The sequence below is a fragment of the Typha latifolia genome, chromosome 7 (assembly GCF_019914945.1).
Source record: "Typha latifolia isolate L0001 chromosome 7, TyphaL0001v2, whole genome shotgun sequence".
Classification (NCBI taxonomy): Eukaryota; Viridiplantae; Streptophyta; class Magnoliopsida; order Poales; family Typhaceae; genus Typha; species Typha latifolia.
The window spans coordinates 10,141,703-10,213,791 of NC_133092.1; the positions used below are offsets into that span (position 1 = coordinate 10,141,703).

Below are 72,089 nucleotides of genomic sequence, written 5' to 3' on the forward strand. Positions count from 1 at the left end.
TCACATTTTTAGGTTCAAAAGAAGATGTATAACAAGTAAAGGATACCTCACTTTGGATTTGTCGTCTTGTCTTAATTGGTTCATTAACATCTCCAATCACTTGTGATAGTGGATGATTTGATTTCACTATGGCAGATGGTTCTGGTATGTTGCAGTCATCTTTATTCATTTCAACTTTGTTCTCGTCCTGATTCTCAATTTCCAGAAAAAGCTCATTTCCAATTTCTTCATCATATATATATGCAAAAACAAAAATAGGAGTAGCTTCAGTTATATCAGTCGTGGATTCATCTATCATAATATTAGCAGATTCCATAATAGTAGAAGTGTCAAGATTAAATACTCTGTAGGCTCTGCTATTATTAGAATACCCTAAGAAGATGCCTTCGCTACTTCTAATATCAAATTTAGTCAAATGTTCTCGATCACGCAAGATATAGCATTTACTACCAAAAACTCAAAAATATTTAACACTAGGTTTCTTCCCTTTCTAGATTTCATATGTAGTCATTTTTGTATCTAGTCTTAGATAAACACAATTTATTACATGTACCGACGTATTGACCGCCTCTGCCCAAAACCTTTGAGTAACTCTTTTAGCGTGAAGCATAACCCTAGTCATTTCCTGCACAACTCAGTTCTTTCTTTCCACAATCCCGTTCTGTTGTGGAGTTATAGGAGCTAAAAATTCATGTTGAATACCAAGAGAATCGCAAAATATGGAAAAAATTTTATTTTCAAATTCTCTACCATGATCAGAACGAATCCTAACTAGGGTAGAAGATTTTTCATTCTACAATTTTAAGCATAGTGATTTAAAAACTTCAAAGGTTTCAGACTTCTCACGTAGAAAGGCAACCTAGGTATATCTGGAGTAATCATCGACCATTAAGAATATATAGCGTTTACCTCCAAGACTTTCCATTTTTGTTAGACCCATCAAGTTCATATGAACTAATTGTAGCACACGGTCAGTGGTACCTGCATTTACCTTCTTGTGTGAGATCCGAATTTATTTTCCAATTTGACACGAACCGCACACTCTTTTTTATATTTCTTTTATCTTAGGTATTCCTCTTACCACTTCTTATTTGGACATGTCCAAGACGTTGATGCCAAAAATCTGCAATGTCGAAAAAGGCACTGTTACATTTCAATTTATGTGAAGTTCTAACAACATAGCAATTATCAAATGTTCTAGATCCATAACATATAACATTACCATCATGATTTAGAATAGTACAATCAGTTTTGGAGAATTTTACCTCATAATCTTCATCACAAAATTGACTGATGCTCAGTAGATTTGCTTTCAACCCCTTAACGTAAAGAACATTTTCAAGAATAGGAACCCCCGAAGAACTTACCTTTCCTTTACCTATTACCTTGGATGAATTACCATCTCCGAATATCACAACTCTCCATTCATATTTTTCAAGATTAGAAAATAAAGACTTGTCACTCGACATATGTCTTGAACAGCCACTGTCTAAATACCACAAATCAGAATTTAAAGCTTTCAAGGTTGTATGCACAACATAACATTTCAAATCACTTTTCTTGACTCATATGGCCTTTGTTTTCATCCCATAAATGAAAGCACTTTTAGGTTTTTGCAAAAATTTGCAATGAGGTCGAATATGCCCTAGAATGCCGCAATGATAGCATGTCGAAACAAACCCTTTTCTACTCACCTTTTGTCGAGGAGTGTGACTAAAGTTTACCTTTGGTGCCATTGAAAATTCATCAATTTGTAGATTCAACTTTAGTTTAGAGGCATTCATCCAGAATTGCTTTGTAAATGCGGTTGATGACTTTATGTATTCTTCCTTTTGTATACCTGCAAAAACGAAGACAGTTTTGTTATTATTTGAATTACTAGTGTATCCAACACCATACTTGTCTTTTCCAGAGATCTAAGCTTTTAGAATCTTGTCAAGTTTGTTCTTCCCTTTTAGAAATGTCATTTCTTTATGCAATCGCTCTAGTTCAATTTCATCAGTCTTCATCTTATTTTTTGCATCATTTTATTTTTTGCATTGTCAAGTTGTTCAGAAAGTTGTCTTTGACACGTTCAAGTTCCAATTTGTACTTCTCCTCAAATTGAATTCTTTCTGGTTCGATTACCTTGAGTCGTTGAAGTAGTATAAGATTGATTTTCTTGAGTTTAAACGACTCCAAGTACAAGTCATTATATGTCTTTTGAATTTCAGATTCATCTTCCTCAGATGGTAACATATCCTGATCATCTGTACTATCAGTATCAACAACAGAGTCAGTATTAAGTAGAGAAGAGGCAAAACCTACAAAGTTTTCTTCGTCTTTTTTAGAATCAACATTAGATTCATCTGAGTCATCCTAAGTAACTTTCATAGCTTTATCCTTCCTTTTAAGACGATTAGGGCATTCTTGTGCAATGTGTCCAAAACCAGAACATTCAAAACATCGAACTTTATTCTCAGAATTCTTATTTTTCTGTTTGATATTGTTGTTGCTCACACCTGTATTCGAACTCACAATATTCTTCTTTTTCACAAAGGCTTTGTTTTTCTCAAGTTTTTCAGCATTCAATTTGTTTGGCTTTCGAAAGAATTTATTGAACTTTTTGACCAACATAACCAACATCTCAACATCTAAATCACCTTCATCGGCAGACTCCTCTAAATTTTGTTCAACTATGGATAGGGCCATCCCTTTATACTTCCTCGGTTTTGAAAGACTGGACTCAAATGTTTGTAGATTTTCTACTAATTGTTCAACTTTCATAGAATCGATGTCCTTACTTTCCTCAATAGCTGTAACTTTCACCTGAAACTTTTCTGGAAGAGACCTAAAGATCTTACGGACAATTCTGTTTTCAGAAATTTTCTCTCCTAGGTTAAAATTGGAGTTGACTATATCACTCAGCTTTGCATAGAACTCATCAAATGTCTCATTCTCCTCCATACGTAGAGTTTCAAAACTAGTAGTCAACCTCTGAAGTTTAGAAAGTTTTACAGCCATAGTTCCTTCGTGAATAGTTTCTAAGATCGTCCAAGCTTCTTTTGCTATCTCACAAATAGAAATTTTTCTAAATTCTTGCGAGCAAACACAACTAAAGATTGTATTTATTGCCTTGCTATTCCATCCAACTTTTTCATAATCTGTCCTATCCCATGACTCTATCAGTTTTTCAGCAAGTTTATCATCCAATGTATATTGGTGGACTCCAACCGTTCACAACGGCAAACCATACTCGCTCGTCTATAGATTTCAAGTAAGCTCTCATCTTAGCTTTCCAATATCCATAATTTGATCCATCTAGAATAGGAGATCTAATAGATGAAGGTCCATCTCTATAAAAATCCATGCCTATCTGATCTCTCTCTACAGATGAGAGAACCTGCTTTGATACCAATTGAAAAACCCCTAGACACAAGTATGTATCTAAATACTAGGCAATGATATCACTCGTTCGCTTAAGTCAAAGTCCGAAGAAATATTAAAAAGGAAAGCAGAGATGAACGTCAAGATTTTAACGTGGAAAAATCCAAATGAGAAAAAACCTAACAATAATGATATCACTTTGTGAACGCACCGCGTTCGAACGCGTTTGTGAACGCAGTGTGAACTCATTAACTTTGTTCCAATAATCTTGCAATTCTTCAAACCAGAGATTTTCTAGACTTGTATAAAGCTCATATACATGTAAAAATATACTTAGAATATTTTGTACACAATTGCCAACATTTAAAAACCTAACAAGCAATATAATAAAGATCCATCGATACACTGTATATGAAATATCATAGTCCTCTATATTCCTTTCATTGTCGTCCTATGAAGCAATTGGTTCAACTTTTAAATCATCTATCAGACATAATAAATAATCATATCTATAGGCTCTATGAATAATTCTATCAAGTTATCTCTCCAATTAGTATCATCGAAACAACTAACATGTCAAAACACAAAATATCTCAATTTAACATCTATACCAATATATCTCATTTCTAATTAAATCACTTAAACCTCATATCTCTTCAATAGTCCCAACTTGATATTCTATCATATCCTCTATAATTCTATATAAAGTCCCCCACCTATACTAAACAATTTAATCTTATAGCATCATAAAAAAAAATCATTCTATAATAACATTATCATCACCTAATAATCATGAAAAATAAGTCTGTATATTTGTAGCCAGACTTCATCACCCAAAACACACGATCGTTATGCTATAATATTATTATCCTCTAAATCAAAGCCCAAAACTAAACTAATAATCGACATATATTTTCGATGTCATACAACATATGCCATGGGACTATCAACTTAACAACTATTATCACCTTATATTATTCAGTTCATTATCATTCTTTTCATCTACTCAAATTCACACAATTAGAAACTTTTAAACTAGACCTACTATCATGTCGTCCAAAACTATATACCTTACGTCTCAACTACTAACATCACCCACAATCCAATAACTGTATCCATGTCATATTTTCTATACCCATTACCCTATTTAGTAGTCAACTCAAAGATTTAAACGAGACGTTAATCCTCTAACAATATTGTTAGACACAAATATCCCCACTAAATCACCCATCTTATCGATATAATCAAAATTTCATAGCTACTAACACAAGTATCTTGCAAACATAATTTATCATACTAGTCATTCGAAAATTCTTTTCCATATACAATCTACAATCATCTATATCACATCACCTAATAATTTTTTTTAACTATACAAAATCATCGTGTCTTACTCGTCCATCCATAATTCATAATTATAACCCTCATAAAAATCAGAACAGTCTCTCTATACATATATCTTTTTGCATTAATCTCCTAATCTCAGATGTATCCATAATAGATCAAAAATCCCAAAATATGTTATATCTGTTCAAAATAACCTCAAATCTACTGATAATAATCCTAAACCAAATCGACAACTACTATACTTGATGGTTTGCTAGATCATCCTTAAACCTAAGCTCTGATACCACCTGAATTGTAACGCCCCCTGCCCGACACGGGCACGTGCACGCCTATGCACCCACACGGCACGCACGGCGCACGCGACAGGTCGGGCGGGGCCCGTCATGCACAGATACTCTCCTGTGCACATACAATCATGACATCATCAAATACTACCCGCTAACATATCCATGCTCACATAATCCAACACCAAATAAAACATACTATCAACCAACTAAACCTGTTAACATGTAAATATCTAAGTCCACAATAATATACACTAGACCACTAATCGCCGTTGCTGCTGGTTTGGAAGAAAGACGGGAGTTGGCGATTTTGCGTCGACTACCGAGCCTTGAATGCGATCACCGTCAAAGACCAGTATCCAATACCAGTGATCGAGGAGTTGCTGGATGAACTTACAGGGTCGGCTTACTTCAGCAAACTTGACTTAAGAGCAGGGTACCATCAAATCCGCGTCGACTCGGAAAATGTGCACAAAATGGCATTTTGTACTCACGATGGCCACTATGAGTTTTGAGTCATGTCGTTTGTGCTCACCAATGCACCGGCTACCTTCCAAGGGCTGATGAATAACTTTTTTCGCCCGCTCTTGCGTTGGTACGTGCTCGTCTTCTTTGACGACATTCTAGTGTATAATAGGAATTGGAGCGAGCACTTGCGGCATGTGCATGAGGTATTGAATATCTTGTGACAAAATCAGTTAAAAGTCAAGATGAGCAAGTGCCTTTGGGGTGAGCCACGAGTGGAGTACTTGGGTCATATAATCTCAGCGAGAGGAGTGGAAGCCAATCCAATCAAAATCAAGAATATGGTGGACTGGCCGATTCCCACTAATCAGCGGGAATTGAGGGGATTCCTTGGGTTGACGGGGTACTACTGGTGATTCATTGCCAACTATCGCCACTGACCTCCTTACTCAGGAAAGGAGAGTTTCAATGGATGGGCAAGGCGACGAAGGCCTTCGAAGCATTAAAGATAGCCATGTCTACTGCACCGGTTTTGGCTCTACCGAATTTCAACAAGCCCTTCATGGTGGAATGCGATGCTTCGGGTGAGGGCATTGGAGTTGTTTTGATGCAAGAGGGCAGGTCCATGGCATATATGAGCAAGGAATTGTCAAATCGGTCGCGATAGTTAACCACCTACGAGCGCGAAATGCTAGCAATTCTACTCGCCATCACCAAATGGCGACGCTACTTGATTGGCCAACGGTTTACTATCCGCACGGACCAGCGTAGCTTACCCTACTTCATGGAGCAACATGTGTAAAACCCAGCACAGCAACGGTAGGTCACAAAACTCCTTGGTTATGACTACGAACTAGTCTATAAAAAGGGGATCAAGAACCGAGCGGCCGATGCCCTTTCGCGCCAACCGGAGATAAGTGAACTCGCCTCCTTTTCAGCACCAACCCTTTCTCTATTTTCAGATATGTGGGGAACCAATGTAGAGGATCAAATCATGGAGGAGCTTGATCAGAGTTCAAAGATCGCTTCCCTAATTTCAAACCTTGAGGACAAGGTTGCGGAAGCGTGGTGGATTAATACGATTCGGACTTCACTGATATCGTCTCGAGCTACACTCTAGGGGTGTCTTTGTTTCTTGTTTTAGTATTTAATTCTTAAAAAAATAAGTTTTCTGTATGTCGCGTTCAAACATGGGTGGAGTGCGTTTGAACGCGCTTGTGAACACCTGCATCAAGTTCGCATATCCAGAGAGTGCGAAATGTGTGTTCAAACGCCGCGTTCGAACGTGCCTGCGAATGCCTGCATTGCGTTCGCACATACAGAAAACGCAAAATGTGCATTCGAACGCGATCAGGCTCGTTCGAACGTGGTCGAAGAAAATCTACTGTTTTAGGGTTAATAATTGTGATTTTTGAATTGTTTGATTAGCCTCTAAAGGTGTGAATGGCAACCATGGAATCATTATTGAATGAACTGAGTTTTGCCTTATCTCCTTTGTCTTCTTCTCTCCTGTTCTCTCGATCCCCGGCATCGCCGCTTCTAGCCTCCCTCGATTGGCCAATCACCCTAGTCCCTTAGGGGCGACCCACTCCTCCCCCTTCTTCCAATCTATCCATCACTTTGCCCTAACCTTTCCACCCTCACTTATTCACCGGTGCCACCCCGCTAATGCCGGTCCACCAACCTCCACCATCACCAAGGATTTCGTACCTTCATCTACAGATCCTAAGACAAATTCCCTAACGTTGGTCTACTAATCGAACGATATCTCGAGATCTCAACATACGATTCACCTAAAACTTGATTTATTGGAAAGCTCTTTTCCGGGGCTACAACATACCAAAATCTCATGTCGATCTAACAGCAGCATCTTTCGAGATCTATTTCTAAAATTTTATGTCAGATTCTGTCCAGATCTGAAAATCGGGATAGATCAAACCTTCGCCAAAAGGGGAGATCGTATTAGATATCCTGTTTAGAAACTTATAATAATATTAGGGTTAAATACATTTTACTTTTTGTACTTATACCCAAATTCACTTTACCCTCCCTGTATTTTAAAAAGTCTCAAACTAGTTTCTATACTTACGACTAAATCGAAATCGTTAATTTGCTTTAATAAAAATCAATAGAGCCTATATAAATGACCAAAATGTCGTATTTCTTAGGCAAAATAAATAGGTTTTTTATCTTCTTATTTTTATATGTGATATACTTATTAAACTTCATAAAAAATCAAAGTTAATAAAACTTACTATATATAGTTAGCACAATCTAAAAAATAAAAAAAATATAAATATTCTTTGAAAAAAAAGAAATACTTATATAAGACGAGAAGGAGCATTTTTGTTTATAAAAAATTAAAAAGGGAAGAGAGAATTCAGCTCGCCATTTAATTTTTAAATAAAATTATTGTGGTTTATATTTATTGTGATATAATATTAGGGTTAAATACATTTATTTTTTGTACTTACTCAAATTCATTTTATCCTCTCAATATTTTAAAAAGTCTCAAACTAGTCCCTATACTTACCACTAAACCGAAATCGTCAATTTATTTTTGTCAAAATCAATAGAGCCCATCTAAATGACCAAAATGTCTTCATGTTTTTTAGGCAAAATATATAGGTTTTCTATCTAACTTTTTTTTTCTTATTTTTATATGTGATATACCTATTAAACTTCATAAAAAATTAGCACAATCTAAAAAATTAAAAAAATATATGAATATTCCTTTGAAAAAAAAGAAATACTTATATAACACAGGAAGGAGCATTTTTGTTTATAAAAATTAAAAAGAAAAAAGAGAATTCAGCTCTTCATTTAATTTTTAAAAAAAATTGTTGTGATTATATGAATTTGATCGTCATAGTGATTCCACCCGTCGGGTCCAATCATTAAACATACACATGAATTTATAAAACTTACTATATAGTTAGCACAATCTAAAAAATAAAAAAATATATAAATATTCCTTTGATAAAAAAAAAATACTTATATAAGATGGGAAAGAGCATTTTTGTTTATAAAAAATTAAAAAGAAAAGAGAGAATTCAGCTCTCAATTTAATTTTAAAAAAAAAATTATTGTGATTTAATATGACATCACATGATCCCTATAGTGACACGACCCGTCGGGTACAACCATTAAACACGCACATGAATTTATAAAACTTACTATATAGTTAGCATAATCTAAAAAATTAAAAAATATAGGAATATTCCTTTGAACAAAAAATAGAAATACTTATATAAGACCGGAAGGAGCATTTTTGTTTATAAAAAATTAAAATGAAAAGAGAGAATTCAGCTCTCTATTTAATTTTAAAAAATATTATTGTGATTTAATATGACATCACATGATCGTCATAGTGACGCCACCCGGGTCCGACCATTAAACACGCACATGGTCCCTCGCGGACCCGGGTCCTTATAGTCGCGCCAATATCCAAGCTGGTTCGTGTCCTTTTCTTAACAACCCAACCTTCCCAAAATAGTACGGTTATAATCGATCGTCCAGACATGGGTTAATTACATTTATATCTCTCCCGGCCAGTTTCATCGTCCTAACAATAACAAGAGATACACCTGTTAAACTATTCATATATCACGCAGTTTTTCTTTTTATATTTCATTAAAAATTTCGGTGAAAATAATCTTAAAAACTTGATAAACTTAATAGATAAATAATTTCATCTTCTCTTCCCTCTATACAAGTGTGTTTTTAATATCAAATTCTAAACTATTCTTCTCTTTATTTTTTAATCCACTTTTAACATAGGAAAAAAGAGTCTTAATTAGTTGGTCAGTTTTCTAATATTTCTACTAAAATTTTTGCCGCCTCCATTTTTATTTTTTTGTCTCATGGGTAATCCATCTACTAACAAGTTAAATATTTAAAAAGTCTCTTTTGAACATATCAAGTACCTAATTTCTGCATAAAATATTAATCTTATTAACATTTAAATACAAAGCATTAATCTTGTCGATATTATATTTTAATTAATAATACACTTCTTTTTTTTTTCTTTTCTGTTAAATTAATAAGAACTTTTGGTTTGAGAAGATTATTCCTTACTTTACTTATGTATTAATTAGATAAAATAGAGAACATTATATTGCATTCAGATTTGAATAAAATCAAAATTTTCTGATCCTCCTATTTTATAGCGAGTATTTTGCAAGATAAATCAGAGATACGTGTGATACTGCGTTTTGTTTCCTTTTATGTTTTAGTTATAAAATCATTAAATTTTATCAAATTATCCTTGTTATACTTTTGAGTGGGAAACAAAATTCTGGTATTATTTAATGCCGGTCTTTACCTTTCCAAACGGAAATAGTATTTTATTTACAGAAAAATCAGTATCTTTTAAACCTCAAAAAATTAAATATTCTTTAAAACGCAAATTCACAAAAAGTTAAAAAAAGAAAGAAAATATGAGTAATGAATAAATATCAGGATAGCGGTTAAATTCGTATGAGGCCGACCAAACACCTAATCCATGTCCTAGTATAAAGACAAAAGACGTCCTGACCATTGACGCACTACCACGTGTCGGCTGTCACACTTTCCCGCGGAGCACCAGACCAAGCCTTCCTTCTCCTTCTCGTAGTATAAATTACTGCACATCAACTCCGTAGCCATGAGCTCCGTGCCGGAAAAGGAAACATATTCGAACAACCCCTTAACTAAAGAGATGCATCACAATATATATCACATTTCCGAGTCCGTTTAGGAATCCCACTTGAAATCTCTATTTAAGCTCTCCAATCTCCCAAAGAGACCCCAAATCCAAGCGGAGAGATCCAAACGCGGCTAGGGCTTGAAGAAGACGCCATGGCCGCCTTTCTAACGTACGCTCTCCTCCTCCTCTTCTTCCCCATCCTTCTCTTCCAGGCGTCCGCCGCCGTCCAGTCCGGCGGTTGCCTTACGGAGAAGTTCTCGAGCAACCGCGTATTTGCGGCATGCACAGATCTCCCCCACCTCTCCTCCTCCCTCCACTGGAGCTACAACCGCGCCGCGTCGTCCCTCTCCATCGCCTACGTGGCGCCGCCGGAGGCGCCGGCGGGGTGGGTGGCGTGGGCCATAAACCCCAGCGGCACCGGGATGGTGGGATCCCAAGCCCTGATCGCGTTCAAGAACCCGAACGGCGAGATGGGGGTGAAGACTTACAACATCACGGGGTACAGTCCGATCAAGGAGTCGGCGATCGATTACGAGGTCTCGGATCTGGCGGCGGATTTCGTGAGCGGCAAGATGCGGATGTTTGCGACGGTTAAGTTACCGCAGGGGATGGAGGCGGTGAACCAGGTGTGGCAAGTGGGGTCGTCGGTGACTGGAGGGGTGCCGGATAAGCACTCGTTTGGGCCGGATAACATGGCGGCGAAGGGGACGCTGGATCTGGTTAAGGGGTTGACCACGGCGACGAGTTCCGGCGAATCTGGATTGAGGAAGAAGAATGTGAGTTCTTCTAAAACCAATTGCATTAATACTTTTTTCCGTTGTTAAATTTGTAGCTATGTGAATTCTACTGAAATTTTTTAGGCTTTTATCTCTCCAAAGAATTCCTTTTTTAAAACATAATCTAATTAGTTAATCACTGGAGTGTTTGGTTGGCAGTTGGTATTTTGATTTCCACTTGGAATTCTCTTTTGCAGCATGATTTAGTTAATTAAGTTGGGATATTGTTAGGAGAATATTTGGTAGCATGTACAAAGACAAAGTTGTTCACAAGAAGGGCATGTTTTAGGTGGGCTCTGTTTCCTCTCCTATTGTAACTTTATTTGATTAAGAGATCAATTAAGTACTACGCACCAAAGAACAAGAGGTAATAGCTTGGAGTTAAGGGGTAGATACAAATGGCTTCAGTCTCACTATATGCAGATGCCCTTTTTCTGTCTGGTGGTATATTAAGATATGGAAGTTTAAGGCTACTTTACTATCCCTTTTATGTCTCAAAATAGGCTCGTAAAAAAATATACATCTTTTGCATAAAGTAATCTCATTCTGTATTTACTTGAATTTATCATATTTAGCTGCTACAAAGATCCCTTTTCTCCATCTAATTGTGCTAATTTAAATGGTCTGCTTAGAGTTTTCTTATTGACCTCCTTTCTTATTCTTGTTTAGGTACATGGTATCTTGAATGCTGTAAGTTGGGGAGTTTTACTTCCAATGGGAGGGATAATTGCAAGATATCTCAAGGCATTTAAGTCAGCCGATCCCGCTTGGTTTTATCTTCACGTCTCGTGCCAACTCATCGGTTATGGCGTGGGCGTTGCTGGATGGGCTACTGGTCTCAAACTTGGAAGCCAGTCAAAGGGAATCACATACACAACTCATAGGAATATTGGGATTGCTCTCTTCTCTCTTGCCACCTTACAGGTAAACAAAGTTTAAATCCTCCTTGTCTTCTTAACATGTCTGACATTATAACAAGGAACTAAAGGCTATGATTAATGGAGAACTTGAAAGATTCTTCAAAACACTTGAGCTGATGATTTGCTTGATTCATCTCAGATCTTTGCGCTATTTTTGAGGCCAAACAAGGATCACAAGTCTCGCTTCTACTGGAATATCTATCACCACTTGGTAGGGTATGTTGTGATTGTCTTGGGCGTAGTAAACATCTTCGAAGGCCTCAATATCTTAGACCCTCAGCAGATGTGGAGGACAGTCTACATAGTTGTTATCTGTATCTTGGGCGGTATTGCCTTGTTATTGGAAGCCATTACTTGGATTAACTTTCTCAGGAAAAAGTCCAATGACTCCACAAAGCCATACGGTGATTCCACGAACGGGCATCGCAGACCGCTGCCTCTCTGATTATCCTGCTTTCTAACGTTTTTGTTCATTTTCTTCTACTACTTATAAGGATATGATGGAGTTCGTAGGTTTTCTCTTTTCTGCTCTAGGTATTTACTCTTTTTAATGATACACTGTAATGTATTCCTAGTTTAGTTCTTATATTTGTTATCCAATGTCAGTTTCTGGTTGGTATGATAGAATCTTATGCACAAGAAATTTTGGTTGTATTGCCCAATGCTATAATGGAGATGGTATTATTCTTGTCCATATGAAAGGTGATGAGGAGTGCATTGCAAAAGCACAAATTCTCGTCCTTTTCATCTTCATCTTCGTCTTTGCCTTTCTGTTATCCAATACGATTCTCCATGCCTCATCAGTGGCATGAAATAGTCCATAATTTTAGACCACTAACAAAAAGTAGAAGCGTCAAAAGTTGCTATCGAGAAAGGAAGAAAAAACAATCACACAGAACTGCGTCTTGCAATTAAGAAAGATGGACACAAAATTGGAGCTTTCACCAAACTGGACCTCCCAAATTTTATTTTACGGATCTAGTACATTTTAAAATTCAAGAATAGTTCTGACGAAATTTTTTTTAATTTACTCAGAAAAATTTCCAAGTCTGAGGGGAAATACTCTCATAATTAATTAATTACCTTTCTAAACTTCATTTAATACATGTTGGGTCCTACTTACGGTAAGTAACTTACACATGAAAGAGGTCGTGGTATTAAATCCCTCTTCCATGGGTGTTGGCAATAATATTATGTGGATTTTTTTCCCAGAGTATAATATGCGCATATAATTTAACCATTAAAAATATTCCATAAGTTATCGTTTGGATTTATGGATAGGTTATTTAAGAAAATCAATTAACAATGAGAAAAAGATTTAGAGAATCAAAATAAAATTTTAAATGTCCTCTTCGTACGGTGAGAGTAATGACTATGTAATTTTCCCTTATTTTTATTTATTTATTTAATTATCCTAATTTAGAGATGTTCATTAAATTTTAAATAAAAACACTCGAATTTAAAATGCTAGTTCCTCCACTACAATTATGTTAGTTGTATCAAAGAGGACTCCTTACCTCTTTATTTATAACGTATGAGCTCACGGTATATGTGTAAACTTTCACTTATATTTTAGATTTCTTGTGAATCTGAAAAAATTGAGATGAGTCATTATAATAAGATCAAAATATAGCTAGTTATTTTCCCAAATAAAAAGTGAACCATAGACTTAAACTCAAAGTTGATTGAGTTATAATATGGATGTCACTGTGTGAGTGAGTGAGAGCAAAGGGAACATGAAACGTCATTTAGCACTCAAGACTCCTCCACCTACTGAAACAGGAAGATGGATTAAAGGCCCCCATCTTTCCTGCCTTTTGCTATTCCATTTGATTCCCCTGTCCTTCCAAATCAAAACATGGAACCCTTGGATTGGTAGCACAATTGAAGCACCCTGTGTCACAATAACTTGTGAGTTAAAACAAAGCGAAGTTCTACACATTGATGCTAAAGTGGGGAAAGAGACCACCTTTGTTCAAACAAATCCGAGATAATTGGCTAAAAAGAAAGTGAGGAGCCAAAGTTAACTAAAGCAATGAATGATGTTACAGCAGAAAAAAACTACTACTAATCTTTCATTCTTTTTATAACATTTGTGAGGATTGACTGTCAAAATAGCTCGCTGGTTGGCGGGATCTGTGAGCTCTATATTTAGACTCAAAATAATAATCGAGCAGAGTCGAGCTACAGTTAGCTTTCTCGAGGGTAAATTGCAACAACACAACTATACAAAATAAATAAGAAGATAAACTTATTTTCATCCGAGGCTTCGGAAGTAAAATGTATTGAACCCAAAATTTTATTTTAATTTTTTCTATAAAAACATATTAAATGACTGGACTTCAAAATCCGGTCATAGTATCAAAAGAAAGAGAACGGTTACCTACCCTTAAACTTATTTATATTTGGCGACACTTTGACCCACCAAACTATCTAATATTTCTTAGGAATAATTATACTAAGAACCCCCGTAAACTATTGTCACATTCCTTGGTGCACTCTCTCATCTTTTTTCAATAAACATTGACCTCGTGAATAATAAAAAACCTCTTATCCCCTGATGATAATGTTGACGGAAACGTCAAGTAATAATTTTATTTTAAATTTTTCTTTACTTTTCTATTAAAATAAAAGTAAAATAGTTCCTATAAAACCTAAATTTGATTTAAAAACACCCTACACTTTATCGTTATTAGACTCTATCATATTAATATTTATGTTCAATCCCTAACTTTTCCAATTTAATGTCTAAATGCCATCATAATGTTAATTTCTTTTTCACATCCGATTACTTTATAGATGAGTTAAATTAACTATATATGCAAAACAACGTTAATAACTTTGAATACCTATTTTTTAGGAATTTCATACCCTATATTTTACCTATTTTATAATTCACATATTTTTTTTTTAAAATTTTGTAACCCGACTCTTCAGTCTTTTCCCCTATAATTTTTATTTAACACCCTAGATTAACATAAACGGTAGTAGAAAAAAGAACAGGGGTGAGGGGAGGCAACGATGGAGGTAGGTTCGAAAGATGGAGGGATAAAAAGTAAGAGAAAATAGTGGTGGTATTTTAGTAATTTGATCAATATTAGTTAGACAAAATAATTTTAGGGTGTTAAATGAGAATTATAGGGAAAAAAATGAGGGATCGAGTTACAAAATCCTCAAAGATGAAGTGCGAATCACAAAATAGGTAAAATGTAAGGTGTGATTTATAAAAAAAATTTGAATTCAAGGAACTTAAATTGAAAGATCAAATTAGTGGTATTTTAAAGATCAAATATTTTAGATTGAAAGTTTACCCCTAACTCACGTATATTTTTTTAGGCATTAAAAGCAAAATCTAGAAGCTAAATAATGAACATCCATATCATTCCCTTCAAATCCTTTCCCGAAAAGAAAAATAAAACGAACCGAGTTAGATCAGATCGAGGTTATTTATCTTTTAATTAATTCATGCTTATGTAAGCATTTAAGACAAATCTAGTTATGTCATGTAAGCTTTTACGGTAAGTCTAGTTTAGTCATGTAAGCTACTAAGACAAGTTCAATTAAGTTAGGAAAGCCACTAAGGTAAGTTCAATTAAGTCGCATACGCTACTAAGGCAAGTCAATTAAGTCATGTAAGCTTCTAAGGTAAATCCTAGTTTGAGTCGTATAAGTCTTTAGGGCTAATTCTGAATAATTACAAATTATGTTTTAGTCTTAGACTATCTTAGGAGTAAGAATAAGATAATCCAAGAATAAAAGTAAATTAATCATATTTATTTATTTATTTTCTTAGGAGTAGATCTAACTTAGAACTTTAATTCTACCTCCAACCCATCACCTCCATAAGCTACTTTATTATACAGCCGTCCACTACCACTCTTGGCCGTCTGCCACCTTCCTCATCAGCCGCAACGTACAATATTTACCAATCTATTCTATTCTTACATTTCTCCACTCTTTTATTTATATCTTTTCATTCCGACCTCCAATTGATACGAGACTAAAACCATTAAAACTGTAATCTTTCGGATTTGGTTCATAACAAAAAAAGAAAAACTGCTTTTAGCGTTTTACCTTTTCTCTCTCATGACAAGATCTAATAATTCTTTAGTTTGTTTTCTCTCTCTCTCTCTCTCTCTCTCTCTCTCTCTCTCTCTCTCTCTCTCTCTCTCTCTCTCTCTCTCTCTCTCTCTCTCTCTCTCTCTCTCTCATAATGTTCATCTCCGACCAGTTCACTAGTTTATTTGATTTGTCTACCTCAACAAGCTGCCCACCTAACTTAATTATAGGTGACTTTTGGAACTTTATCTTTAGACTTGATATTGCCTCAAATTAGTACAATAACCCAATTAAACACCCAATTCTCTTCTAGCTAGAATGCAAAAACAATAAAGTTGCAATCTTTAGCTAAAGTAAAAGCAACTAATAAAGTGATTTGCATCATTCATGCATAATTTGGGGGTTCCACCTGCTGATTATTATTTGGAGGTGGTTGGTTCTTCCTACAGCAACAAAAAGTAAATTTGCTCCATTTGTTATGCAATATGAAAGGTATTACAAAGGACTTAGACACAGTAGGATTCATAATCCACCATAATAGTATATACATGGCTATTAGAAATTCCTAGTGACTCTCGAGACTATACATCTCTTTGAATTTTTGCATGATTCTTAGGATTCTTCATTTCACTTGTCTGTTTAATTAGAAATTAACTTAGTTTTTTGAACTTTTATGGAAGTGCAATTCCTACTCACTCTCGAGATTATACATCTCTTGGAATTTTTACATGACTCTCAGGATTCTTCAATTTCATTTGTCTCTTTAATTAGAAATTAAATTAAGTACACCCTAGTTCTTTTGAACTTTTATGGAAGTGCAATAATTTTATAATTGGTAAATTTATGGATAAATTACATGTGTTAGAATTGTATAAAATTAATTTAAGTATATAGTCAAAGTCACGTAGCTTACGGAAGGTTGAATTGTGCAAAGAAATTAAGTGAAAGTGAGAAGAAAAATAATTTCAGCAACTATTTTTAGAACCTCGTACAGACGAGAGTAAGTCATCCGTACGGTACAAGATCACTTAAGTTAACCTAAGTAACATCCAGATGGCATGCACAAATCTAAAAAGAAGATTTAAAAGCAATTTTAGACTTGAGTTTTGTTTGATAATTTTCCTAGTACGAATTGTTGAGGTTTCTTGCACTTTTTTTAAATGATCCGAAGTTAGACTACAGATATCCATCCTATCTAAACTTTTTTATCATCGATTGTGAGGAACTATTTGTGTTAGAGTGCTAGACAAATGCTAACTAAAACATGCAGCACATGGATGGAGCTGGACTAGAGGCTTAGAGATTTCATCCAACCTAAAAAGAACTCAAGGAAGATCAAGCTTTATACTTAGATAGTTCTCATTTCCCTTATGGAGTTTATTTTTCATTTAGTGTGCAAAGTCATTTACATATCTCAAAGTGCTACTCTATAACAAAGATTGATTATTAAACACAAGAGGAATTAAGCTAAGTTAGCTTGGGAGCTTAAAGAAAAAGGCATTTTACTTCATAAGAATAGTTAATTGCGCAATCGCATTCACGATATTACTTAAACACTAATTCATTAGAGTGTAAGAAGGTATTATAAAAAAATCTTATTTACACCGCAAAATAGATCAATAGGTATTAGGCAGGTTTGTGATTTATTTTCTCTCTTGGCAGAGTGGTTTTCAACGTTAAAAATAATCGTGGCATGTGTTGCCATGCCTTACTTTTGTTACTCTTACTCGAGTTTTCTTCTCTTAGTTTTGATTTTTAAAATTTGATTCTATATCGATTTTTCTAGACTAGCAGGATTTGATTTTGCTAAAACGTTGGTTTTAGTGTTTGACTTTGACTTTTTAATTTTTATATCTTATTTACCTAGTCAAGCATACCATGGATTCATACTTTATCAATTGATATCGAAGTGAATTTCTCTCTTTTTAGAGCGATATTTTATATACAGATTATAGGTTCATTCATTCTTCATCATGTACTTTATTTGATTATGAGTTTTTATTGGAGATCATATTACATTAATTGGTGAAGAGGGTAATTTTACATATCAAATCTGGACAAATCTAAATCTAAGAAAATTACGAGATTTTTAGTAGTAGCCGCATGAGTTAAAAACCTAATTACTTTTTTTTTCACATGAATCTAATATCGGAGTCAAAAGTTAAAAAGAAAACAGTAATAATAAGTTAAATCTGGGCAAAATGGTAAATATCCGACATTACGTTAATCGTTGGAGGATGATGGATGGATGTAAAGTAGGGTGGCTTATGGTGGAGGATGGTGGCTAGGATTGCTTCAAATGCATTTAGAGTTACGATCTATTCCTACGAAAATAAGGATGATCTAACGGCTAAGATTAAAGATAAAGATAATAATAATAAATTGGTTAAACTCAATATTCATTCCAGATGATAAAAACCCATGATCAGAATGGGTAGGATCCAATTTGCCCAATTGAGCTTACATCCACTTTATTTGAATTTTAAAATAGTAAGCAAATTTAACTAACTAACTTAACTCAACTTGACTAACTTGACCACCGTAACAATCCACCATGCTTTTAACACCTTGTCTTTAGGATGACTTATCCTTCATGTCCTTATACTCGTATAGTCCATCATGCCAAATAGTGAACTCGAGTTCATCCCCTTCGAGCCCCCTAGGAACATGGCGTGGGCTAGCAAGCACTTATATTTTTGACCTAGGGTAAAATGATTATCGCATTAAACACAAGTCTTTCTTTATGTGCTCCTCTAAGTCAATAGGTAGAAAGCGGTGCAAGATCTGTTGGCAATTGGGTTGAGTCGTCTGTACTGGCTGGGTTGTGGTAGGTGGAGTCTTTAGTGGGCAGTGAGCTTGGGCTGTCTTCCTTCTCTCCTCCTTGAGGATCTGATTTAGCTAATCAAACTTAGACTCCATCAAAACTATCAATGAGAAGACCTCCTCAATAGTAGTGGGCCTTAGGGCTTGGCCTTTGCTTGAACGCCAAGCTTGAGCCTACTAATGAAGGTACTCTTCAAGGTCAAGTTTGACTAGTTGGTGACTCGATTGTAGATCTGTTCGAACCCCTCTTAGTAAGCTTGAACTTTGTTGGCTGAGTCAGCTTAGTCAACATAGCTTGGAAGTCCTCATACTCGGTCGGACTAAACCGAGCACAAATCGCTTTAGTGAAATCTTGGTGAGACTCGAATAGTCGAGTCTGCTCTATCAACTAGTACCACCTAATGGCCACACCTTCTAGGTGAAATGATGCGAGCTAGACCTTTTGGTGGTCGGGCATGTCATTTTACATGAAAAATTATTCCGCTAGGTAGGTAGCGGGCCTCCTCTTGAAAATTTGAGAAATCAAGCTTGACGGTCTATCATATGATCCAACTGTGTGGGTTAGGTCAGTAAAGTTAGTTGAGTCAAGTTGAGTCAAATTGAGTTAGTTAGTTAGATTTGTTTATTACTTTAAATTTTACATAAAGTGAATGTAAGCTAAATAGGGTGAATTGGACTCAATTTGCTATGATTCTTAGTGTTGGCAATTGTGTACAAAATAATCTAAGTACTTTTATTCATGTACATGAGCATTTATATAAGTTTTGAGAGTATTCAGATTAAAGAATTTCAAGATCGGGACGAGAAAAGTCACTACGTTCGCACCGCATTTGCTTTGTGTTCGAACGCAGGTTCAGACATTCACAAATACAGAGAACACATTCAGGCCATTTGAATGCGAGTTCAGACGTTCGCAAATACAGAGAATGCTTATTGGCCGTTCAAACACACCTTGCATACGTTCACAGCATGTTCACACATACAAAGGAGTGTATTTGTGCGTTCGAACTCAACCTGTGAAAATTAAGTCAGTTCGAATGCACTCGGGCTATGTTCGAACGTATCTGACAACAAGTCAACTCGTTCGACCGCACTCGAACCGCGTTTGAATGCACCCACGTAATATGCAAAATTCTAGAGTTATGTGAGTCCTAATATGACTTGGATTTATTCTTATCTTGTTAACCTATATAAGGGTTGGGATGCCCTAACTCTACGGAGGTTGGTGATCGCTTTTGATAAAGAGATCTTGAGGCTACAACGTTCTTCTACCAACAAGGTCCGTCTCTTCTACAATGCACCAAGCTTTCGTCTTAAGAATCATCTAAAGGGAGGATCAATCTCAAGCGTTACTAAGATTGGAGATCAATCACAGGAAGTAGTGAATTGTGAGCTCTAGCAATCAAGATTGAGGAAAACAAAGTTGTGGGGATTGACGGATTATTTTGTAAGTTAGTCTTGTAACTGTTATAAGTTTAGTGATTGATTTTGATTCGAATTTAGATTCATGATTTTTTCTAGTTTAGGCATTTCCACATAAAAATCTTGGCGTTCATCTTTGCTTTCTTTTTGGTATTTATTCTGCATATTTACTTCAGCAAAGGGTTGAAATTATTGCCTAGGGTTTAGATACATACGCGTGTCTAGGATTTTTTCAATTGGTATCAGAGCAGGCTCTCTTATCTTTAGGGAGAGATCCACTATGCATGGATTTTTATAGAGATGGACAATCTTCTATTAGACCTCCTATTCTTGATGTATCAAATTATGGATATTGAAAAGCTAGGATGAGAACCTACATGAAGTCTATTGATGAGCGAGTGTGGATAGCCGTTGTGAATGGTCGAAGTGCACCGATGCACTTGGTGAATGATAAGCTAGTTGAGAAACCTCTTGAGTCTTGGGATAGGTTGGATTATGAAAAAGTTGGCTGGAATAGCAAAGCAATTAATGCTATTTTTAGTTGTGTTTATTCGAATGAATTTAGAAGAATATTTACATGTGAGATAGCTAAAGATGCTTGAATGATATTAGAAACTACTCATAAAGGAACCTTAGCTATTAAGCTCTTGAAACTTCAGAGATTGAATACTAGTTTTAAAACTCTCTGTATGGAGGAAAATAAGACCTTTAATTGAGTTCTATGCAAAACTAAGTGACATAGTCAATCCCAGTTTCAACCTAGGAGAAAAAATTTCTAAGAATAAAATTATTCGTAAGATCCTTAGGTCTCTCCTAGAAAGGTTTCAGGCGAAAGTTATAGCTATTGAGGAAAGTAAGGACATCGATACAATGAAGGTTGAATAATTGGTAGGTAATCTACAAACGTTTGAGTCCACTCTTTCTAAACCTAGGAAATCCAAAGGTATGACCTTAACTACTATCGACCAAATTTTAGAGGAGTCGGATAATGACAACGAATTAGATGTTGAGATATTGGCTATATTTGGCAAAAAGTTTAATAAATTCTTCAAGAAGCCAAATAAGTCAAGAAGCCAAATAAGTTCAACGTTGAGAAACTTGAAAAAAACAAGACTTTTGAAAAAAAAATCCTGTGAGTTCAAATGTTGGGGTGGGTAACTAAAAATAGAAATACAAAAATTATAATAGTAAAATTTGATATTTTGAATGTTCTGATTTTGGACACATTGCATAGAAATGTCCTAATCGGCATAAGATGAAGGGTAAAACTGTGAAAGTCACTTGGGATGACTTAGATGTGTCTGATGATGATTCTGAGAAAGACCAAGAGAACTATATAACTTTCATCTCCTCTCTTTTCCATACTTTATTGTTGATTCTAATAGTACAGATGAACATGAAGTGTTACCACCTAAAGAAAAAGAATTTAAGATACAAAAAATATATAATGATTTGTACCTAGAGTCGTTCAAACTCAGGAAAAGTAACCTAAGACTACTTCAAAGACTCAAGTTAATTGAACCGAAAGAAATCAATTTGAGGAAAAGTACAAATTGGAACTTGTGAAGCTAAAGATAAGATGAAGACTGCTGAAATTGAACTAGAGTGATTGCTGAAGGAGGTGACGTTTCTAAAAGGGAAGAACACACTTGACGAGATTTTAAATGCTCAAATTTTTAGAAAAGGCAAGTACGGACTTGGATACACCGGTAATTCAAATAATAAAAAGACTATCTTTGTTTCTATAGGTTTTCAAAGAATGAAAACTTGAGACCATCAATTGTACCTTCGAAGCAAACCTGGATGAACGTCCCAAAATCGAAGTCGAATCAACATGGTGGCGAATCTTCAAAGGCACCAAAGGTAAACATAAGATACACTCCTCAACAAAAGGTAAGTAGAAAAAGGTTTGTTCCCACATGTTTTCATTGTGGTATTCTAGGGCATATTAGACATAATTGTAAATTACTTAAACACCTAGGAGTGCTTTCATTTATGGGGTGAAAACAAAGGCCATATGGGTTAAGAAAAGTGATTTGAAATGTTATGTTGTGCATACTACCTTGAAAGCTTTAAATTCAAACTTATGGTATTTAGATAGTGGCTATTAAAGACATACGTCAGGCGACAAATTCATATTTTCTATACTCGAAGACTATGAAAGCGAAGTTATGATATTTGGTGATATGAACTGGGTCAGATCGGATCACATCAAGGAGAGATTAGGCTCAATGGATTAAGTCTAGTTATCTTATCTGCTTATTTTTTTTAATTAGAGTCTTATTAGGTTAGAATTTATTAGTTAACTAATTCAGCTATGTGCAGTTTCAGAAAAATATTCAAAGGATATTCCACAGACGACCAAATATTATGAAACCATTTGGAAAAGATTGAAGACGTCTGATCTACAACTTTCATTTTCATGGTTTCTCCATATTCAGACTCTATCTATGGCAGAACAAAGAATCAATTCGAGAAGGATAAGGAAGGCTAATTTAGCTAAGTCATGTTTATTTCTAGGTCATGTTTATCTCTTATGTAAGCACTTAATGCAAGTCTAATTAAGTTATGTAAGCCACTAAGGCAAATTCAATTAGGTCATGTAAGCTTCTAAGGTAAGTCCTAGTTTAAGTCGTATAAGCCTTTAGGGTTGGCTAGTCCGAGTAGGACTCATTATACCCGACCTCTATATATAAAAGGGTTGGGCTTCTTTGTTTAGGATGGAATTGAATGGAAGAAATATTGAGTTAAGTTAAGTTAAGTTTATTTATCTTGCATTACTTATCGTCCTTATCTTTTACCCTAGCCGTTAGATCGTCGTTATCTTTGTAGGAGTAGATCTAAGTTAGAAATCCTAATTCTACCTCCAACCCATAGCCACCATCACCTCTAGCAGCCACCCTACCCTACGGGCGTCCACCACCACCCTTGGCCGTCCACCACCCTACGATGACCATCGCAAAGTTGGATATTTACTATTCTACCCTATTCTGACCTTGCTCTACTATTTTAGTTATATCTTTCCATCCAGATATCCGATTGACATGAAACTAAAGCCATTAGAACCCTATATCGTGACCTACTACCATCTAAATTTTTGTAATCATCCTATCGAAGGATCATTCCAGATCTAGTCCATAATATTTGGAGATGGTAATCCATCCAATATAAATGGTAGGGAAAGGTAAGTACTCCAGGTGTGCCTATACTTGAAAATCTCTTGTATGTTAAAGGCTTGAAAGTGAATCTATTGAGCATTAGTCAATTTTGTAATGAAGATTATGAAGTAAAATTCTCCAAAAATGATTGTACTATTCTAGATTATGAAGGTAATGTTATATGTTAGGTTCTAGAACATCTGATAATTGTTACGTTATTGGAACTTTATATAATCTGAAATACAACAGTGCTTCTTTGGATATTGCAAATCTTTGGCATCAACGTCTTAGACATGTGAACTACAAGTAATTGTTTAATTTGTCTAAACAAGAAGTGATAAAGGGAATATTTAAGATGAAGTAAATGTCAAAAGGTGTTTGCAATCCATGTCAAATCGAAAAATAAATAAGAATCTTACACAAGAAAGTAAATGCAATTACCACTAATCGTGTTAGTCCATATGGACTTAATGGGACCAAAAAAGACAGAAAATCTTGAAGGTAAATGATATATATTTTTAATAGATGATGATTACTCTAGATATTTTTGGGTTGCTTTTTTACATGAAAAGTCCAAAAACAAATAAAGATCTCACACAAGAAAGTAAATGCAGCTATCGTTGATCGTGTTAGTCCATATGAACTTAATGAGACCGAGAAAAATGGATAGTCTTGAAGGTAAATGACATATATTTTTAATGGTTGATGATTACTCTAGATATACCGGGTTACTTTTTTACGTGAAAAGTCTGAAACCTTTGAAGTTTTTAAATCGTTATGCTTGAAACTGCAGAATAAAAAGTCTACTACCTTAGATGATCATCAAGGAATAAAAAATCTACTACCTTATTTTTAATCGTTATGCTTGAATCTAACAATCGAGAAAAAGAATGAGGACAAGGTTGAAGAGAACAAAGATGATTGCAGCATATTGGAACCATCAGCTAAAGTAAAATTAAATCATCCACTATCACAAGTGATCGGTGATGTGAATGAACCAATGAAGATAAGATAACAAATCCAAAGTGAGGTATCATTTACTTGTAATATATCTACTTTTGAATCTAAAAATGACAAGAAAACTCTTTTGGATGATTCTTGGGTCAATGCTATGCATAAGGAACTAGAGCAATTTATTAGAAATGATGTTTGATATTTAGTTCCTAGAACAAAGAATGTGAATGTAATTGGAGCAAAAAAGATATACAAGAATAAAAGTGATGAACATGGCAATATAGTTAGAAATAAAGCCTGACTAGTAGCACATGGATACACTCAGGTTGAGGGTATAGACTTTGACGAGACATTTGCAATGTTGTTAGACTAGAGTTGATTTATATACTTCTTGCTATTGCTTGTGTAACAACCTGTCCTTAAAAACATAATTAATTAGTTAAAACATTTTGGCCTCGTGCCCATGTAAGCTGCACGTGGGGGGGGGGGGGGGGGAGGGGTTACCACGTGCCCCAGCTGCTGTTGCCTCAGCCAACCGGCTATGGCCAACTGGCCGGGGTGGGGCCCCCTACTGCCGCTGCCCGTTTTCGCCACTGCCTCTCTCTCTCTCTCTCCCTCTTAGATGCTCTCTCTCTCTCGTTCTTCTCTTTTAAGCTTCCCCATCAAAGTATGCCGACGTCGACCACTTCGGACCACTGCCATGCTACCGACGCTGGTGAGCCTCCTTCCTCCTCCTCTTCCTTCTTTTCTCTCTCTATCTCTCTCTCCCTTTCTCTTTCTCTATTTCTCTCTATTTTCTCTCTCTTTCTCTTCCCCCTACTACCGTTGCCTTCGACCACTCGACCTGTCACCGAGAAGCGATCGGTGCTCCCTCATCCCCTCCCTTTTCCTCTCTCTCTCTCTCTCTCTCTCTTGGGTTCCTTGGAACATAGCCGCTAGTGAGAGGCCGGCCAGCTAGCAGCGGCCGAGCCCCTCCCCACTGGCCCGATCCCCTCCTCTCTTTCTCTTCTTCTTCTTCTCCTTCTCCTTTCTTAATTTTTTTCTTCTGTTTCTACAACAGTGCTGGGCTAGCACTGTCTAGCACTGGTGACATTGCTTTAATTATTTATTTTATTTTATGTTTATTTATTTATTTAGTTAGGTATTGCTTTCTTAATTAATGTAGATGAATTATTTAGACATTAATTATGTTCATAATAATATATATTAATAATATATATTCTTCAACATGATGATTATTAATTATAATTAGTTTAATTAATGATTAATTAGGTTATTTCTATTACACATAAATATAAGTAATAGTTATATTTATTTATTTATTTATATTAGATTTATGTACTAATATTCATAGTATATGCATTTTAAGTAATTTTAAACAATTTATTGTATACTATTGTGTGTAGTATAAGATACTAGTCTTATAAATTTATTTATTTATTTATTATTTTGCATAATTAAGCAAATACTATAATTTTTTATTAATCAAGATAAGAATAAGAATTATAAATTTTATTATAAAATAGATCTTATCTATACTTATATCTTATTTATAATTATATATTTAGAATATTTTTAGATAAAAAGAAACAAACCTTTCTCCTTATGTTATAACTAGCATTTTATGATAATAATATAATTATAGTGTTTGAATCGTATCTATAATATAGATCTAGTTATGTAATCAAAAATAAAAAGAAGCGATTCTAAACCGAATAAACCTTTATATTTTACTTGAATTAATTCTAATTAGATAAACGACTAACTTCATGCTATTTAAATATTTTCATATCCCAAACCCCTTTATGTGAGACCCCGGGACCCTGTCAATAAGTTGATGTTTGTTTGACGGATGTAAGGGATACGTGGTTCGGATCTTCTGATTAGAAGTGAGTAGTCTTATCTCCTAGATGCCTTTCTCAAATGAGGATATATTATATATTATGTATATGCATATTTTGGCCTCCAGCATAATTATATGACTTTATCTAGAGATGATTACAATTGAGCATATTTTATCATGCAGTTGATTAGACTGATTTGGGATATGAGTATACTAATGATATATAGAGATGATTGGATATGATCATGCTATTATGAATTTGTGTCAGGATGATCTCTAGCATGAATATGCATGTGATAGACTAGCAGGGATATACATATGTTAGATATATAGTTGGAGATTACATTGCATTATTTTTCTCTTGGCTTCTTTACCACCTAAATTCTTGATATGTATGACTTGTTATAGTACTTGATATATGCACATAATTTATCATATAGAAGGAAATGCATTAATCTCATTAATAGGAAAGTTAATAGAAAAAGCATGAGGGTACCCGAGTAGGCGCCAGGGTTAGGGGTGCCTAGAGTGATAATTATGGTCGCTGATATGCGATACCCCGTAGCCCATGTCTGTGGTCAATTGAGTCTATGTGCACAGACAATCGGACACCTGCCATTCGCCAAGGCGTGCGTGTGGTGAGTTACCATCATGTGATTTCTATTAACTGGTGGGGTACCTAATTTGGATGAATTTTAATATACTCTTAGCATATGGCAGGGTATGATTATGAATAAGATACTCTTAGTATATGATAAGGTATGCTTTGAGCCTAGGGGCAATATGTTAAGATCGAGTACCGGGTATTGACTATGCAAAGTGGTCTAGTATGATAATATTATACTGAGATGTTAGTGATGATGGTGATGTTGAGAAATGCATATGAACTAATATTCTTGATTTTCAAGTGGTCATTATGCATCATATGTGAGTGCATTTGGTATCATAACATGGTCATGGTCGTCATGCATCATATGTGCCATATTGAGAGAGTTATGGTGATGGTATGACATGGAGATATGTTTATTCATTGTCGAGAATTATATACTTTTATCAGTTATGACATGATATCTACCTTTCATTTATGTATTATTGATGACACATTCATATACTCATTCATGATATGATGCTCTTTCTGATTCATATTATATAGTACATAATTTACTCTTTGTTTGACATTACTGATTCAGGATAAGGTCTATTCACTAAGCCTTTTGCTCATGACTCTCTCTTTATTTGTTTTCTAACCCCTCAGATATTATGGTATGTGATAGTGACTTGAGATATCCTGAGGAGATATTTTAGAGCAAAGATGAGGTGAGCTATAGACGTGAGATGGTATAGAAGATAGTTTAACCAAATATTGAGTTATACCATTATTTGATATTTGTACTTTGTTATATAGATAATGATTTATATAATACATGTCAGATTATAGTATACTCGTGTATTAGTTCTTTTAGTTGTATCTTGATAGTTTGTTGTGGCCTGTGTAGGTCCTACCAGATTATGTAGTGGTCTAGTGTATATTATTGTGGACTTGGATATTTATACGTTAACAGGTCTATTTGGTGTTGGATTATTGAGCATGGATATGTTAACATGTTTTATTTGATGATGTCATGATCATATGTGCAGAGGAGTGTAGTTGTGTGTGACGGGCCCCACCCGACTTGTCGCGTGCGTCGCGCGTGCCGTGTGGGCACGTGGGCGTGCACGTGGTCGTGCCGGGCGGGGGCATTACAGCTTGTCATTTGAAATTTAAATTATTTCAGATGGATGTTAAAAGTGCTTTCTTAAATAGTATTTTGAATGAAGATGTATATGTGGAACAACCTAACGGTTTTGAAGATAATAAATTTCTTTCTTATGTGTTTAAATTGAAAATGATCTCTACGGGCTAAATAAAGCTCCAAGGGCTTAGTATGAGAAGTTGACCATTTTTTTAGTGGATGCGGAGTTCACTCGAAGGGTAATGGACAAGACTTTGTTCATTAGACGTAAGAACAAGAGTTTTGTGGCACAAATATATGTGGATGACATTGTCTTCGGGGCAATGAGTCAAAATTTAGCTGAGGAGTTTGTAGATTTCATGCATAGTCATTTTAAGATGAGCATGATGGGTGAGCTGAAGTTCTTTTTGGGACTTTAAATTACTCAATTGGAGAAATGGATCTTTATCACTCAAATCAAGTATGCTTAAAATCTAGTGACAAAATTTGGGTTAATGAAACAGCCGCCACCAAATACACGTGCCTCTCACGTGGGTAGAACCCACGTGGTTTCCATGTGACCCGTTGGTCAAAGTTTTCTACGCGATAACAAGATAAGAACCCCACATTTTCATAAATAATACAACAACAGAAACCCAAATTATATAGGCCATAAAAAGCCCTAAAGTACATATTCATACATCGCAACAGAGTAAATGCCAATGCAGGGGCTACAGTTTTGACTTAGTTTACAATAATGGAAATAGATGAAAAAAATGGTAAACAAATCTTCTTTAGCTCCTCCACGATCTCGAGGTCATCTACTAATCTAAAAATATTTCTAGGTGGTGAGCACAAAGCCCAGCAAGTATATACCTCTACAATCTAAAAGTAGTGTAAGAAAAGTGTCACACCATATACATATATGCCAATATAATCATAATAATATATCCATGCAACATGTCTATCATCTACAACTCATATAAATAATAAGGGAACATGTGATATGCATCGTTTAAACTAACAAAACCTTTCTCCCTTGCTCCATAGAGCCACATCCATAATTTATCACTATATGCTCAGCGAGCTATCCACCATATCATAACACATGCTCACCAATCATCTCATACATCGAGTAGGGAAAGACATCTAGCAGTAATATCGCCCATACATGCCTAGCGACACTGCACATGACTAGTTGTTTGTGGCCAATAGATTGAGTACCCCAGTCGTAAGCCCACATCTTTTTCTCTACAATCATCACTGCGCACAGCGGGATAGTAAATAGCCCTCGGCTCATCAGTGGACATCATGACCCTACGTCATCGGGTATCACTAGATCTAAGACCCCTACCTCTCAATCATAGTTTCATATCACTAGTGGCTAGTCTCTGATAGGGCAGTGTGATTGCCTGAATGCCACTCAGGCTAACAATCTCAGGCATAGACCGTTTATCTCATAAGCACCATATAATGGATTCTAGTCAAGACTTAACTATATCGTAATACGTGTAAGTAGTGCAATGATCAACATCATTAATCATGTGACATATTGATAAGCTCTGATACCAATTGATAAGATCTGATACCATTTGATAAGATCTGGAACCAAAGATAAGCTACGCGACGATTCCTTCAAGATCTGAATGTATTACAAGAATTAGTCTGTGTGATCGTGAGAAACTATTTGTCATATATTCTCCGGTAGTCAGAAAATTACGAAACTAATTGAGTTAGATTCGTAACTTTCTGATCGACAATTTTTGTATTTACACCCTTCGCAGATTCGAACTATACCAGGGACGAGAATATAGAATAATGTGGGTGATGGTGGTGGTGACGGGTGGAGTGGATGTTAGGGTTATGGATGGGTAGAGAGATGAATGTGGATTGTGAAAGTGGTTAAAGGATGTAGACGAAAAGAATGAAGTGGTCGAGATTCCAAAGAAGAGGAGTGGCTCGATAGTCGAGGGAGATTAGAAGTTAGGAGAAGCCTTGCCAACGGTAGAGGTAGAAGGTTGGTGAAGAGGGAGGAGGGAGGATGGAGAAGTCTAGAGACAAGATAAGAGGCAAGAAATCAATAATCCAATTGCATAATGAATTTGGTTGCCATCCATATATATATAGAGGCTAGCTAACAAGTCCTAAAATAATATGAAACCCTAACTCTAGAGGATTCCCGTCAATCGCGTTCGAACACGCCCGATCGCGTTCGAACGCACCAAAACACGTTCTCTATATGTGCGAACGCGATACAGGCATTCGAACGCACCATATGCTTTCTCTGTATTTGCGAACTTGATGCAGGCATTCGCAAGGGCGTTCGAACGTGACCCCTCCTGCATTCGAATGCGACCCCTCCTACGCTCGAATGCGACCTGTAGGAATTTTATTTTAATGAAAATAAATACCAAATGCAATAAGAAAAGATCCTAACTAAGTGTGTCAACCCACCATGCTTCCCCCACCTTGCCCTCAAGGTGAAAATTCGGGGAAACGCTCCAAGATATCAATCTCCAACTCCCATGTCGCCTCATCAGATGGCTTGCCAAGCCACTCAACTAGAATCTCCATCTCCAATCTAGTACCATATCGTCGTCGACGTTTAGCAAGTACTCAAATTGGCTCTACGATCTCTATCTCCTCCAATGGCTCCGGTAGAACCGATCTAACAATCTCATGATCTCCAATGCGCTCTCTCAACAATGAAATATGAAAAATAGGATGCACTCTCAAACCCTCCGACTGCTCCAAACAATATGCAACCAGACCAATACGCTCCAACACCCGAAACAGACCAAAGTAGTGATGTGTTAACTTTTAGTTACGCATCGGACGTAAGGTCAACTGTCGATACGGCTGTACCCTCACAAACACCCAACTGCTGATGTCTAACTCTTGCTCCCTTTGGCTACGATCATAAACTTGCTTCATGCGGTTTTGAGCAAGTTTAAGATGAGCATGCAACCTCTTGCTCCCTATGGCTACGATCATAAACTTGCTTCATGCGATTTTGAGCAAGTTTAAGATGAGCACACAACCTCCTCAATGTAGCGTCTCTATCCGTCAAAGCTAAGTCCACCTCCGTATGATCTGCAGATGTCATAGGATCATAAGCATGTAACATTGGAGTCATGCATCCATACACCACCTCAAATGAAGTCATGCCAATGTTGCTATGGTAGGCGGTGCTATAAGACCACTCCGCCCACGGTAAGAACTCCAACCATCGTCTTGCCATCTCTCCAATAAAGCACCTCAAGTACTAATCAATGCCTCGATTGACCACCTCAGTTTGGCCGTCCGTCTGTGGATGGTAGGCTGAACTGAAGTTCAATCGAGTCCCCTGCAATCTGAAAAACTCAGTCCAAAAGTTACTCATAAATACACGATCACGATCCAAGACAATCGTGCGTGGCATGCCATGTAACCGAGCAACATCTCTAACAAAAATTTCAGCCACCAACTTGGCTGAAAACGAATGTGACAATGTTGAAAAGTGCATATACTTGCTCAATCTGTCAACCACCACAAAAATAACAGAATAACCATGTACCAGCGAAAGACCCTCTATGAAATCCATAGAAATGTCTTCCCAAACACGGTTCAGTATAGGTAAAGGCCGTAGTAATCCGGCCAATTTCAATGTGGTTGCCTTGGCCCTTTGACAAACTTTGCAAGCACGGACAAAACTCCTCACATCCCGTTTCAATCTTGGCCATGTGCAACTCTGATATATCCTCCTATATGTCCTCAAGACACCCTCATGCGCAGCTCTGGAGTATGGTGGAAGTGCTCCAATAATTTCTACCGTAATCCATCATTTGCGGGCACTCGAATGCATCCGCGGTCCAGTAGCAACCCGCCTCGATTTTCCAACTCTGGATGGCACTCCGGATCATCCATCACCTCCTACAACAATCTCAAAATATCTAGGTCAGATGTACATGCATACCTCAGCTCGTCAAGAAAGGGAAAGGTAGGAGATGAATAGGCTACAAGCTTGGCGGTATCGAGTTGGCGCGATAGTGCATTCGTCGCTCTATTTTCTGTTATCTTCTTGTATTGGATTTCATAATCATATTCCAGTAATTTTGTGACCCATCGTTGCTATGCCGGAGTGTGTATGCGCTGTCCCATAAAGTATGGAAGGCTCCTTTGATCAGTTCGGATAATGAATCGTCTACCGATCAAATAAGGTCTCCACTTTGTCACCGCATGCAGAATTGCCAACATCTCTCTCTCATATGTCGATAATTACTGAGATTTTTGTGACAAAGCCTTACTAAGACGCATCACATTCTACAATGAACTCTTCGGTGAAGTCGAGTAGCGCTAGAATGAGTGCCGTCGTCATTGCTTTTTTCAGTTTTTCAAAGGCTTGAAGTGGTTTCATCCGTCCATCTAAAAGAGTCATTCTTCAACAAAGAAGTGAGAGGAGCAGCGATCTTGCCATATCTGACGATGAAGCGTCGATAATATTCAGTCAGCCCAAAAAAATCCTCTCAATCCGGTGGTAGTAGTAGGAATAGGCCAAGCAGTCATACATGCAACCTTTTGAGGATCCACCGCTACACCATCCGCTGAAATGATGTGGCCTAAATACTTTACTTGTGGTACTCCCCATAGGTACTTGAATTTTTTGATCTTCAGTTGGTTTTGCTTCAACAAATTCATCATGTCCTCCAAATGTCGCCAATGCTCCAATTCAGTTCTGCTATACACCAAAATGCTGTCAAAAAATACCAAGACATACCTTCGCAAGAGAGGCCAAAATATATCATTCATGAGGCCTTGAAAGGTAGTTGGAGCATTGGTGAGACGAAAAGGCATCACCCGGAACTCGTAATGCCCATTCGGAGTCCGAAATGCAGTTTTGTGCACATCCGCTAAGTGAACTCTAATTTGATGATACCTGGCCTTCAACTCAAGCTTACTAAATATAGTCGCCCCTGCAAGCTCGTCCAACAACTCCTCGATAACTGGAATGGGATACCAATCCTTGACGGTAATAGCGTTTAGTGCCCGATAGTCGACACAAAAATGCCATGTCCTGTCCTTTTTTCACACCAATAGCACGGGGGATGAGTATGAGCTATGACTTGGTTGAATGAGGCCTTGCTCCAACATCTCGGCAACCATCTTTGAGATAACTTCTTTTTGCACATGTGGATATCGATATGGCCTCACGTTCGTCGGTGCAGCCTCAGGTACAATCTCTATGCAATGGTCTGCCGCTCTCCTCGGTGGCAACTCCTGTGGCTCCTCAAACAGTCTAGAAAAGTTATCTAATAAATTAGACAATTCAATGGTAGTACCTGAACTCATTTGAGGCTCATCTCCTGCTGGTCATAGGCCAAATTATACGCACAAGGTAGCCCCATCATAGGCTGCATCACAGGAATCGGCGAAGACCGAACACCATCAAGCCACACATTTTTGTTTCCTTGTTTATATTTCATCCACATGCTCCGAAAATCAAATCTGACGGGTCCCAAACTCTGTAACCACCGAGTACCAAAGACAATGTCCGCTCCTTACAGCACCAATGGATACAAGTCCACAATGATGTCATGTTCTTGCACCCGTATACTGACCCAGCGACACAAGCTCTCCACCCTAAGCTTCGTGCCGTCTCCAATAGTAACATCAAATCTTATGGTCAGCCCGGCATCCAAATCCAATCTTCTCACTAACCTCTCATATAAAAAGTTGTGTGTACTTCCCGAATCGATGAGAATGTGCACACAATGCTTTCTAACGAGTTCGTCTTACTCATAATGTCCTTGACGTGGAAGTACCCGAATATGCATGCATCGATATTTCAGCTTGGATATCTTCTTCCACGCCCTCCTCAACGGTCTCCTCATGGACCTCTTCTGGACACTCTCCATCATCAACAACCTCATCATCCTCCTCAAAACCGTCGATAAGCATCACACTCCTAATCGATTTAGAACACCAATGACCGGGGGTGAAACGCTCATCACATCAAAAGCAAAGTCCCTTCGCTTTTCGCTCCTCCACCTGGCAGGTGTGAGAGTTTGAACGGGGTGTCTTGTGCCTTCTGTAAAAAGTGGTCGTGGTCTAGTACTCACAACCGCTGTTTTTGAAATCGCAGAATTTTCAGCTAGCGTTTGAGGTGCAAACCGCCTATCTCGGTTGCCCCAATTTATTTTCGCTGCCATCATTAGAGCCCTATGCTTTTGTTCCATCCTCACGGCCTTCTCAAAGGCCTCTTGAAGGGTAGTAGGACATAGAGCACGAATATCCGCTTGTATCTCATCCCGCAGCCCTGAAATAAATATACTCATCAATATCCGTTCGGGCCATGGTAGCTCACAACGACTACTAACTCTTTCAAACTTAGCTTGGTACTCCAATACGATTGTCCTCTGGACCATCTTGCTTAATGTGGTAGAAAAATCTTCATATGCCGCTTCCCAAATCTGCGTGTAATCCTCCTACAAAAATCAACCCATCCAGTAAATCCATCACCACGAAGAATTGACCTATACCAATGCATTGCCGTTCTTTGGAGGTGAAAGCTTGCCATCTGGACTTTTGCATCTTCTACTGTACCTTGACAATCAAAATATTGCTCAACTTGAAACACCCAATCGTTGGATCACCGTCTTAGAATTTTAGAAAGTCCAAGTGTGCGGTTCTCCCCCGAATAACATTGTCGTGTTCGCAAAAGATCTTTAGTTTAGGTCTAAACCTTTGTGCAAGTTGATCACCTTCTCTAAATCCTTGAGCACGTCCATCCCCATCTCCATAGGAATCAACCTCATCCTCAAAGTGCCAATCCTCCTCATCGACGAAGCGCGCCGGTGCCGCACGCCTCTCGTGTTCCACCACCGCCGGTCTTGGGTTTTGCAACGGAGGTGGAGAATGATGTGTGGGCATAGGTAAGAGGGGATTATTGACACTCGCATGACGCACCTGGACCTATGGGGTATCGGTTCGATGGAGTCCCACCGCTGGTCCTTCTTGAAACTTTGATCGCCTTCGAGGAGATAATGAATCAAATCAGTTCTTGATATATTCCTTGAATTCATTATGATCTTTTTGAATTGAGTCAACTCTATGCATCAATGTATGGAACATGCCCCTAATTTCATCCATATTCGCACTCATGGACGTTGATTGACTCAGTCCTGTCATAGTCGCTCCAAAGGAATCGACCTCACGGTTAGTATCATCGTGGATTGAGTCCTCCCTTGTCAGTGTGCTCTCCATAGGTCTCCTTGTTGATGTCATATTCCTTGTTTCAACCATTAATGGAGGTTTGAGGTTCGCCTTCTCTGATACTAAATTGATAAGCTTTGATACCAATTGATAAGCTCTGATACCACTCGATAAGACCTGGAACCAAAGATAAGCTACGAGATGATTTTTTCAAGATCTGGATGTATTACAGGAATCAGTCTACGTGACTGTGGAAAAATATTCGTCAACTATTCTCCGGTAGTCAGAAAATGATGAAACTAATTGGGTTAGATTCGTAACTTCCTGATCTACAATTTTCATATTTAGCCCTTCACATATTCAAATTGTGGTAGGGACGAAAATACATAATAACGTGAGTGATTGTGGTGGTGACGGGTGGAGTGGATGTTAGGTTTATGGATGGATATGGAGATGAAGGTGGATTGCGGAAGTGGTTAAAGGATGTAGATGAAGGGAACGAAGTGGTCAAGATCCCAAAAAAGAGGGGTGGCTCGACAGTCGAGGGAGATTAGAAGTTAGGATAAGCCTTGACAACGGTAGAGGTGGAAGGTTGGTGAAGAGGGAGGAGGGAGGAGGGAGAAGTCTACAGAGAAGATAAGATGCAAGAAATCAATAATCCAATTGCATAATGAATTTGGTTACCATCCACATATATATAGAGGCTAGCCAACAAGTCCTAAAACAATATGAAACCCTAATTCTAAAGGATTCCCATCGATCGCGTACGAACATGCCCGATCGCGTTCGTACGCACCAAAATACATTCTCTGTATGTGTGAACGCGATGCAGGCGTTCGAACGTGGGCGTTCGAACTCGCCCGACCGCGTTCGAATGCACCATATGTGTTCTCTGTATTTGCGAACCTGATGCAGGCGTTCGCAAGGGTGTTCGAACGCGACCTACATGAATTTTATTTTAATGAAAATAAACACCAAATGCAATAAGAAAAGATCCTAACTAAGTGTATTACATGTACATCAAGTTATCATACTCAAATATGCACAAAAAATCCATAAATAACTATGAAGTAAAGTAAATATAATATTGCTGAACAATAAATAAATATTTGCACACGTGTTTTGCATGTCATGGATTCATAAAGTCAAACATCACATCAATGTTACACTATTTCTAGACTATGGAGGATTTACTTGCCTGACATCGCTTCCAAGTAAACCAACTCTAACTGCACGACAAGATCATACTCGCACGGTATTGAATCTACCTTGATAATGAAAGTAACAGCATAAACACACCTTTCACTAATTAATTAATAATCCTACTAACAACTAATACTTGTATGGGTAGGTCCAACTAGGATCTCCTTATATTTATTGATAAGATAGTGTTAGTATATTAATCACGATGATGTGACACACTATTAAGGTTCACAAGTGTGATTTATCATCACATTTACTACTTCATCCATTATTGTCCATTTAAATTAAAAAGAATAGACTACATTCAATTAACTTACTTTATTGAATATAAAAGCACCTCTAATATAATTTCTGAACTCCAATTATAATTAATTTTTTATTAAAAGCAAATTCATAGAAATACTCTCCTACCACTACCTCATTTATTAATATAACAATTATTATGGCTAACTAGACTACCTTCTAAATGTGATGAATATTTAAGGCTCAATTGATAAGAATAATGAATAAGATGACTAATATAAATTTAAATAATTAAGATGCTACTAATCTGCTTGGACCAGCTCAAAGCCAAGCCCAAGATTAGGCCCAAAGCCCCTAAGCCTCGAGGCAACTAGGCCTAAAAGCCTTTCGGGCTAGGCTGCAGCCCAACCTACCAAATCACAAGAGGTGGGCTGGGCTGCACTCAACCCAACCTAAGACACAAGAGCTAGGTTGGGCCGCACCCAGCCCAACTCCCCCACTCTCCCTTCCGTCACCTCCAACCCAATCCAAACAGGCGAGAGGTTGTCGACGGTGAAGGGGAGCGCACCGGCAAATGTTGAGGGAACTTGGAGGAAGGAAACCAAAAAACTGGGGAGTCGACGGGCAAATTGTTGGCCGGCCAAGGTGGTCAACGACAACGAGGGGCCCTTTCCATGACCGACGGCCATGGAGGTTGCCATTACACCTCATTGAGCCATGAGGGCCTCGAACGCCGACTACTCAAGCTCTTATGGAAGAAGAGGTAATTACTAAGGCTGACATGGGGAGGCACAAGGCCATCGGTCAACCGATCACCCAACGGAAAGAAAAAAGAGGGAAAAAACATTTCAGCCTAAATTAAATACAAAAATAACTTCACTATATAGGAGAGGACTCATCGACGAGTATCTCCGCGATGACGACAGGCTCCGACGATGCTCCGGCATGTGGGAAGGAGAGGAGAAGGGCGGCGACTGAAGGGTGAGGGAGAAAGGAAAGAAAAGAAGAATAAGAGAAGGGGAAGGAAAAGAAAGCAGCGAACGTGCCGGGCACGTGTGCTTGCTTTAGTTAGTTCTTTTTTCTTATTCTTTGATTTTATTACTATTTCGTACAAGATGTTACAATACTCCCCACTAAAAAGAATATTTTCCTCAGAATTAAAAGATAATTGCTACTGGCATAAGATTGACTAACAATATCCAAAATTAGAAACTTAATAACTAACATCGCGAGTTCACAAGTTAATAGACTTGTCAATATTAAATCATCGATTAGAAAGTTCCATTTATATCAAGGGAATTAAATGTAACATTAAAACTCTTACGCCACATATCATTACATGGGTACTTCAAAGGTCAGAGTCTCCGCTCTAGATCTCCAAAGGTTGAATTTGCACACAAATACTCACCCTACTATGCTCCCAGCTTAGGATACTATACGACCAAGACATTATGACGATAAGAACTTTAGTTATAAGATTTTACTAGGATTCTACCGACAAAATAATCTATTCCTCGAGAATCTAAGGATTAAGATTATCAGACCAACTAGATAAGGCAAAGAATCACAATCACCCAGTATCACGCAAAATTGATGGTCAAAAAGCTTATCCTAATAAAACCAAGATATATACTCTCCAAATTCAACGTAATCCGAACAATTTGCAACGTTGAGTCCACTTTTACAACTTAATTATATTTAGGTAGACACCAATCATATCAATTTACCATTAACATGTCCTTAATAGTTTAAATCATTCAAATAACAGTTTACTAGACTTCCTACCAACGGAAGATTTATACTTACTACCCACAAATTAAGGAAAGCGGCCACACACTACCAATAAAATGATGACCGCACCCTATGACAACAACAGTCATCGATTACCACTTCAATAATTTCTTTTCACTATAACGACTTTCAAATAATTTGCATTATCTCCACTTCAGAATTTTAATTAATGTCAGAGTAGGATAAATCTGAAATACATATTCTGTCACTACCATACTCATCTCTGGGTGATTAATATATATATACATAAATTCCAATTGTTACATCATAGCAACTCTATTCGGTCACTAGCTAGCATCTTCTAATTAAACCAAATAGATAAATACTAGTTAACTCTTCTCAAGAAGACATTCAATTCATATTTCCATGTCTAAAAGTAGAACTAGGTTAACTTCATATTTAATAATTATATACTCATGACCTTGCTTTTGTATCATCAAGACAATGATTCCGTCACAATATTTCAAATCTAGCGTGATAGGGAGATCATCATCTATTAATTGGAAGAATTTGAATATTATTGTTTTCAACATGATTCTGCATAAACCAAATAATTCTCATGGATGTGATGCACGGAGTGAATATTGCTTCCTTTCACCTGAAACAATGCAGAGTAATCTTTAGGCATTCTCCAAGGGGAGTTTTGTCTTTTTTTGAGAGAAGTGAGAACTTATTGGTTTCCACTAAATACCGTTATCCAGGTAGAGTTCTTCGTAAGCATGAGGGTGTATCAACAAATCCGAGTCAAAATTTATTGCATTAACGAAGAACTTATCTTGTCAGTTGCTTGCTATGCTGAACAAGTGTTATGGTGATTAACATGATTTGCAGAAGCAAGTTGTCAATAAGCTTCAGAAATTCAGATACAATAGAGAAAAAGAAAAAAAAAATTCTAGTTAACACCTCTACATTGTTGCAATATAATGATTTGAACTATGCATTCACAAAAATGTACGACATTAATGATTAACTTAATCACAGGCAGCAAGTTACCAAATTGCGATTGACAAATTATTTACCCATTAAGGAAGCAAGCCCTTGCCTGCATCACCTAGAGTTCGTTTGGTAGTGTGGGTGAAAGTGCATAAATTCCATGTTTCAGTGGAATGCCCTCATTAATTGTTTATTGTCTGCTTCTTTGTGGAGATTAACAAAAGAATGCCTCTTTGCAACTCCGGTTGCCATGGTGTGGTTTCAATGGAATTCTACCATATCAATTCAACTATAAACAGAGATTGCTGCACATTTTTTTTTCTGGTAACTGCTGAATGCGAGTAGGATAAATAGTGAATCAGCTCCAGTGGTTAGGAATTTTAGAAAGAGATCCTATGGTTTGTATCTTTTGTAAGGATTACTCCACGTACTTAAACAATTTTAGAGAAATGATTCATGTGGTTTAACTAAACCTAGAGGTTCAATTATAAAAAAAAAATGAAATCCAGAGCACTGAATTTATTAAAGTTGCAAACTAACAAATGGGATCTCATTTTCAGCCTTATTAGACTCACATGACTGCTAACTGTGTTTTTGTCATTCAAGAATTTACTCAGTCCTCATAGTGCCTTCTCTTCTAGCATTTTTTTTTTTAAATGTAAAAATTTTAAAACTAATGAAATCTTCATTAACAGTACAATTCCACACAGTAAGTTCACCTTCCCTAGTTATTTATCTCTAGATGTATCAGATCTATATAGCATGCAGGCAACAAAACAATCGGGTAGTCTCAAACTATCTACAAGATTTTCAACTGTCCTGCATCAAATTTTCTTCTCTTCTATTCTATTTTCTCTTTCCCTCTCTTTCAGGCATACACATGAATTGTTCATCATCGTCATGCCATTAATGACTAACCTATACCGGAAAAGTGAGCAACTCATAGTTAGTACTACTCTTCACTGAGCTATCAATGTCCCGAATAGTACCAAATATTATGCAATACCTACTCAATAATTAGACTGCAGAACAAAAAGAAATAACACATTGTAATAATCTCATCACTTCTTCAATAAAACAACAGTTTATCACCGCATATCTTCATCATCACAAACATTTTTGCATATAACTGTACTAGTATTTATGAAAACAATAAGATAACTCAAGCATGACATACCCAGCTTATTATGTTGTTCCAGAAATAGCTATATGCAAGATTAACCATTCATACATTGGTCTGCCTGTAGTAAACATAATCATTGAAAGGCTTACTTAATATTGCATTTCACTTGTTCTTTAATCATTATAATGCAAAATTGACAATAACTGTAAGTTTAAATTATGCTCCCTCATTAATTATATTTGCAAAAGTTCTAACATCAATTATTTAAATACAACAAACACTAGCCATTGATTGAATTGTCCTCGAAACCAATCAATATCTTAGCATCATGATGTAATAATTAAAAATTTCGTTTGAGGTAACAATCAAGAATTCAGATACTTAGTAACAAGAAAGTTAATATCATTCACCAATCTGAATTAGCCATGAGTCAGCTCTCACTTGCCGGTGGATTTTAACTTAATACTAGCCATCCAACTCTCTAAGTTCCATGATCTATAAACTGAAGCTTTTCAATATCACTCGAATTATCCAAGCAGGCATCATGAAATTAACTTTTCTAACATTCTTATCAGGAAAAGAAAACTAATATGATGTCAAGTATCATTTTAGACATTGTCAACACCCAACCGAAACTTTAGACAACAAAGGTGGTGAACACGCACCTACTAAGGACCTGTTAGTTAGTACTCAGGAAAGGCTCTACACCAAGGCGACCTCCAACCAGACATTAATAACTCACCATCGAATTCACCTTTCCAACCTTAAACACCCTAAACCAACAGCTATTCAAGCTTCAGTAACTTTGATGCACACACTTAGTCACTTGTCATAAAAGTTGATCCGTATAAATATTATACACCATTTTTTTTGGAAGAAAAAAATAAAATAAAACCAACTAATCTTTAGAAAACATCATCAAAACAAATATGGTGCACCATGTAATATTAGACAAGTGACAACCATGGCAGCAATCAGTCCACCGCCTAATGTTCCACTCCGACTAATTCATCTCACTAACAGAATAATTTCTAATAACTTAATACTTGATATACTCGCTACGCCTCTAATCAAAACACTGGACGCACAAAGGCATAATTATGGGTCAAGGGCATGCACTGACAATTGCAATAACACTCTATCCTCATGAACTGTTGAATTTGACTACAAATCTCGTCACCAACCCCAACCACTCATCACTCTGACGCAAGATAAATTGGATTTACTTACCACAGAATAGAGTCCAAAACAGCACAAGTACACACCTAACCAAGGAAATATATAAAAACCACACATATGAAGATTGACAAAACCAATTATCGTTACATTTTTTATTTTTTTTCTTGACTAGTAACAAGATTTCAGCATGTAGCTTCATATCATTTCCTACATGAATCACGACACATGAGGGCAAAAAAATGTAATTATTCCCCTTTTACTTTCTAACTCGATTACACATATGACCTCGCAATGCTAAAGATAATTACCAGTCAGTTTACCCAATTTAAACAAGCAACAACACATTACTTATTTACCAACAAAATTTTCAAATTCGTATTCATTTAATTTATAGATTTCAAAAGTAACACCCATATGTCGCTAATGTCAAACATATCCATCCATGCGTAGTCTCTAAGTTTTCCTACACGTCACTTGTATGGAAAGTATTTTAGAAAGCTTGTCGGATTATTTGCTGAAACCTAGGCTCTGATACCATGTTGAAACACCCGCCACCAAATATACGTGCCTCTCATGTGGGTAGAACCTACATGGTTTCCACATGACTTCTTGGTCAAAGTTTCTACACGATAATAAGATAAGGATCTCACATTTCTAGAAATAATACAACAAAGAAAACCCAAATTACACAGGCCATAATAAGCCCTAAAATACATATCCATACATCACAACAGAGTAAATACCCGCATAGGGGCTACAACCTATCTGACTTAGTTTACAATAAAAGAAATAGATAAAAGAAAGGGTAAATAAATCTTCTTTAGCTCCTCTACGGTCTTAGGGTTATCTACTAATCTGAAAATATTTTTACTAAAAGTGGTGAGCACAAAGCCCAACAAGTATATACCTCTACAGTCTAAAAGTAGTGTAAGGAAAGATGTCACACCATACGCATATAGGCCAACATAATCATAATAAATCATCCATACAACATGTCTTTCATGCCCATATCTACAACTCATATAAATAATAAGGGAATATATGATATGTATCATTTAAAATAACAAAACCTTTCTCCCATGCTCCCACATAGCCATAGCTATAATTTATCATTATTTGCTCATCGAGCTATCCACCATATCATAACACATGCTCACCAATCATCTCATACATCGAGAAGGGATAGACATCTAGAGGTAATATCACCCGTACATACTTGGCGACGCTACACATGACTAGTTGTGTGTGGCCAACAGACTGAGGACCCAAGTTGTAAGCCCATATCTCACTCTCTATAATCATCACCGCCAACATTGGGATAATCAAGAGCCCTCAGCTTATCAGTTGACGCCATGACTCTACATCATCAGCTCGTCAGTTTCATATCACTTGTGCCTAGTCTCTAAGAGGGTAGTGTGATTGCCTGAATGTCACTCAGGCTAACGACCTCTGGCATAGACCATTTATCTCATAAGCACCATACAATGAACTCTACCTTTAACCCTGGGTTGAGTTAGTAAAGGGCACTACCTAGTTAGGACTTAAGTATATGGTAATATGTGCAAATAGTGCAATGATTAACATCATCAATCATATGACATATACATCAAGTTATCATACTCAGGTATGCACCAACAATCCATAAATAACTATGAAGTAAAGTAAGTATAATTATGCTGAACAATAAATAAATATTTACACACGTGTATTTTGCATGTCCTGAATTTATAATGTTAAACATCACATCAATGTTACACTATTCCTAGACTACGAAGGATTTACTTGCCTAACATCGGTTCCAAGTAAATCAATTCCAACTGTGCCACGGGATCATCCTCGCACGGTATTAAATCTACCTCGATAATGAAAGTAACAACATAAACACATCTTTCACTAATTAATTAATAATTTTACTGACAACCGATACTTGTTTATTAATCAAAATGATTTGAGACATTATTAAGGTTCACTAGTGCGATTATCATCACATTTACCGCTTCACATTATTGTCCATTTAAATTAAAAAGAATAGACTGCATTCAATTAACTTACTTTATTGAATATAAAAGCACCTCTAATATAATTTCCAAACTCCAATTATAATTAAATTCCCATTAAAAGCAAATTCATAGAAATACTCTCCTACCACTACCTTATTTATTAATATAACAATTATTATGACTAACTACACCACCTTCTAAAGGAGATCAATACTTAAAACTCAATTGACAAGAATAATGAATAAGATGACTAACATAAATTTAAATAATAAAGGTGCTACTAATCTGCTTGGACTATCTCAAGGCCAAGCACAAATCCCCCAAGATTGGGCTCGAAGCTCCGAGGCAACTAGGCCTAAAAGCCTTTTGGGCTGGGCCGCACCCCAACCCACCAAATCACTGGAGCTGGAATAGACTGCACCAGCCCGACCCACCAGAGCTAGGCTGGGCCACACCCAGCCCAACTCCCCCACACTCCCCTCCGTCACCTCCAACCCGATCCAAACAAGGGAGAGGCTGCCGACGACGAAGGGGAGCAGACTGGCAAATGCTGAGGGAACTCGGAGGAAGGAAATCGGAAGATTGGGGAGTCAATAGGCAAATCGCTGGCCAACGGCGATGAGGGGCCCTCTCCATGGCTAACGGCCATGGAGATTGCCATTACATCGGAGCCACGAGGGCCTCGAAAAGGAGAGGGAACTACTAAGGCCGGCATAGGGAGGCATAAGGCCATCAGTCGGCCGATCACCCGGCGGGGTCCGACAAGAAGGAAAAAGAGGGAAAAGACATTTCAAGCTAAATGAAATACAAAAATAACTTCACAATATGGGAGAGGACTCACAAGTATCTCTACAGCGATGGCAGGCTCTGGCAATGCTCTAGCGTGCGGGAAGGAGAAGAGCAGGGCAGCAGCTGTAGGGTGAGGGAGAAAGGAAAGAAATGAACAAGAAGAGAAGGGGAAGGAAAAGAAAGCAGCGCATGTGCACTTGCTATTGTTAGTTCTTTTTTATTTTTATTTTATTTTATTACTATTTCGTAGATGATGTTATAGTTAGAAAATGTAAAACATGCTAGAACTCCTATGAGTACAACTACCAAACTATGAACGGACATTTCAGAAAAAAGTGTTGATCATGCATTATATAGGAGTATGATTGGTAGTCTTTTGTACTTAACTGCTAGTAGATTCGACATTGCATTCAATGTGGGTGTGTGTGCTAGGTTTTTAGTCTGAACATAAAAAGACATATTTATTTGCTGTGAAATCGTATTATAAAATATGTAAAACATCCAAACCACCAAATACACGTGTAAACTGCGTGGGTAAATTCCCCCACGCGGTGCATCACATGACCTATCAGTAATGGGATTTCACAAGGCACATAACAGCACAAGTTCATACCATAAATAAACTCAACCATAAGAGTCCGAATAAAAGTTCCACATGCCACAACAAGCCTTCAAGATACACATCTAAAATACAACGTCAATCATAACTCCCTGGTAGGCGCTCAATACAACTAATAGACATACTGAAATAAAAAGGCAGCTACTCCTCGCTACCCGCACTTACGTTCCCTAGCTATGAAATAATGCCACCAAGAGGTGGTGAGCACACAGCCTAATGAGTAGGATCCATACAATCTATAATAATGAAATCATGCTTGATACAATCTTTTATTCATACCAATCTCAATTATAGTGTTTACATGCTATGCATAACAATAAAAGGGTAGTTCAGTTATCTCGTGCTCATCAAGGCATTAATCATATTTTATCATAGCTCACCGAGCCATTCACCACACTTGGTAGATACTCTCAAGAAAATCATCTATCACATAACCATCCATCATCTCATATATCGAGGAGGGATATATACACATCTAGCGATAATGTCACCTACACATGCATGGCGACACTACATGTGACCGGCTGTCTATAGCCATCAGACTAAGGACCCCAGTCATAAGCCCATATCTCACTCTCTCTAAATCATCATCGCCCTCAATAGGAGAATCGGGAGCCCTCGGCTCATCAACGGACACCCTAACCCTACATCGTCGAGTACCGCTAGAGATACATTCCTGCCTCACAATCATATTCTTCTAACATCAAAATCTAGTCCTGACTATACAGTATAATTATCTGAATGCCACATAGGCTCTCGAGCTCAGGTGTAGGCCGCTAATAGTATAGTCATATAAGATACACTCTACTCTTAAGTTGAGTAAGTAGGGGCACTACCTAGTCAGGACCCGACTACTAATGATAGGTGAAAGTGGTGCAGTGTCTATGAGTGTATAAGACATGTCATAGTCATCATGATCGTTACATTCTATATTTATAACAGATATTTATGCAAGAGTTTATCATACATGATATATGTAGAGCATCGTTACACTAATACATATGCTAACATTCTCATAATATCATGATGAGTAAATTATCAATAACTGCACATGTCAAGATATATCATAATACACTAGATATATATATCAATACCGGCATTTCTTATAGTGTCATGGATGGTATAATAACTATAACTACATTATTCTAGACTTGTATAAACTCTACTCGCCTAGGGGGTCTCCACCGTACACTAAATCTCGTCAACTAGTCGGCTCCTCCGAAATCCCAAACTCCTTTTTTTCCTCACGTAGTATCAATCCTATTAATTCACGCAAGTAAGGCTATACATAGGATTAGTGAATTAATGGAATAAATTTCCTTATTAGAGAATTCATGTTTAGGCATATACATGAGTCAAGGGTCTCCTAGGGTGAGTTCTATGTTATCCTAAAATTCACATTATAATAAATTATCATTACAGGGGTGGTTAGGCTAATTAATCAAGTGGAAGTAGATAGACAGGGTTATAAGGTCCAAATGGCCCCAAATGGGCTAGATTAGGGGTATTGGGTTGGGCCCAAGCCCAACTCAACAGATAGGGAGGAAATAGCTCATGGGCTATAATCCAAACTACAACCCACGGGCTCCATGGGCTGCAGTTTAGACCGCAGCCCACAGGCCTTGTGGATTCATGGGCTGCAGTTTTGAACTGCAGCCGTTTAGCCTTATGAGCTGCGGTTCCGACCGCAGCCCAGCAAGGGTGTGGGTGGGGGTTAAACAACTCCTACCCTCGCATGCTCTTCCCTTCCAAGGGAAGGAGATAGAGGGAGGGGGAGAGAAGAGCCCGGCGCTACCGGTGGCCCACGCCACCGGTAGCCCGCTCTTGACGTCAGCGGTCGACAGCCCGCGGCCCTTACCCGAGGTGGGTGGCTTGCCGAAGGGAAGGGGAGGAAAAGGAGATGAGGAAATGAAGGGGAGGGAGAGAGGCACGGTGACTATTGCAATCGACAGCGCCGATGATGTAGCCACGCGGTCGAGAGGGTTGAGTATCGGTAAGAAAGGGTATCAACGATTATAATAAAAGAAAAGGTTTACCGAGGGGGGTGGTCGCGCGGTTGGCTTCGTCGGCAATCGGCTCCGGGGCCTCGTCTTTGGCATCGGCAACCCGAGGGAGAGAAGAGGGAAGGAGAGGTAGCGAGGTGGAGAACAGATGGTGTGATGGGAGGGGGGAGGAAGGAGATGATGGAGGTGGGGATGGTGGTGTGCACGTCAAGGGAAGAGGAAGGAGAAGAGGAAGGACGCGGTGGCAGTGGTGCTGGGACGCACGCACGTGCTCGGCGCGTGTGTGGATCCCTCCCTCCTTTTTATTAATATGGTTTCGGGTGTTACAATATGTCAGTACCACAGTTGATTTGGGTATCTGGTTTACGTATGATTCAAGTGCTATCATATCCGGATACACAGATTCTAATTGGGCAGGTTCATGTGATGACAAAAAAAAGTACCTCAAGTGGCTGTTTTTATGTTGGAAATAATCTAGTTGCTTGGAATAGTAAGAAGCAGAACTCGATATCTTTATCTACTGCAGAGGCCGAGTATGTAACAGCAGGCAGTTGTTGCTCACAATTATTGTGGATGAAACAGATGATCAAGGAGTATGACATTGAACATGATACAATGGTGATTGTGACAATATGAGTGCTATTAATATTTTAAAAAATCATGTTCAACATTAATGTACAAAACACGTTGATATCCGACATCATTTTATATGTGAGTTAGTTGAAGACAAAGTAATAGCACTGGAATATGTTGAGACAGAAAAACATTTGGGCGATTTGTTTACAAAACCTTTGGATGTACAAAGATTTGAATATCTTCGTACTTATTTTGGGATTTGTGATTTGGACTAATTTCTTTCTTGTACGAGTTGCGTGTTTTTTTTTTGTTTTTAGGTTTTTTGCAAATATTTTGATTTATTCTTTTTCAGTTCTAGTTTGCATATGAGTTTGTTTCTTTTTATGTTGAGAGTCTTTTTGTTATCTTAAAGTATATTGTGTCATTTCTGATTTATTCACTCTCACAACTTATCTAATAATTAAATTTAATTCCTTTATAACATGTGTATATTCTTAAGTGAGGATGATGCCATGAAATATTTTCTTAGGTAGCTTTCTTTTAATTATGATATGCACAGTTTGACCTTATACTTAGTCAACAGAATTGTATTCATAAAAAATCAATGAAAATGGCTACAATGAGTTAGAGTGAAAGCCATCTTGTTTAGAGTCTAGTTTGACTCAATACTTTTCTTGAAAATTTAAAATAACAGATTTATACTTTGTTCAGTGATAAAAATAATATAGGAAAAATTTCTTATCAAGTTTTGGAGAATAAGTTAAAAAGTGCATAAATTAATACTAAGTCAGTTTGACTACTATGTTGCATTATTATTTAATAGAAAAGTTTATTTAAGAAGATTATTTCATGTTGTCAATGCTCAGCTTGCATGTGCATTTTGTTATGATCAATCAAGATTAATCATTAATGTATGTGATGTATTAGAATTGATCATAATATACTCTTGATGACTTGATTGATCTGTGTATGACTTATTTCATTTGATTGACATACTTATATCTTGAATTTAACTCAGAATTTTTAGAAGTGCATCTCCAAAAATATTTTGAATTTCTTGATTAAAAAGGGGTCACATTTGAACGCAAGACTTGTGAGTTCGAACGCGGAACCTGGCACATTCAAACGTGCGGACTAGTGCATTCGAACGCACGCGGGGTTCTTTATATACTGCTTCCGAACCCCATTGTATCATCTTCCCTATCTTCAAACTCTAAAAAACCCTTTTCATCCACTCTCTCAAATCATCAAAACTTCCACGTTTTTCACTAAATCTTCCACCCTATAATCTTTCAAAGGGGTTTTCTACTCCGGATCTAGTGTTTTTGGGCATGGATCTTCAAGTTTTTCACCATCTTTTGCGAGGTATGAATTAAGAATAATTTCTTATTTTTTCTTCAAATTAGCCTCTTGATCTCGGTTTGATTTTGTGTGTTTTCGAGTTTTGATCACGATAGAGTTTTTATCTAGATGTTCTTTGAGCAATTGAACATGACAAACATGTTAATTTGGATTTCACTTAGGGTTTTTATGTTTCCTTATTTTTTTGTGATATCCTTTTTGTCATGAGAATTTTTTTGGGTATGCTTTGAATGTTAAGCATGGTTCTGTTTCTCTCTAGAATGCCTAGAAAAATTTTGTCATGAGAATTTCCGCTGTACCTTGACAATTAAAATATTGTTCAACTTGAAACACCAAATCTATTGGATCACCGCCTTGGAATTTTGGGAAATCCAAGCGTGAGATTCTCCCCCGAATAGCATTGTCGGGTTCACGAAAGATTCTTGGTTGAGGTCTAAACCTTTGTGCAAGTTGATCCCCTTCTCTAAATCATTGAGCATGTCCATCACCATCTCCAAAGGAATCAACCTTATCCTCAAAGTGCCAATCCTCCTCATCAACAAAGTGCACCGGTACCGCACGCCTCTCGGGTTCCCCCACCGCCGGTCTTGGGTTTTGCAATGGAGGTGGGGAATGATGTGTTGGCATAGATAAGAGGGGATTATTGACACTTGCATGACGCACCTAGACCTGTGGGGTATCAGTTCAATATGGTCCCATTGCTGGTCCTTCTTGAAACTCCGATCGTCGTCGAAGAGATGATGAATCAAATCAGTTTATGACATATTCCTTGAAATCATTGTGATCCTTTTGAATTGAGTCAACTCTATGCATCAATGTATGGAGCATGCCCCTAAGTTCATACATATTCGCACTCATGGACGTTGGCTGACTCGGTCTGACCGTAGTCGCTCCAAAGGAATCAGCCTCACGGTTAGGGTCATCGTGGATTGAGTCTTCCCTTATCGGTGTGCTCTCCATAGGTCTCCTTGTTGATGTCATCTTCCTTATTTCAACCATTAATGGAGGTCTGAGGTTTGCTTGCTTTGATACCACTTTGATAAAATTTGGAACCAAAGATAAGCTACGCAACTATTCCTTCAAGATCTGAATGTACTATAGAAATCAGTTCGCGCAACCGTGAAAAAATATTCGTCAGATATTCTCCTATAGTCAGAACATTACGAAATGAATTAGGTTAGATCTGTAACTTCCTGATCTACAACTTTCGTATTTACACCCTTTGCAGATTTGAACTATAGTAGGGACGAAAACATGGAATAACGTGGGTGATGGTGGTGTTAACGGTTGGAGTGGATGTTAGGGTTATGGATGGGTATGGAGATGAAGATGGATGGTGAATGTGATTAAGGTATATAAACGAAGGGAACAAAGTGGTCGAGATCCCAAAGAAGAGGGGTGGCTCGATAATCGAGGGAGATGAGAAGTTAGGAGAAACCTTGCCAACGGTAGAGGTGGAAAGATAGTGAAGAGGGAGGAGGGAGATTAGGGTAGACGATCGCGTTCGAATGCACTTGATCGCGTTCGAACGCACCAAAAGATGTTTTTTGTATGTGCAAGCGTTTGAATGCGGGCATTCGAACTCGTCCGCCCACGTTCGAAGGCACAATATGCATTCTCTGTATTTGCGAACCTGATGAAGGCATTCGCAAAGGGCGTTCGAACGCGACCACATCTGCGTTCGAACGCGACTTATAGGAATTTTATTTTGATGAAGATAAACAACTAAAACAATAAGAAAATATCCTAACTAAGTGTATCACATCATTAAATAAAATCTGCTAACATATCTATGCTCACATAATCCATCACCTAATAAATAATACTATTAACCAAATAAACCTATTAACATATGAATATCCAAATCTACAATAATATACACTAGATCGCTACATAATTTAGTAGGGCCCACATAGGCCACAATAAATAATCAAGATACAACTAAAACTACTAACACACAAGTACAATATAATTTGACCTGCATTATACAAATCATCGTCTAATATAAAAAAGTACAAATATCAAATAATGGTATAACTTAATTTCTAGATAAATTATCTTCTATACCGTCTCACGTTTATAGTTCATCTTATTTTTTTCTCTAAATTATCTTCTCAAAATATCTCAAGTTGCTATTACATACCATAATATCTGAGGGGAGTTAGAAAAGAAATAAAGAGAGTCATGAGCAAAATGCTTAGTGAATAGACCTTATCCCAAATTAGTGATGCCAAATAGAGAGTAAAATCATGTACTAGATAATAAGAATTACATAGGAGCATCAAGTCATGAATGAGTATATGAATATATCCTTAATACTATATAAATGAAATGTAGATATCATGTCACAACTGATCAAAGTATATAATTCTTGACATTGTATAAACAAATCTCCATATCATACCATCATTATAACTCTCTCTCAAATATGACACATATGATGCATGCCGACCATGACCATGCTATGATATCAAATGCAACAACATATGATGCATATTGACCACTCGATAATCAGGTATATTAGGATAATGAAATCATATGCATTTCTCAACATCATGATCATCACTAATATGTCAGTATAATATCATCTTACTAGACCACTATGCACAGTCAATACCTAGTACTCAATCTCAACATCCTACCCGTAGGCTCAAAGCATACCCTACCATACAGTAAGGATTTCTCAGTTATAATCATACTCTGTCATATGCTAAGGATATCTCAATTATAATTATACCCTACTATACTCTAAGGGTATATCAAAATCTATCCAGATCGAATATCCCATTAGTTAATAGAAATCATACGAGGTAACTCGCCACACGCATGCCCTAGCGAACGGTAGGTGCCCGATTGTCTATGCACATAGACTCAACTGACCTCGGACATGGACCACGAGATATCGCATATCAGCGACCATAATCATCACTCCAAGCACCCTTAACCCTCGTGCCTACTTAGGTACCCTCATGCTTTTTCTATTAACTTTCCTATCAATGAGATTTATGTATTTCCTTCTATATGATAGATCACATGCATATATCTAGTACTATAATAAGTTATGCATATCAGGAATTTAGGTGGTAAAGAAATTAAGAGGAAAATAATGCAATGTAGTTTCCAATCATATATCTAACACATGCGTATCCCTGCTAATCTATCACATGCATATTCATGCAAGAAATTATCTCGATATAAAGTCATAAAAGTGTAATCATCTCCAATCATCTCTATATGTCATCCGGATACTCATATCTCATATCAGTCTAATCAAATGTATGATAAAATATTCTCGACTAAAATCATCTTTAGATAAGGTCATATAATTATGCTGGAGGCTAAAACATGCAATACTTAATTATATAATACATTCTAATTTGAGAAAGACGTCTAGGGGATAAGACTACTCATTTTGATCAGAAGAAACGTATCCTTGATGTCTGTCAACTGAGTATCAACTCATCGCTAGCAGGGTCCATGGGGTCTCAAATAAGGGGTTCGAGGTCTGAAAATATTTAAGTAGTATTAAGTTAGTCGTTTATCCAATTAAAATTAGTTCAAGTAAAATATAAAGGATTATTAGGTTTAGAGTCAGTTCTTTTATTTTTGATTACAGAACTAGATCTACATTATAGATATGATTCAAATACTATAATTATACTATTATCATAAAATGTTGCTTATAATATAAGGAGAAAGATCTATTTCTTTTTATATAAAATAATCTAAATATATAATTATAAAATAAAAGCTAAATAATTATAAATAAGATATAAGTATAGACAAGATCTATTTTATAATTAATTTTATAATTCTTACTCTATCTTGATTAATCAGAAACTATATAGTCTTTACTTAATTATACAAATTAATTAATTAATTAATTAATTAATAAGACTAGTATCTTATTCTACACACAAAACTATATAATAAATTGTTAAAATGACTTAAAATGTATATATTATGAATATTAGTGCATAAATCTAATAATTATAATTTACAAAACTATATATTAATCTAATAGAAATATAAATAAATAAAAAATATAAGTATTACCTATATCTATGTGTAATAGTTTATAACCTAATTAATCATTAATTATACTAATTATAATTAATAACAATCCTATTGAAGAATATATATCACTATTAAAATAATTAATATCTAAATAATCTATTTGCACTAATTAAGAAAGAAATACCTAAATAAATAACATAAACTTTTTTAAAAAAAAACAACACTACCACCAGTGCTAGGCTCGGCCCAGCACTGTTGTAGAAAGAGAAGGAGAAGAAGGAGAAGAAGCTAGGAAGAAGAAGAAGAAAGGAAGAAGACAGAAGAAAGAAGAAGAGGAGAGAAGAAGATAAGAAAGAGAGGAGGGGACTGGGTCAGCGAGGAGGGGGCTCGGACGCTACTGGTCGTCTATAGGCTGGCCTCTCGCCGCTGGTAGGTGAGAAAAATTTTCACCTGCTAGGCCTAGCTTGGGCACGAGGCTGGCCACAATGTGGCCGGTTGCGTCGTGCCCAAATAGATTTGTTTTTTTTTAGGGCTGGGTTTTAAATACACAATCAATTGTTTGAGGTGTTTCTGTCTATTTGGATTCTAACATTATTTGTGCGGAGTTTCATCTTCCGGAGGGTGACTTTGAGTATTCTAATTTCGATCCACTTCCCTCTATTGAATCTATTGTATGTGATATCTTAGCACAAGGAGAAGAGTGGCAAGGGAATACAATGCCTCATGCCAAGTTGACTTCTGTTACTAGAATATTACACTTGATCTGTCTTCACAATGTTACTCCAAAGACTCTGCACTCCAGCATCCGTTGATATTGCCTTAGTCATGTATGACAACATTCTATCTGCAGCGTTAAAAGAGAGCCCCCATGAAGGTTTACCTTTTGGGATCTTTATAACCAAACTTTGCATGCAGAGTGGCATGCGAGTGGATTCATCTGAAGCCTTAGTCAAGTCACAAAACCTATTAGATCGGATAACTATGCAAAGGAGTCACCGTGAAATTCCTTCTGGGGACAGTTCCGATGATGAATCTTATGAACATGAGGGAGAGTTTCAGTTCATGCATGAGCATTTTGATCAACTCAGCAATCAGGTCAGGGATTTATAATTGATAGTTGCTAGGTTTTCTGGTACTATAGTAGAGATATGGGCTGAGCAAGCTTGTCAGGGGACTGTGCTTGATAATGTTCTTTCTATTCTTCACCGCAGCTTTCTTCTACCTAGTGCTTAGGCTTTGTTAATTTGTGTCAAAAGGGGGAGAGTGATCGAATTTAGGGGGAGTAGTGAGTTTAGTTTAAGGGGAGTAAGGAGAGAGTAGGGAGAGAGTTGCATTGCATTTGCTTTTTGCTTTATTTGCTTTATTATGTTAGCTTTGCTGAATGCTTGGATATTATGTTAACTATGTGATTTGCTTAGATGCTAACTGAAGTATAGATCCTATGTGTTTACTGTTTACAGTTTTGTATGATCTTACTTCATATTACTATCTATCTATAATCACTTTACTTCAAGTTATTAGCACTTGATCTTGGGTTGGTATGTTTCTTTTGTTGCAGGCTTGAAATGTTACATCTTTTAGACTTGTTGAATGTTCATTTAAGACTCTTTATAATTTTTTGTAAAACTATATATTTTGTCACAAATTGCCAAAAGGGGAGATTGTTAGGTTTTTAGTATTGGCAATTGTGTACAAAATAATCTAAGTACTTTTATTCATATACATAAGCATTTATATAAGTTTTGAGAGTATTCAGATTGAAGAATTTCTAGATCGAGAGGAGAAAAGTCACTACGTTCGTTGAAACACCCAAACCTCCAAATACACGTGTGAACCGCGTGGGTAAATCCCCCCACACGGTGCATCACATGACCTGTTAGTACAAGGATTTTACAAGACACACAACAGCACAATTTCACCATAAATAAACTCAACTATAAGAGTCCGGATACAAGTCCACAAGCCACAACAAGCCTTCCAAATATACATCCAAAATATAATACTAAAGTCCAAAATACAACATCATCATCACGCCCTCGCAGGGACTTAACACAACTAACAAACCTACTGAAAAGGAAAAGCAGCTACTCCTCGCTACCCGCACCTGCGTCCCCTAGCTCTGAAAATAATACCACCACGAGGTGGTGAGCTTACAGCCCAGCGAGTAGGATCCATACAATCTAAAATAATGAAATCACATGTGTATATCCAATGTATGCCTATATTTGCTAACGATAACGATATGCTTATTGAAAAGACTTACCACAATTTACTGAATCAATGTAATCGATAAAGATTATCAGTCATTATCCTGGAACATGCTAGTTCCTAAACGTATCATGATAAGTTCACACAGATATAAAGCTTGATACAATCTCTTATTCGTACACATCTCAATCATAGGTTTTACATGTTATGCATAGCAATAAAATAATAGTTTAGTCATCTCAGGCCTACCAAAGCATTAATCATACCTATCATCGCTCACCGAGCTATTCACCACACATGGTAAATACTCTCAAGAAACAATCAACCATCATCTCATACATCGAGGGGGGATATATACACATCTAGTGGTAATGTCACCTACACGTGTATGGCGACACTACATGTGACCGGTTCTCTGTGGTCACCAGACTAAGGACCCCGGTCGTAAGCCCATATCTCACTCTCTCTAAATCATCACCGCCCTCGGTGAGAGAATCGGGAGCCCTCGGCTCATAATCAGACGCCCTAACCCTGCGTCGTCGGGTACCGCTAGAGTTATATCCCCGCCTCACAATCATGTTCTTCTATCACAATCATGTTATATCCCGACCTTAGTGTAGGCCGCTAATAGTATAGTCATATAAGATACACTCTACCCTTAACCCTGGGCTGAGTGAGTAAGGGTACTGCCTAGTCAGAATTCGACTACTAATGATAGGTGGAAGTGGTGCAGTGTTTATGAGTGTATAAAGCATGTTATAGTTATTATGATCATTACATTCTATATTCACAGCAATCATACATCTATGCAATGGTATACCATACAGGACACATGTAAAGCATATTCACACTAATGTTTATGCTACATTAACATTCTCATAACATTATGATGAGCAGGTTATCAATAACTACATATGCAAAAGATATGATATGGTGTACTAACTGCATGCATTAATACCGACATTTCCTACAGTGTCATAATAGGTATAATGACTGTAATTATGTTATTCTAGATTTGTATAACTCTACTCGCCTGGGGGGTCTCCACAGAATGGTAAAACTCGTCAGCTAGCTGGCTCCTCCGGAATCCCAAAATCCTCCTCACGCGGTGTCAATCCTATTAATTCACGCAAGTAAGCCATACGTAAGATTAGCGAACTAATAGAATTAATTATCTTATTAGCGCATTTATGTTTGGTAAAATACATGAGTCAAGGGTCTCCTAGGAGTCTTATGTTATCCAAAAATTCACATGATACTAGATTGTCATTACGAGGGATCAGGCTAATCAAATCAGGTGAAAAAAAGATAAACATGGTTATAGGGTCCAAATGGCCCCAAATGGGCTAGGCTAGAGGCAATGGGCAGACTGCAACCCACCCAACATTGGGCTAATGGGCTGGAGCCTGCAGCCCACCCGGGTCCAAGGCCAGGTGGGCTGCGCCTTGCAGCCCACCCGAGACCAGTCCAGGTGGGCTGCGGCCTGCAGCCCACCCAAAACCAAGTCCAGGTGGGCTGCAGCCTGCAGCCCACCAGAGACTAGGTCGGTGGGCTGCGGCCTGCAGCCCACCAACATCCATCTCCCACTCCCATCTCTTTAGAGGGAGGGAGACAGTTGGGCGAGAAGAAAGCCCGAGGGCTGCGACGCTGGCGACACGGCACGAGGCCGACGACACAGCACGGGGTCGGCGGCGCAGCGCGAGGTCAGCGGCGCAGCACGAGGCCGGCGTCACGGCCATGAGACCGACGGGTAAGAAGGGGGAAAGAAAAGGGAAAGAGAGGAAAGAAGAGAAAGAGGGGAGGAGAAGGGCCGACAGCAATGGGCCGCGCTCCATGACCGACGGCCATGGAGGCGCCTCCTCTCCTCAACGAGGGCCCGAAGCCCAGAGATGGCTTCTCTCCCTCCACCGGGGCATTTCGGATCGGCGGCTAGACGTGAGGTCGTTGGCCACCGTGGGCTCCGACGACGACGAAGGAGGGGGGGTTACACTATTGAAATTAATGGCAGGGGGGAGGCTTACCAAAAAGGGGGGGTTGGTCGGCAAGCTCGAAGGCTCTCGGTCTAGGGCTTCGGCGGCTCCGAGGCTGTCAGCTCTGGCGTCGGCAACCACGAGAGAGAGGGAGAGAGGCAATGCGGTGGAGGAGAAGAAAAATGGGGGGGGAGGATCGAGGTGGCTGCGGTGATGGGAAGGAGATAAGAAGATGAGAGAGAGATGGCGTGCACGGTAAGGGAAGGGGAAGAAGAAGAGGAAGAAGAAGAAGAAGAAGAAGAGGAGGAGGGGGGGGCAGAGTGGTAGGCGCCTGTGACGCACGTCACAGGATTTTTTATTTTTTTATTTTTAGTTTTGGGGTGTTACATTCGTACTGCATTCGAACGCACCTAGATCGCGTTCAAATGCAGGTTCAAGCGTTCACAAGTACAAAGAACGCATTCAGGCCATTTGAACGCAGGTTTAGGCGTTCGCAAATATAGAGAACACGTATTGGCCGTTTGGACGCACTCTCGGGCCATTCAAACCCACCCTATATACGTTCACAGCGCATTCACACATACAAAGGAGTGTATTTGCGTGTTCAAACTCAACCTATGAAAATTAAGTCAGTGCGTTCGAATGCCCTCGGGCTACGGACCGCGTTCAAACGCACCCACATAATATGCAAAATTCTAGAGTTACGTGAGTCTTGATATGATTGGATTTGACCTTATCTTGTTAACCTATGTAAGGGTTGGGATGCCCAAACTCTTGGGAGGTTGGTGATTGCTTTTAATAAGGAGTTCTTGAGGCTATAATGTTATTCTACCAACATGGTCCGTCTCTTCTGTAGCGCACCAAACTTTCGTCTTAAGGTTCTCTAGATGGAGCATCAATCTCGAGGGTTACTAAAATTGGTGATTAATCATGGGAAATAGTGAATCACGGGATCTAGCGATCAAGATTGAGAAAACAAAAGTCATGGAGATCGACGATGTAACAATCTAACCCTAAAATAAAAAAATAAAAAACAAAAATTGTATTTTGGGCACAACACGACCAGCCACATTGTGGCCGACCTCGTGCCCAAGCCAAAGCCTAGTAGGTGAGAAATTTTTCTCACTTGCCGTGGCAGGCTATGGGGGCGCCACGCAACGCAGGCCCGGCTAGTTAGCTGCGGTGGGCCAACTAGCCGGAGTGAAATTAGTATAATTAGGAACCAACTTGTGTACGGAGTACGTGAATTAAGACATTTATATACATAGCTATTTAAATATTAATAAATATTAGTTAATAATATTATTACAATCTAATACTTAATATTTGCCAAACATGTGAAATTATTGGTTTCGTAATTCAATTACCACTATGCCAAAATAGGCGTATACTAGCATTTTTATGCCGTAATAGGTCGTTTAAATGCCGAGTAAAAGTTTTACTAGCGTATATGCCAACGCCATTTATGCCCTATGTAACACCCACAAAAAAAAAATTTAAGCGCACACGCTTGGTGCGTGCACTGACTTATCTTCCTTCTTCCCCCACCTCTCATAGTTAGTTGCAAGAGGTAGGAGAGAAGTGCGCCGTAGTGGAGTTGAACTCCACTCTGCTCCCCTCTCCCCCTCATCTCTATATAAACACCAACACCCCTCCCCCCCTGGCTTTCTTGGCTTCGCAATCTCTCTCTCTCGCTCTTCCACCTCTTTCTCCCTTTTCTCTTTCTGAGTCGCCGAAGACCTCGTCGCGGACAGCGGATCACAAGAGCACTGGCGGCCAATCAAAACCCCCTCATCTCAATCCTCGGGTCAGCCTCCTTCGAGCCCATTTTCACTAAATTAGGAAGCTCCATGGCTGCCAGCCATGGAGTTCCTCACTCCTTACCATCGGCCACACTAGCTGATGGTTCAAACGGGGCTGCAACCCAAGTCGACCTCGTCGACTTTAAGGAGCCGGTGGAGCTTGGCTGCTGGTGATAGGGATCGTCGGCAGCAACAACTCCATCTCTTTATTCCTAGAGAAGAAGCCTAAGCTGGGTGGGGGTTGATCAAACCCCCACTAGCTTGTGTTGGCTATGGGAGTGGGTTGCAACCCACGTCCGTAGCCAGCGGTGGACTACGGGGTGGGCCGCAGCCCACACCCGGAGCCAGTAGTGGACTGGGCTCTGAGCCCAGTTCACTTGACCTCTATGGGCTACGGTGTGGGTCGTAGCCCACACTCGTGGCTAGAGATGGATTGGGCTTAGCCTAGTCTACCCAATATTTTGGTGGTTGATGTGGTGGATTGGGCAAGCTACAGTGTGGGTCGTGGCCCACACCTGTAGCTAAACTATCATTTGGCTTAGTGGCTTGTGGGTAGGCCCGCAGCCCACTTCTTCAACATTAATGCTAACTAGGCCTTGATCCCAAGCCAGCCTGTGAATCCTAAGCCAGCCAGTCTTTTAACATTTTTCTTATAAATTTATGTTAGCTATCTTTTTAGATTTTTCTCAATCATGTTATTAACATAATTTAGGATAATACATAATTAAATTAGGCATTTGAAATTATTAATCATTTCAATTATCTTTGACATTTGCAAATGTGGATAATTCTAATTTTACCATAAATGACCATTTTTAGTTAATACAAAATAATATTAATAGGGAAAGATAAATGCAAGACCAAGTCACCTACTCAGACCTAGAAAATCAAACTTAATTTATACAACAAGGTAGTTAGTTCTATAAGTTCATCATTCTTATGTTTATTTTATCTTATAAATTATTAGACCCATTACTTTGCGAGGAGGATCTCGAAATTCAGGAGGAACCGACTGATTAGGAGAGTGAGACAGATTCCAGAGATATTTTAGACGAGTTAGATCTTATATTAGTCTACGAATAATGTTTACATATGTCATTTCTTACTTGCATTAATTACTACTTATTGCATATATATGATAGACCCCATGCTTAATTATAATACATATTACTTTGATGATCATGATATAATAAATAATAGAAGTCATGGCACCACATGCACCTACTCAACCTGGGATTAAGGATATAGTGTATTATATAGTATTATATTAGCGGTCTACACTTGAGGTCATTAGCTGGTGGAGCATTCAGGTGATTACATTGCCCTAGTTAGAGACTAGTCTAGAATGATATTAGTAAGATGATTGAGAGGTAGGGTTATAGTTCTAGTGATACCCGAGAAAGTAGAGTTAGGGCGTCTATCGAGCTGTGAGCTCTTACAGTATGTGATGATTCTGCTTTGTGTAATGATTTAGCTACAAGTAATGATTTTACTCTATGCAATGATTTACTAGAGCGGTGTTGATTGGCCTACGACTGGGGTCCTTAGTCTGATGGCTAGAGACAACTGGTCATATGCAGCGTCGCCAGGCATGTATAGGTGATAATACCGCTAGATGACTAGTCCCCTCGATACTATGTTGCTTTGTGAAATATGACATTAGTGACATAGTTTATGTTTGGATTTTTATATATATTGACCTATGATGATGAAAGTTTATTGAAAATTATATTGTACAAATTTACTTGATATGTTCATAATTATGGTTATGCATTTCTATTTATCATGCAATACAATATTCATAGATTACTATTGGATTATACTTGCTGGGCCCTATGTTCACCGCAATCTTGGTGAAAATATCTTAGAGCTAATTATGGAGGATGTGGATATCGAGGAGTAGTAGATTTGTTTTCCTATTAGTATTGTTTATTCTGTTATTCCTAGTTGGACTTTAGCCCCTACGAGGGTTTTTTATGCTTAAAATTTATGTACGGTATTGTATTCCAAGAGGCTTGTTGAGGCCTATAATAATTATAACTTTGGATTATTTGCTTGGATTATTATGGTATTTCTAGACTTATCCCAAATACTTTGTGAGATTATTTCACTAACAGGTCAGGTGAGAATCACGTGAATCTCTCGACGTGAAGAATACGTGATTTTTGGAAGTGGGTGTTTCAACTTGGTATTAGAGCCAAGTTCATCATAATCCAGCAAGTTCTCTAGGGTACAGTCCACTTATTGATTTAGAAAGTTTAGATACCATGATAGATTGGACATAAGGGATGTTAGTGACATGTAGGTATAATTTTTGAATTATAAATAAATTACTTTGAACTTAACAGCAATGTTGCCTAAATGTGCTAGATCGATTCATGCGACTGCTTCTAAGGGAGCTTCTGCTCCAATTGATGAGCCGACTGTGGATGCTTCAGCTAGTAGTGTGGAGGCCCTCGGGCATTTGGTCAGACAGTAAGAGAGGTTCATTGAGGAGCTAGTTTGTGTGCGCACAACGACGGCTAGGACAAACACACTGGGTGGATCGTCCGAGCAGCTTACCCCAACCGAGCAAGCTGGAAGGGGATCTTCATGGCCACTAAACTGATTTATGCAGCTTAATCCTCCAGTGTTTAGTGGCATGACTGATCCTATGGAGGCGATCCGGTGGCTTATGGATGTGAAGAAGATCCTGACTACTTTCAGGTGCCCAAAGGATCAGTAGGTGACTTTCGCCACTTTTCTTCTTTGTGGGGAGACGGAGGAGTGGTGGAAGGCCACTGAGCGCTTGATGCCAGACCAGCCTATAGGAGAGTACATCACATGGAAGGCATTCATAGATGCCTTTGATCAAAAGTACTTTCCAGCATCCCTTCGAGTTGAGCTGACACGGGAGTTTACCCAGTTAAAACAGGGTAATATGACTGTAGCTTAGTACGAGGAAAGGTTTAGAGTTATGCTAGATGATGCTGCCAGAGCTGAGCAATTCAAGATGGGACTACGGATTGAGATCCGTAAATAGGTGAATATGGCGAGGAACCTGACTTATGCGGAGCTAGTGGAGAACACAGGGATAGCCAAGAGAGATTTACTAGAGGAGCATTCTCAGCGATAGGATCGAGTGGCCAAACGTCTAGGTCGCTTGGATGGGCATTCGCGAGGAGGTGGTTCAAGTTGGAGTGGACCCTCTAGTTCTTATCAATCGAGGTTTCACCCCTGTGCTGGTGGTGCCAGTTCTAGTGCAGTTCCGAGCAGATCCGACTCACAGAGTTCGGGCGGACCTAGTAAGGCATCACCTCTATCAGTAGCGAGAGGCCAACAACGATTATAGGCAGCACTAGTAGCAGAGGATCTACATGACGACCTGCATTGGAGGAGAGGACTTGCTATACATGTGGTCGGAGAGGACATTTATCTCGGGATTGTCCTGGTACTCGAGAGGTGGCCTGTCATCATTATGGACAGGTTGGACATATTCGACCCCGTTGTCCTTTGTTAGCTAGTGGGTCAGTCACTATGACTAAGCCAGCTATTTTTGGAGCCGCAGGAGTTAGTACTGCTGTGAGTATAGAACGTGGTAGGGCGCAATCAGGGACTTCTAGTAGAGGAAGAGGCGGACGTACTGGTCGAGTATTTGCCATGATGGAGCAGGATGCAGAGGCATCTAATGATGTGGCGACAGGTAACAATTAAATATGCTTCCTTAGAATTTAAGAATTCTACTTAAATAGAAGTCAAATTGTCCCATCTTTCTTTCTAAAAATAATAATAATAATAATAATAGTATAAATATTATTAACTTAATAAAAGAATTTTATTTATAAACCTATTTAGGCAATGACAAGTATTATGACATTATTTTCTCATACCGCTAAGATTTTATTCGATCCTGGGGCTACACATTCTTTCATTTCTACCTCATTTTTGAGGTATGCTGATATGACCCCAGAGCCTCTTGATGAACCTCTGCTCATAGCTACCCCAATGGGTGATTCTTTGGAGATTCGCCAAATTTATAGTCCTTGCACTCTGACTTTTGACGAATAGGATTTTAGGGCAGACCTTTTACCCCTTAAGATGCATGATTTTGACTTGATTTTGGGTATGGACTGGTTAGCCGCTTATCATGACGGCATTAACTGCTATAGCAAGGAAGTTATTTTGTAGCTTAATGATGGCATAGAGTGTCAATTGTTTAAGGATTGATAGGTGGACCACCCGCAGTTGGTGGCAATCATGTCTGATGAGTCTAGTGGGACCTAAGCCTTAACTAACTTGCTGGTGGTTCAAGAGTTTTCAGATGTTTTTCCTGAGGACATCAGAGGGCTTCCACTAGACAGGGGAGTCGAGTTCACCATTGACCTAATTCAAGGAGCAGGACCAGTCTCCAAGGCTCCTTATCACATAGCTTCAAAGGAAATGGAGGAACTTAGAGGATAGATTGATGATTTGCTAGATCAAGGATTTTTTAGGCCTAGCTCATCACCTTGGGGAGCTCCAGTCCTCTTTGTTAAGAAGAAAGACGGCAGTCTTCGTCTTTACATTGATTATCGGCAACTAAACCAGCTGACTATGAAGAACAAATATCCCCTACCTCGTATTGAGGATCGTTTGATTAGTTGCGTGGAGCTCGAGTCTTTTCAAAGATCGATCTAAGGTCTAGATATCATCAGCTGAGGATTAGGGAAGCAGATGTCTCCAAAACCGCTTTTCACACTCGTTACGGTTTGTATGAGTTCTTGGTTATGCCTTTTGGGCTAACTAATGCTCCAGCTGTCTTCATGGACCTAATGAACCAAGTCTTTCGTCCATTCTTGGATCAGTTTGTTGTGGTCTTCATTGATGATATTTTGATATATTCAGCCTCAGAGCACGAGCATGAGGAGTATCTCTGGTTGGTATTAGAGACATTGAGGAGAGAAAAGTTGTTTGCCAAGTTTTCAAAATGTGAGTTCTGGCTGAACAAGGTGGTGTTCCGAGGGCATGTGGTGTCAGAAGAGGGCATCCGATTTGACCAATCCAAGATCACAGTAGTCTTGGGTTGGAAACAGCCAAGTATCGTGGTAGAGGTGCGCAATTTTCTTGGGCTAGCTAGATATTATCGGTGGTTGTGGAGGGATTTTCAAAAATCTCAAGCCCTCTTACCAGGTTGACTCGGAAGGACCAACATTTTGTGTGGACGGATGATTGCGAGGAAAGCTTCTAGGAGCTGAAGAGGAGGCTTACTTCTGCACCTATTCTCATAGTGCCTCGTAGTGGAGTGGGCTATCTGGTCTATTGTGATGCCTCACACATGGGCCTGGGCTGTGTTTTGATGCATGAGGGTAGAGTTATCGCTTACGCTTCATGGCAACTCAAGGATTATGAGCGTAATTATTTCACTCATGACTTAGAGCTAGCAACAGTAGTCTTTGTATTGAAAATTTGGAGGCACTACCTTTATGGGGAGAAGTGTGAGATTTTCACTCATCACAAAATCTTGAAATACCTTTTCACCCAAAAGGAGTTGAACTTGAGGCAGCGCAGATGGCTTGAATTGGTAAATGACTATAACTGCACCATTAGCATTCACCCAGGAAAGGCAAATGTGGTAGCTGACGCCTTGAGCCGGAAGTCCACGGGCAATTTGGCTTGTTTGATTACCTAGCAGGAGGGCATCTTAAAGGATCTGCAGAGGATTGATATTCTTATAACTTGCAGCAGAGCGAGCTCAGCACTTTTTCTCATTTGGTGGTGAGACCGACTCTAGCTCAGAGGATCAGAATTGCACAAGTGGAGGATCCTCACTTTCTGCAGATAATTCAGTAAGTCCAAAGTTTGGGCAAAGAGGGTTTTCGTATTGATGATACGGGAACCTTGAGGTTTGGAGATACATTTTATATGCTAGATGTGGGTGAACTCTGAAAGAAAATTTTGGGGGAAGCCCATTAGACGTCTTACAGCATCCACCCTAGGGAGACGAAGATGTATGATGATGTTCGTAGGTCTTTCTGGTGGCCAGGATTGAAGAGGAGCATAGCAGAGTTTGTATCCTGATGCCTGACTTGTCAATAGATAAAAATTGAGCACCAAAGATCTGCAGGGACTCTCAGACATCTACCCATTCCTAAGTGGAAGTGGGAGCATATCACTATGAATTTTGTGGTTGGGTTGCTGAAGACTATGAAGACGAAAGATTCCATATGGGTAGTTGTAGATCGGTTGACCAAGTCTGCTCATTTTCTTCAAGTTAACACTGTAGATTCCATGGAGCAGTGGGCTACCTTATTTTGGGATGAGATCTTTGCTCGCCATGAGGCTCCCGTTTCTATCACCCTCGATCAGGACCTTAGATTTACATCTAGATTGTGGCAGCAATTTGCTAGATCTCTTGATACCAATTTGCAGTTCAGCACTGCTTATTATCCTCAGACCGACTGCCAATCAGAGCAAACGATCCAGACATTGAAGGACATGTTGCGTGCTTCAGTTGCTGATTTTGGACTTAGCTGGGATAGGCAACTTCCTTTGATTGAATTTGCGTATAATAACAGTTATCACTCCAGCATTAGGATGCCCTATTATGAGGCTTTATATGGTCGGAGATGCCAGACACGTATTAGTTGGGATGAAGTGGGAGAGTGGAAGATAGAGAGCTCAGAGTTGATCCAGGAAACCATTGATAAACTCTGAAATGTACGTGAGCATTTGCGGGCGGCCTAGGGTCGACAAAAGAGCTATGCTGATCGTCGACGTCGAGACCTAGAATTCCAAGTTGGGGAAAGAGTTTTTCTCAAGGTCTCGCCATGGAAAGGAGTAATCCGATTTGGGAGGAAGGGCAAATTGAGACCTCGATACATTGGACCTTATGAGATACTAGAGCGGATAAGGCCAGTTGCATATCGCGTGGATCTGCCTTCAGAGTTGTCTCAAATTCATAATGTTTTCCATGTGTCAATATTGAAGAAATATTTACATGATCCCTTCTATGTGTTAAAGTAGAAACTTATTTAGCTAAAGAAAGACTTGTCCTATGAGGAGCAGCCAATTTAGATTATTGATAGATGCATGAAGATGCTTCGGAGGAGAAATGTTCCACTGCTCAAAGTTCTCTGGCGGAATCATGGTGTGGAGGAAGCTACTTGGGAACTTGAGGAGGAGATCCAATCCACTTATCCACACTTATTAGATAACTTCGGTACGTAATTTTGAGGATGAAATTTTTATTTTGTTGGGAGTAGTTGTAACACCCATTAAAAAAAAAATTATGCGCACGCGCCATGCGCATGCACTCTAACCGCAGTGACGTATTCTCCTTCTTCCCCCACCTCTCGCAGTTAGTTGCGAGAGGTGGGAGAGAAGTGCGCCGGAGTGGAGTTGAACTCAACTCCACCCCCCTCTCCCTCTGATCTCTATAAAAACTCCAACAACCCTCCCCCTCTAGCTTTCTTGGCTTCGCAATCTCTCTCTCTCGCTCTTCCACCTCTTTCTCTCTTTTCTCTTTTTGAGCCGCCGAAGACCTTGTCGCGGACAGCGGATCACCGAAGCGCCGACGCCAATCAAAACCCCCTCACCTCAATCCTCGGGTCAGCCTCCTTCTCCCCTTTAAATTAATTTTAATATTGCTTAGTAAATCATAGTTAATTGTAGTTTATCCATTTCTATCTTCGCCAGAGAAATTCGTCGGCCGGCGACTTTGGGTCGACTACCCACCGTTCCGAGAAGTTTCCCCGCATCAGCCCCTTGTCGTGGGAACCTAATTTGGGTACCCACGGGGTGCGTGGGAGGCAATCTTCCCTTTAGGCCAAGGCTTGATCTATTCGATTTGGCAGATCTGGATAGGATCTAACACAGAACTTTAGAAATAGATCCCGAAAGATGCCGGTATCGAATCAATGTGAGATTTTGATATTTGTAGCCCCGAAATAGTGCTTTCCAACAAATTAAGTTTTAGGCAAATCGAATGTCGGGATCTTGAGATATCGTCCAATTAGTGGATGAACGTCAGGGAATTTGTCTTAGGATCTGTGGACAGAGGTACGAGATCCTAGATAATGGTGGATGGTGGTGGACCGGCGTTAATGGGGTGGCACCAGTGAATAAGTGATAGTGGAAGGTTTATGGGTGATGGAAGGATTAGGGCAAGTGATGGATAGATTGGAAGAAGGGGGAGGAGAGGGCCACCCCTAAGAGACTAGGGTGATTGCCCGGTCAAGGGAGGTTGGAAGCGGCGTCGTCGGGGAACGAGAGAACGGGAGAGAAGAAGACGAAGGAGGCAGAGCAAAAACTCAATTCATCAATAATGATTCCATGGTTGCCATCCACACCTTTAGAGGCTAACCAAACAATTCAGAAATGGCAATTATTAACCCTAAAATTATAGATTTTTGCCGACCACGTTCGATCCAGAGAGTGCGAAATGTGCGAACACGATGCAGACGTTCATAGGCACGTTCGAACGCATATTTCGCATTCTCTGGATGTCAGAACCTGATGCAAGCGTTCATAAGCGCATTCGAATGCACTTCACCCGCGTTCGAACGCGACATACAGAAAACTTATTTTTTTTAAGAATTAAACACTAAAACAAGAGACAAAGACATCCCTAAAGTGTATCCATGCTCGAGACTACATCGATGAAGTCCGAATCGTATCAAACCACCATGCTTCCACAACCTTGTCGTCAATGTTTGAAATTGGGGAAGAGATCCATGATATCTGACTCTAGCTCCCAAGTAGACTCGTCAGTGGGCTTGCCTAGCCACTCGATCAACACTTCGGTCTCCAATCTGGATCCATGGTGTCTTCTCCTGCGGCCTAAGACTTGGACCAGTTCAGTTGGGCTATCTTCCTCCATTGGTTCGGGCAAGGCCAAACCAACCACATGGTTAGGCCCGATTTGGGCCATCAATGCCGATACATGGAAAAACGGATGGATCCTGGTTCCCTCAGGTAGGTCCAACCGGTAAGCTACTGGAGCGATTCATTGTAGCACTCGGTACGAACCATACTACTTGTGACCTAGCTTCTGGTTCAAAATTGGCCTCAATGTGGATTGCCAATACGGTTGAGCTCGAAGGAACACCAATTGATCCACCTCAAACTCTCGCTCACATCAGCCTTTGTTATGAGTCTATTTCATGCAGTTTAGGGCTGTTGCTAGGTGAATCTTGAGCCGTCTCAAGGTCTCATCTCGATCAGCAAGTTCCAAGTCGAGCTCGGTACTATCTGCCGCCACGAGTCTATCGTAGGCACGCAAGACAGGGGTTGTGTGCCCATAAACCGCCTTAAAGGGGGTCATGCCGATGCTAGAGTGATAAGTGGTATTGTATGACCACTCGGCCCAAGGAAGGAATTTGATGCAATCCTTTGGTCGGTCCGCCACAAAGCATCACAAGTATTGCTCTAGTCCGCGATTCACCACCTCGGTTTGGCCATCCATCTCGTGGTGATAAGCTGAACTAAGGTTGACTTGAGTCCCCTGCAATCTGAAGAACTCGGACCAAAACTCGCTGATGAAGATGCGATCCCGGTCTGACACGATCGTCCTAGGCATCCCATGCAAGCGCGCCAATTCTCAAACAAAAATTTCAGCAATCTTTTTCGCTGAAAACGGGTGCGTCAATGCTATGAAATGAGTATATTTGCTTAGTCTATCAACTACAACGAACACCATCGATTGTCCTCGAACCTTCGGCAGCCCCTCGATGAAGTCCATGGAGATGTCCTCCCAAATATGCTTCGGTATAGGCAATGGTTGTGACAGCCACTGGGCTTGAGTATCTTTGATTTAACTCATTGGCAGATTTGGCATTCACGCACATATTTCTTCACATCCGTCTTCATCGTTGTCCATGTACAATTTTGGGCCAGCCACTTGTAGGTACATAATACCCCTTCATGACCTGCTATAGGAGTATCATGGAAGTGTGCTATCAATAGTCTCCGTAGCTATTCGTTCCTAGGTACCTTGATTTGCCCGCGCTTGAGTACTAACCCGTCGCACTCCTCATGCTTCGGGTGGCTTGATGGGTTCTCAGCTCCTCCATGAGTCAGACCAAATCACTATCCTCTGCACTGGCTCTCCACAGATCTAAGAAGAAAGGAAAAGTGGGTGCCGAGAAAGAAGCGAGCTCCCTTGCATCCCCTACGTTTGGAAGTTTAAACAGCGGTTGACTTCCATCCAGCAGCACTCTCTGGTCATTCCTCAAAAATGTCAATGTGAGGCTTGTAAAATCAAATGTCACAAGCTCCAAGCTTCGAAGCCATTGAGTCCCCAAAACAATGTCGGCACCTCGCAAGGCCAACAAATAAAGATCCAATGTGAAAAATTGGCCTTGCACCTTCAACTCCACACCTCCATAAATAAAATCTACCCATAATGTGGTGCCGTCTCCAATCGTCACGTCGAACCCTTCCGTGGGTTTCGACTCAAGCCCAATCTTCTTAAGAAGCCTCTTGTCAATGAAGTTGTGAGTGGACCCAATGTTGATCAAGATTCTCACTATAGTTGTCTTGATTACACCGTTCACCCATAAAGTCCTTAGTGCTGCTGTCCCAGGATAGGCGTGGAGGAAGATCTCGGCCATCATGTCCTCCATCGGTCGCTCCTCCGCTACTCCTCCTTGTTGTCCAGCCACACCCTTATCTTCATCATGTTCTCCACCGATTTAGCGCAGCGATGCTCGGGTACAAACTTCTCATCACAACGAAAGCATAGGTCTTTTGTTCTTAGTTCCTCCACTTGAGCAAGTGTGAGTGCTCGTCCTGGACCTCTAGGTGCATACTTCACATCTTGGGATGGCTTTAGGGGTGCTCGAGGAGGCACCATTGCTACAAGGGCTCTTGGTACTCTTGTAATATTTCCTGCCGCTATGGTTGGTTGAGCTTGATTGCGGCTTTCTTGGCTCGTCTAGTTCTATTTCAGATGTAACTTCATGGCTCGATGTTTGTCTTCCATGAGCACCGCATCTTCGAAGGCCTCCTTTAATGTTCTAGGACTTAAAGCCCTCACGTCGGCTTGTATGTCTCCTCATAGCTCGGAGATGAAGGTGCTGCGAAGTTGCTGATCCATCCATGGGGGTTGGCATCAGCTACTTATCCTCTCAAATTATTCTTTATATGCCCCAACCGTGGTCTTTTGCACCGTCTTTGAGAGAAGAGCATCGAAGTCTTCATACCCCGACACTCCAAATCGCCGCGTGATATCGCGCAAAAGTTAGCCCAAGTTTCGATAGCCTCATTGGCATTAGCTACTCAAAAATAATGAAGCGCCGCATCTTCAAGGTGGAAGCTCGCATGCGTCACCTTATATTCTTCCGCCGTACCCTGGTATACGAAGAATTGCTCCGCCCTATACAGCCAATCGATCGGATCACCACCTTTGAACTTGGGGAATTCGAGATGCACGATTTGCCTACGGATGTCGTTGTCTCGATCCAGATCATGTCCAAGTCCTTGTCTAACCGGAGGAGGATGCACCATGAATGGTTGATGATCCATCCTTCGATTTTGATTAACTCGCCGCGATTCTATTTCGTATTTCCCCGCCCATGGATCTAGATCTCCAAGGTGATCTACATAGTGGTTCACTCTTCGGCTATGTTCACCTGCAACTTGGCCTGGTGGAACTATCCTTACTTGTCTCGGCCCATAGGGTGGTGGTAGTAGCGGCTCTTTTGGTTGCAAATTCTAAATCGGTGGCGGCAGGTTCATGGGGGTGGACTCGCGTCGTGGGGTCGATGGTGCATTCCCGTTCGCCATGGCTTCCCTTGTCGCCTGTAATTCCCGCATCATCTCCATCATCATCTGGTTGTTGATGGCCATTTGTTCGGAAAGAGACCCCAACAGGGCTTGAACACTAGGCTCTTCCATATTCCGATTTGGTCACGCGGTTCAGCGGGTGGAAGTCCCCACAACCGTTTCCCCCTCCTTTATTAAGAGAATCTCTTCTTCCTCATCTCGTCGTGCAGCTATGGCTTTGGTTGTCGTCATAGGAAGCACATGTCCAAGGAACGGTGGCTCTGATACCAGCTTGATACGATCTCTCTCTGATACCAGCTTGATATGATCTCTGCTCTAATACTAGCTTGATACGATCTTCCCTTTAAGCCAAGGCTCGATCTATTTCGATTTACAGATCTGGACATAATCTGATACGGAAGTTTAGAAATAGATCCCGAAAGATGCTGCCGTCAAATCAATATGAGATTTTGATATGTTGTAGCCCCGGAAAAGAGCTTTCCAACAAATCAAGTTTCAGGCGAATCGAATATCTGGATCTTGAGATATCGTTCGATTAGTGGATGAACATCGAGGAATCTGTCTTAGGATCCGTGGATGGAGGCACGAGATCCTAGATGATGGTGGATGGTGGTGGACCGACGTTAATGGGGTGGCACCGGTGAATAAGTGGTGGTGGAAGGTTTATGGGTGATGGAAGGATTAGAACAAGTGATGGATAGATTAGATAAAGGGAGAAGAGAGGGCCGCCCCTAAAGGACTAGGGTGATTGGCCGATCGAGGGAGGTTAGAAGTGGCGTTGTCAAGGAACGAGAGAATAGGAGACAAGAAGATGAAGGAGGTAGAGCAAAAACTCAATTCATCAATAATGATTCCATGGTTGCCATCCACACTTTTAGAGGCTGACCAAACAATTCAAAAATGGCAATTATTAACCCTAAAACAGTAGAATTTTGTCGAACGTGCCCGATCATGTTCAAACGCACATATTTCGCACTCTCTGGATGTGCGAACACGATGCAAGCATTCGTAGGCGCGTTCGAATGCACATTTTGCACTCTTTGGATATGCGAACCTAATGCAGGCGTTTAGAAGCGCGTTCGAACGCACTTCACTCGCGTTCGAACGCAACATACAGAAAACTTATTTTTTTTAAAAATTAAACACTAAAACAAGAGACAAAGACATCCCTAAAATGTATCCATGCTCGAGACGACATCGGTGAAGTCCGAATCGTATCAGATTATACTCTATGCGATGATTCTGCTACAAGTAATGATTATGCTCTATGCAATGATTTACTAGAGTGGTGTTGATGGGCCTACGACTGGGGTCCTTAGTCTGATGACCATAGACAACCAGTCATATGCAGCGTCGCCAGGCATGTATGGGCGATAATATCGTTAGATGGCTAGTCCCCTTTGATACTATGTTGCTTTGTGAAATATGACATTAGTGACATAGATTTTGTGTGAATTTTTTATATATTAAGCTACGATGATGAAAGTTTATTGAGAATTGTATTGTACATATTTACTTGATA

General features: G+C 38.9%; 1 protein-coding gene across 1 annotated transcript; it reads left to right on the forward strand.

The window, feature by feature from the left end:
• Positions 1–10,070: 10,070 nt before the first annotated feature.
• Positions 10,071–12,488, forward strand: LOC140792257 (cytochrome b561 and DOMON domain-containing protein At3g25290-like). The gene is made up of 3 exons (XM_073143133.1): positions 10,071–10,925; positions 11,595–11,849; positions 11,985–12,488. The coding sequence occupies exons 1-3, from the start codon at positions 10,302–10,304 to the stop codon at positions 12,288–12,290; spliced, it is 1,185 nt and encodes a 394-aa protein (XP_072999234.1). The 5' UTR covers positions 10,071–10,301; the 3' UTR covers positions 12,291–12,488.
• The last annotated feature ends 59,601 nt before the right edge of the window (positions 12,489–72,089 follow it).

Coding starts and splice junctions, on each gene's coding strand:
- LOC140792257 (XM_073143133.1), top strand. CDS start 10,302: ATGGCCGCCTTTCTAACGTACGCTCTCCTCCTCCTCTTCTTCCCCATC. Junction 10,926..11,594: donor CTGGATTGAGGAAGAAGAAT/GTGAGTTCTTCT, acceptor ATTCTTGTTTAG/GTACATGGTATCTTGAATGC. Junction 11,850..11,984: donor TCTCTCTTGCCACCTTACAG/GTAAACAAAGTT, acceptor GATTCATCTCAG/ATCTTTGCGCTATTTTTGAG.